Source organism: Gossypium hirsutum, chromosome D08, assembly GCF_007990345.1.
Source record: "Gossypium hirsutum isolate 1008001.06 chromosome D08, Gossypium_hirsutum_v2.1, whole genome shotgun sequence".
In the NCBI taxonomy this organism is placed as follows: domain Eukaryota; kingdom Viridiplantae; phylum Streptophyta; class Magnoliopsida; order Malvales; family Malvaceae; genus Gossypium; species Gossypium hirsutum.
Genome location: NC_053444.1, coordinates 45,697,680 through 45,769,768, shown reverse-complemented (window position 1 = coordinate 45,769,768; position 72,089 = coordinate 45,697,680). Strand labels below are relative to the sequence as shown.

Here is a 72,089-nt window from a genome sequence, read left to right as displayed (position 1 = left end):
TTGTTTGCGGTGTTTTGACAAAACTCTAAGCCAAGGTGATCTGTATATTCATACAAAAATTCTTAAACTTTCCCTAGAACTGTGTGCCATTAATTGTGATGATCAAGTGTGGTACACCAAACCTACACACAATTGACTTCCAGAGAAAAGATTCCATTTGTTTCTCCGTAATGGTCACCAAAGCTTCACCTTCAATCCATTTGGTGAAATAGTCTACAACCACTACTATGAACTTTTTCTAGGCTGGTGCTATTGGGAATGGACCGAGGATACCAATTCCCAAGTTGCAAATGACTAAAGACTCGACATGACTTGGAGAGGCTCTGCTAGTTGTCACTGCACTAGAGCATATCTCTGGCAAGAGTCACAAATGTGAACTAAATGATGTGCATCCTTTTGAACCGTGGACCAATAATACCCTTGTCTGGAAAACTTCTAGGCAAGTAGCCTTCGAAGTAAATGGTCACCACAAATACCTTCATTGATTTCTTGCATTACGTATTCAGCCTCAGACAACGTTAGACATTTTAGAAACAGATGTGAAAATCCCTTTCTATACAGTCTACCCTCTAAAAGGGTATACCTAATAATTGTAGGATAAAATAAATTATCTACTTCATCAGTTTAAGATTTTTTTCAAACATGTGTAGTATGTAATAATGACATACCTCACAGCTTTGCATTGTAGCTTTGCGAGCTCTTTCTTGTCCAAATGATCATCTGCTCCCTACAATGTGCGAACTATGGGAGTCATCCATGTCTCCTCTTGATCTATACTAAAAACTTGTGACATTTCATAGCTTGGCGTGTCTCTGTATTCCAGCAAAATTTTTCCTCTTTTTTCAATGACGATAGAGGATGCCAACTTAGATAAAGCATCTACATGTGTGTTATCACTCCTTGGAAACTACTTTATCTGTACTTTGTCGAATCTTGCAAACAGTTGGGCTGCAATTGAATGATATTTCTTCAACACTGATTCTTTCACCTCATATTCACCATTCATTTGTTTCGCCACTAATTGAGAATATGTATAGATGAACAGGTCTTTAGCTCCTAGCTAGCGTGCTAATTGCAACTCTGATATTAAAACCTCATACTCTACTGTGTTGTTGGATGTCTGAAATTCAAAAGATGACCCATACTGTCATTCATTGCCACCAAGATCAACCAGAAGTACCCTTGGTCCTAACCCCGTCTTGGTTGCAGAGCCATCAACATAAACTAACCACTTTTTCGAGTTATTAGGCGTATCTACACCCTCCCAAGGTGAACTAACTACTAGGTTGTGTGCAACAGATGGAAAAAGAGATCTTAGAATAAAGTGTAAGTTCATCGCAAATTATCATAGAAATAATAAGTCATATTACCATACATGTTTAAGTTCATAAAACACTTATGGCATAGTATTTCAAGTTGTAAGCTACATTACTTACTGGATCAATAGGTTTTTCAAAAGAGCACTCAACTACAAAGTCAGCTAATATCTGCCCCTTTATTGACGTTCTAGGGGCAAACTCCACGCCGAACTCAACCAACTCAATACTCCACTTCACCACCCTCCCTGAGGTATCAACTTTAGATAATATTTCCTTTACAAGTTGATTTGTCATGACGACAACTGGATAAGCTTGGAAATAGGGACGCAATTCGCGAGCTGCAACAATCAGAGCAAAGATGGATTTTTCAGTTTTTGAGTACCTCAGTTCGTCATTTTGGAGTACCTTACTAGCATAGTATACTGGAAATTGGCAAACATCTTTTACTCTAATTAGGATCATCGCTACTATTTCTTCCGAGGTAACCAAATACAAGTAGAGGGTTTCTCTTACTCGCGGTGAATTTAAAAGTGGTGGGAAGGTGAGGTATAACTTTAGTTCTTCAAAGGCTGTCTGGCATTCTTCAATCTACGAAAAGAAAGTCCTCAGAGCTCTGAAAAAAGGGAGGCACTTGTCTGCCATCCTAGAGATGAACCTGTTAAGTGCCACTATCCTTCCCGTGAAGTGTTGAATATCTTTAATTGTTTGCGAATGAGACATTTCTAGGATAACACAGATTTTTCTGGGTTCACTTCTATCCCCCTCTACTCGTACGCTAAAAGCACACTTCTCTGGGTTCAACTTCATGTTGTGGGCCCTCAAAACAATGAACACCTCTGACAAGTTCTGTACATGTTCCTCCATAGTTGCACCTTTCACCAACATATCATCGACGTAGACTTCTACACCACGTCCTATTTGTTCCCTGAAAATTCTATTTACCAGCCTCTAATAGGTTGCTCCCGCATTCCTCAAGCCAAAAGGCATGACCCAATAACAGAACAATCCCTCCTCAGTGATGAAAGTTGTTTTCTCTTGGTCACCTTGGTCCAATAAGATCTGATTGTAACCCGAAAAGCATCCATAAAATTTGTTGAGTGTTTTTCTACTGTGTCCTATTGAAGAGGATAATCGGGTATTTATATATACGGTTACTGTTCATGGAGTTAACGTTCTAGGTAGGCTCCATGCATGCTGACACATGTGCTGCTCTAGACTTAACACGTGTTCACCAATTTGCCTATTGTACTTCGCGATCTCTACATGCAAACTCCCATGTGTATGCAAACTTCGAGGGCCCTTCTGGCGAACCCCCACTGTGAGACCTACGTGCATCCAACTGGTAGGGCCCATGTACGGGTCGCGGATGCCCAAGTCTTGGGTTGGTAATCAGAAATACATAACACCATGAAATAAGATTTTACTTCATTGGATAAAAATGGCATTTTAGACTTTTAGTGATGGTTGCAGCATCTTCATGCTGTTATATAAAGTCTGCAGATAAAATCAATGTCTCAAGCTCAAAGAAAATGAATCTATTCCAGGTCATTTGACATTCAGAATAGACTCAATTCATTGTTTAGTTTTTATATTTTATTATTTGATATCCTTGAAGTGTCATTATTCTTTGTCTCCCCTCTTTCATGTAAAATCATTTATATATATATATTTGTGATGCTATACCAGATAAACTTACTGTTTATATTCCAAGCCCAAGTTTACTTGTACGGCCAAAATCCATGAAATTTGGCTTCAACTTGTTTATAACATACAGTGTCGTCACTGTCAAACAAATCATGGGGGAGGGTTTTTCTTATCCAAACAAATATCTTAAGGAACTTCCTTCTTTTTATCCTTTTAGATTGTTTCTTTTTTAATGTTCTTTTGATTTTTTGCATTAAACAAAGAAATCCAATTCTCTCCTCTGCCCTTATAAATAAGTGTATTGTGAAATCGCCAAAGTCCCATGACAGCTATAACCCTTAGCACCCACACACACAACCTTCCTACACTAAAACTTGCCTACCTTTCTTTTGTACTTGATGGACAGAGTACGAGAGCTGGCATCGAAGAAGGCCGCGGTGATATTCACCAAGAGTTCATGTTGCATGTGCTATAGCATCAAGACACTTTTTTATGAGCTTGGTGCCAGCCCTGCAATCCATGAGCTCGACCAAGATCCGTACGGGAGAGATATGGAGAGGGCTCTGCGAGCTTTAGGATGCGATCCCTCGGTCCCTGCCGTGTTCATAGGTGGAAGATTTGTAGGCTCGTCGAAGGACGTCATATCGCTTCACGTGGATGGATCGCTGAAACAAATGCTCAAGGATGCAAAGGCCATCTGGTTCTGATATAATGAAAAGTTGGCAAACTTAGTACCCTACTGTCACAATAATAAATCTAACACCTTGTTGAAAGGGGCTTTGCTTTTTCTTGAGTTCCTTGAATACATTTGTATGAGAAAAAAGAAAAAAACAGTTAATGTATTATGTACATATTAAATGTTTACTGGTGCTTTCTTCCATTGCCATAGCATATGAAAAACATATCAACAAAATTGCAGACTAATGAAAGCAATGTGGCATTTTCACTTTCTGGGATTCTTTCCTATCAAAAAGTAGACATATAATTGCAGATGGCCTTAATCTACTTTAGGATCAAATGGTGTTTAAGGGAATCCCCCCATTGAAGAATATTTAAAAAGTTCTCGAGGCCACGGTGTCCATGACTGTTCTTCTGGCGATTGAAAATATCGTCCCTAACGAAAATTTATCCATTTACAATGCTTTTTCTTTTCATGGTATTAATTAAATTTTAAAAAGGAATCAGATTGGTTGGTTCCTAGCAAGTTTTTTTAATGATTTTATACCAATCGATGTGCATATATGGCCTTATCTGAGAGACAGAATGGTGATGCTGGAACTTCGTATGCCTCCCAATCTATTCCTCTCCATCCAAATCTAAGGCCATTTTAAAAAAAATTTATGCATGGCTACTCATCCACATGCATAAACATTTATGTGGTTATGGATATACATAAAACATTTCATTTCTTAATTTACTCATGGTTTTGCAAATGTGCACTATTGATGTGGTTATGGATACTCTTCTAGATGAATACTTGTTTTATAGCATGAAAAAGGAGAATCCTGTACCATTCCCGTTGTCATCGAGTACGTGTGATCATTCGCCATTCACAGGCTCACTTGCACATGTTATGGCACTACCGAAAACAGCAGCAGCAAGGGCTATGCATGAAGTGAAGTGAGCCTATCTGTGTGCTCACATGTGGGAAGAACCACACAAGTTGGTGGGCACAATGGAATGAATTTACAGCCACCCAAAGCGTACCGCATAAGGTTTCAAAGGAAGCTATTGTGAGAATCTGTTGTTTAAAAAAAAAACCACTACTTCATCCTTGAATCATCTGTTTTTCATAAGGTTTGATTATATCAGATTGTTATAGGTTCAAAATGACTCAGTTTAATTAGGGGGAAGTAATATTCAATTTGATTCGAAAAAAATTCCGAATTTCGAGTTAATCAAATTGAGTTGTTCGAGTCAATTCGAATAAGTAATTTGAGTTTCGAGTTCGAGTCGAATTGAATTTTACAATTTGAATAACTAAAATAATTCAAATATTTCGAGTAATAGATTGGTCTAAATACTCATTTAGTCTCTGTCAATTTTGAAAATGAGTAAATTGGTCTCTTTCAACATAAATTACAAAAAAAATTCAAAATATTTATAAAAAATTTAAAATTTATATTTTTTAAAAAAATTATAAAAATTCTAAAAAAAATTCTAAAGAATATAGAAAGAAAGTTCAAATTTTAAAAATTTTCTAAAATGATAATTTTGGGACCTAAATAAGTTAATTAATAATTCAAGTTTATCATACTTATTTATGGTTTCAAATTTATGTGCTCTAATATGGAATTAGTTATACATTAATAAGATTTTAATTTAACATGTTTAGTTTTTTAATTTAACTCGAACAATTTAACTTAATTCAACTTGACTCGGATTTTATTTCACCTGACTTGATTAAAAAAATTCAAATTAAGTTAGGATGATAAAATATGACTCATCAACTCGATTAACTCAAAAAAAATTCCACTCGACTTGTTCGAACGCTCATCCCTGAGTTTGATAGTTATAGCATAGAAAACTTGTTTTGACAACTTGTTTAAATCCATGGAAACACAGTAGTTCCCATATCATAAAGTAACTTTTTTTGGTTTTTAGCATCTAGGTAAAAGCACATTTTCTTTTGAATGTTCTTCTTCAAACTAAAGAGTGTACAACATGTCCCTATATATACTCTACCATGGGAGCTTTTCAGTTCCAAACTACAACTTTAAGCTTTGAAACCTTTTCTCCCTTTTTTCTCACTTTCACCTTCTCAAATCCGAAAATTTTATACCATTGGATTGAATTCAAATACCGTCAGAATTCGATCCAATGGTCTTAGAACTTTAAATCAAATCGAAAGCGGACATTGTGGATCCACACTTTTAACATGGACAAGCTGATGAGATTGGCCTCAGAGAAAGATGTTGTGGTATTCAGCAAGAGCTCATGTTGCCTGTGTTATGCAATCACCATTCTATTTCAAGAGCTCGGGGTAACCTCAACTGTCCACGAGATCGATCAAGACCCCGAAGGCAGGGAAATAGAAAAAAACTCTCATGAGGTTGGGCTGTAACGCGCCAGTTCCGGCCATCTTCGTTGGCGGAAGGCTCGTAGGGTCAACCAATGAAGTCATGTCCCTCCATCTAAGTGGAGAGCTGATACCTATGCTGAAGCCCTATCAAACTTGGTGTTAAATGATGTAACAATCAATAAAATTTGGCTCAAATATGCAAGTCTCTAGTGAAACAGCATGTGCTAGCTCTCTAGCAGTAGCATGTAATCTGTTCCTATTTCTTAATGAAGCTAATGTTACATAATGCTCAAATGTAAATATATATATATGTATGTATGCATGTATATGACTTAACAAGATCCTGATGTCCTCCACCTTGAAAACCCCACTCATAATTGTATGTATATGCATTAAAATCCAATGAAAATTAAAAAAAAAAAAGGAAAATCACAAGCAACTCAAGCAAAAAAAAAAACTATTTTAAAAGAAAAATTCTAAGCTTTATGCCATTATCCCTTGGTCTGCTACCATTGGTTTTTCTTTATTTACCCTCCTCTTTTTAGATAAAGGAAGGTATTACATTCCTTGCAATATTGTTTTTACATGGCAATACATATTGTTTATTATTATTACTATATTCTATCAACCCACAAAGCATCCAACACAAAGGGCAGGCACCTTGGCCCCTAGAAATAGAAAAATTCTCATTCAGATGAATATAGATAATGAAATTATAAATCAATATATGATAATATCATATTTTAATTTTTAAAAAGAAAAATAAAATTATGTTAAATTCCTTAAAATGATAAATATACTAAAAATTTATAATTTAATTTTAATCTTTAAAAATTTTCTAAATTTACCCCAAAGTAAAATAAAAATAATGTTTTTCAGTAATTCCTCCATTGTCATATGGATTCTGTCCAAGTGTAGGCCTAGAAAGGGAATCTCACAATATAGGGAAACTCATCAACTAAGCTTTCTAATAGTCAATCTTGCCTGTCTTAATCATGCTCTCTGACTTTTCTACTGTTTGTTATTCTTTTTTATCATCAAGAATATCAAAATGGTCGACATATTTGGATGTAGACAAAACCATATTATTATTTTAAATATATGATATGAAAAAATTAATATAATTATATATATTATGTAATAAATATATTTATAAAAATTAATATTAAAATAATTATTTTTTTAAATAACGAAGTTAATATATTAAAATTGTGGTGGATTGGATTGAGAAATTAATCGAGTGGATTTCTCTAAATTTTACTTAATTTAAAATTATAAAAATATTCCTATAATAAGATTCCGTATTTCATAAAAGGAATAATTTTTATAATTACTCAATAAATTTGTAACTTAATTAATACTTAACATAATTCAATTAGGTTTTTTTAAAAGTAAATTTATTAATTCATACAATAAATGGAATCATACAATTCAGTAAAAAAAATAACAAACATTCGTCGTAGATGGTGAAGGATAAGCTCCATCAACACAACAAAGGCTTTAGTCTCAACATCGATAGAACATCATGACACGTTGATAATTGGCTTTGTCACAACTCAAGCACGACATATTTAGAGTGATTGCAAGCACTTAATACAATAAGGAAATTAACCCTAGATGATCCAAAGCGGCGAGCAAAAATCGACAGAATAGTTGAGTATTCACCAAACTAGAGAGGACGACAACAAAACCATCCCTAAAATCACTTGTAAAACTAAGGTTACATGCATAAGCAAGACTAAAAAACATGCTACAAGAGCGGACAAAATTTTTTAAAATTGAAAACTTATTAAACAATGGAAAAACAAACAAAAAGCATATAAAATTTAAGACAACACGGATCTAAATCGACTCGTGAAATAATTTATTATTCTGAAATACTTTCAAGAAAAACTACTGGTGGTCGGTGGAGTTTTAGCGAACGACATGCGTTGTCATCTGTTAATCACAACTTGTGAAGACAACAAAGATACCCACAAAATAGATCTTCAAACTGAAAAGAGAGAAGACACGTGGAGTGAATAAGAAGAAGAAAGAAATAAAGGGTTGGTGGGAGGGAGAAAAAGGCGGGCGATAGCTAGCCCGAAGGCTGGCACCACTGCTGGGCAAAACAAAAGATAAGCAAACGGCTTGGAGAAAAAAGAGAAAAGTTTTTAGAATTTTTCTATATTTTGATTAATTTTTCTATATTTGATAAAAAAAAACATCCTCATAAAAATATTTACTTGTAACACTCGTTATCCGTTATCCGACTTGTTAACAAATACAAATAAGGAGTGTCACATTAAAATTTATAGTTTCAATCTCTAACCCTTGTTTACTTTTCTGGTATTATCAGAGCTCCATAAGACATTTAAATCTCTTTTAAAAGTCCACCATTAATTAAATTTTAATTAGAGAGCCTTAATTTCATTTTCTAGAGTAATTTTTAGGTCAAATTATGGTTTAAAGAACAAAGGTAACGATATCTTATTCATAAGTGCTGAGACATGTACTAAATTACTATTTATTTTTAGCTTCGAAGTCTTCATGTATTGAAACTTTTAAACACATGTATCAGAACCTCATGAATTATGCACCAAAACTTTATTTTATTTTATTTTTAATTTAATTTCTTTTCAAATTAGTCGTTTCTCAAACTGAACTAATACTAACTATACTTTAATTTTCCTTTATTGATTTAATCTACTCTTAATCATATTCTTTTTCATATAAAATTCACTTCACTTTGATATTGCTATTCTTACTAAATTAATTCTCAATATATATATACTATTACTTAATTATTTTCTAATTTAATACTTAATTCAATAATTTCCTAAATTTTCTATTTAACCACTTATGTAATTATTTTCCTCATTTCTGCTCCTATATTTTTCAAAATTTACTAAACAATCCCTATTTTTTAATATTAAATTTTTTACATAACAATCTATAAAATTCCATTTTTGTAGTTTTTTTTTACAATTTGGTCCTTGAAGTTCAATTTTTACTGTTTTATGATTTTAGTCCGTGAAAACAAAATTTGTTTCTTCCAAAAGTAGCCCAAAATTCCTAGATTTGTATAAGTCAGTCCATTTTTCTTAAATTTATAGATTTTAAAATCTTTACAATTTAGTCCCTATAACATCAATTATTATCACATAATGTTCTGTTTTCTAATTTTTCAAATCAAGAACCATACATAACAATTAAGATATTAAAATTCCTAATTTCCACATTTCAACTCTTAAAATTTAAAATTTTAGAAATTTCTCAATTTAGTCATTTAATCTAAAACATGCTAATTTAAGTACAAAATTTCCAATACTTTAAATATCATATTCTTATATTATGGGGGTGTGCCTCGCATTTTCAGGCAAACCAAAAACGAAACAGAATTGATGTCACGATGAGGAGGAGCACGATGTCGCGACGAAAGACGTCTCGACAAGGCGATATGCCACATCACGATGTGGCGACGTGTGTTCAACTTCAATCAGGTTTCTTCTTTTAATTAAACTCTACTATCTTTTCCCAGTTAAACTTTGATTACTCCAATGATATTTTAGTATGATTAGACCTTGACCGCCTCCCGGCGAGTTACCGTCATGAGTGAGAATACTGCAACTAAAGATAGGAATTAAGGCGGTATCCGCAAGTATACGGGTCAGGTTGTAATATAGTTTGTACAATGAAGTACAAGAAGTACTCCGAGGATCGTACCCAAAGGAGGCTTAATTGCACTAATATTAACTCTTACGCTAACAGGTCTAACTAGTACTAACTCATTTTAATGTTCATAGTTAACTCCTATTTTGGGTTCTATCCAATCAGCTAGTCATTAACCTAACAGGGCCTCTCAACCTTCCACTAACCTAATGAGTCGGCAAGCACTACTTATCTCTCTATGTCATAGGTCAGACCTAGTCAGGGTAAGGTTTTCATGGTAGACCATACTGGTTTCGGGTTCATATCTACCTACATAACTTTCTAGGACTGTCAAACTTAGGGTTTGAGTTCTTTCTTTCTTAACCAACTGATTTGCTAAGAAACCCTACATAGTTGTCAATTAATCCCATATCCACTTATTAACCTTCGTAAGGGATTAGTTACTCATAGATTTAACAAACTTCATAGATTTGAATTGAAACATAAACAGTTGCAAAATCAAATAAAGAGATTAGAAAGATCCTGAATATGTATTGAAACTTGAGCACAATCCTTGACAAAGTATGATGAATCCACAATCTGAATCTATTGAAAAAAAACAAGAATGAAAATAAAAACTAAAAGTAAAACCTAAAAATTAAGAATGAAAGTAAAAATAAAATGGAGGCAAAAGTCCCTGAAACAATTATGAGTAAGGGTATTTATAGACCTTAGGTTGACAGCCTCTTTTTTGCTTGATTTGGCTTACTAAACATCATTAAGTTGTGTTATACAGACGAAAAGACTCTTTCTCCTTTAAGTGGCCATGTTGCGTCGGTGTCGCGATACTGATGGCAATTTGATTCCTTGGGCGTCTCTTCAAGGCTGTATCGTGACACCCTATGGTCTATGTCGTGACATCCTCAGTATTTTTCTCCTTGGTGTATTTTGGTAGTCATGTTGCGACATCCATACTCTGTGTTACAACATCGGGAGTGGTCTACTATCTTTTCACCCTAAATCGATGCCTTGCATACTCACCTAACATATCAGTCTACCCTTAGGCCTAATTTGGCCTATAAGGTAATGTAAAACACCTAAATTATTCATTTTATTCCCTCAGTACTAAAAATAAAAACTAAGTAAAAATATAACTAAATTGCTTTCTAACATGTTCATTGAGTATAGAAAGAGACTTAATTTGCTAAGCAAATTGCGGTAGATTAGACCTCTTGTCTTAGCATATTTAAATGGGCCTTTTATCCTTATTTTGAGAGGTCGATTAAAAAGGAAATTAAAGAAGTACTACAAGACTTTTTTTTAGGCGACAAGATGTAGTCGCAGATGAGTTTGGGTAAAAGTTTTTGTGGTAACTATGGAGAGAATTTTGTACCCTTTTTAAGAGAACTCTATGAGAGTTAGAGCTTTGCTTTCAGGGTTTGAGTTTATACGTTTAGTGCATTTAGATTTATTTTCTCCATATTGTATTCTAGTTTGTTTACTTATTTAGTGAAAAGTCAAACTCGTGGTTTTTATCCTCTTCGGAGTAGTTTTCCATGTAAAATATTTGTGTTTGATCTTTTTTGCCTTTTTTATTTTGTTGTTTATATGGGTCGATCCCCAATAAACTGGTATCAGAGTCAAGTTTAGCTTCCGCAGATCAACCTGGTTAAAGATGGAAATGAGGTACAATATAGAAAAGTTTGATGGGATCAAAAATTTCAGTTTGTGGCAAGTTCAGATGACGGTAATTCTGGTTCAGTACGACTTGAAGAAGGTCATTACAGGGTAAAAGCTCGATGATATGAATCAATCAGAATGGGATGAGGTTGATGAGAAGGCTTTGTCAACAATTCAATTATGTCTCACAAATAATGTGTTGTAGGAGGTGCTTACAGGGAAAACGGCTACAGCCTTATGGAGAAAGTTAGAAACCTTATACATGACAAAGTCTCTAGCTAACCAATTGGTGTTGAAACAACGCCTATACACATTCCATATGGTTGAAGGTGAGTACCTTAGGGGTCACATCAATCAATTTTTTACTCTCTTGAATGATCTTAAGAACTTCGAGGTTAATATAGATGATGAAGATCAGACTATGCTATTATTGTGTTTTTCCCCTTCATATAAGTCTTCCAAGGAGAGCCTGATTTATTGTAGAGGTAAACTCTCGTTCGAGAAAGTGAAGAAAAAACTTGTTGAGCAAAGAAAAACTTGACAATTAGTTTGGTTCATATACCAAGTCAAATAAGCAAGCCTCGATTTTGGCTTCTAGAAGCAAGAAAGGATCGAAGTTGAGGATTTGAGACAAGACATGTAGCTACTGCAAGAAGTTAGGTCACATTAAGACAGAGTGTTATAAGTTGCAAAATAAGAACAGAAGGGTCATTGTGAGCAACGAGAGGGCGGTAGCCGATGCTAGTGTGGCTGAGAACAAGGGTGATGATTGGTTGCTAGTGTTTACGATCGAAAGGTCTAAACTTACATCCAAGTGGATTTTAGATTTAGGGTGCTCTTTTCATATGTGTCCAAACAAGGACTTGTTCTCCACATACAGTTTAGTTGAAGGTGGAGTTGTGCTCATGGGGAATAGTTCACCCTGTAAGGTAATCAATATTGGTACTGTTCAGATCATGATACACAAAAGAATTATCAGGATATTTTCAGATGTCAGACATGTGTTTAATTTAAAGAAAACCTTGTCCCCCTTAGTATGTGGCTCACGACGAAATGTGCAAGTATACATAGTCGTTTTCAAGTAATAAGTAAGTAAAAAGAGTATCGTTTCCATAGGGACTATGTTTAAATTAATACTTGTAAAATTAATATTCACAAGTTGGTTAAGAAAACACAATATCTTAATGATTTAACCTAAATTCAATGCAATGAAATGAAATAAAATGCAATGAGATGGTTTAACAACAATTTCACAAGACTTAACAATAATAAGATGAATAAGCTAGAACAATTACAACTTCTTAATTTAATTCATTCATCATCATGCTTAACAAATGTTCCAGAAAATTTCCATGGCAACTCAATCATTCATTAACTTGGAATCTAATATAAATTCTTTTGAAGTCTTATACTTAGGAAAACAGGCATATTTCTATGTCAATATTTAACTAAGGATTCCTTAGAATTTATGTGAAGTAACAGGGACTGGGTCAGTTTGAAACAATTTAATCACATAAACCTCAAGTTATGCAAAGTATACGATCCTTTAATTCATTTTGGTTCAAATATGAATTAAGCATGCACCTTCCAATTTTTGTGTTCATTAATCACCATCTGATTCGAACTAAGTAACTAATTCTAATGCATTCAAACATACTTTAATGCATGAATAACATGAATGATTTTAATTGGAAGCATGAACAACTGAGGTACAGAACAATATAAACATGAATTGAATGAATTTAATCAAAGCATTACAATTATTCTAACTAAAACAATTTAAGTCATTATCATTAAAGGAAAAGTAATCAAACAATTTGAAAACATGTTTATAAACTAAAAACAAATTAAAGATAAAGGAAGAAGAAACTCTAATATGAATCTGGGAATTTCCCAAAGACTATCTGTGGTGGCTTCCTCCAATTTTCGTGGCTGTTCCTTTGCAAATTGCTCCTCAAGGTGGTCGGCCAAGAGAGCTTTTCTCTCAAGGAAATGCTTGCTAAGGGAAAATTGGGAGATGAAGAAAAATGAAAGGCTTTAGACATGAAAGAGAGAAAAGGAATGAATGATGATTGAAGAATGAGGGATGGCTTGAAAGGTGAAGGGAATGTGCTATTTATACTTGAGGTAGAGCTTGGAAGTTTACTAAAAATAGCATGCACATCCTTTAGGAATCTCCCATGCATGGCCAACCTTGATTTGTGGGATAAAGAGTTGTTGCTTGTTGTAAACTCTATTTTGACCTAATTTATAACATCTTTTAAATTAAAATTAATACTAATCTCGAGTATTTGTTAATTAATTTAGTGAATTTTTCTTAAACCTCGGTAATGGACATTAATTTATAAAATATGCAAAATTGTGCTTTATTACATGAATTTTCTGCATAAATTAAATTATTTCATGTCATTTATTAATGTGTTATATTTAAATGTGCAGTGGGACCATGAAGTTGATTTAATAAAGAGCTTATTATAAAGTTTCATGAACATGAGCTATTTATTTCCTATGTTGCACGACAAAACCATGCTAAATGGGTCAACAAGGTGTTATTTTGACCCAGTTAAAATGATGCTACATGGTGGGCAAGTGTAACACCCCTAACCCGTATCCGTTGCCAGAATAGAGTTATGGAGCATTACCGTAAAAATGTAACTTAAAACATTCAATTACCAAACATTTCATAAATCAATACATAACTCATTCAAACACATGCTTATTGTCCCTTATTCGAGCCCTCGAGGCCTTAGAAATACTTTAGAATCGATTCAGGACTAAATAAAAAATATTCAGAATTTTATAAAAAAAAAGATAGAAAATTTCATATTGCAGGGGTCACATGGCCGTTTGGCTAGCCGTGTGACTCATACGGCTGAGACATACACTTGTGTCTTAGACCGTGTGGACATTCGAAGTAGGGACACACGGTCATGTCCTAGCCCATGTCTGTGCCCGTGTAACTCTCTGACTTGGGTCACAAGGCCAAGCTACAAGCCCATGTGCCAGGCCGTGTTATTGCCTGATTGCAACCCTTTGAAACCTATAGGGGACACACAGGCCGTGTGTCACACACGGCTGAGACACACGTCCGTGTCTTAGGCCGTGTGGACAAGAAATAGGTCATTTTCGAGCCATTTCTTTCACCCAAATCAAGCTCACACTTACAAGCCATTTGCACATAAAAATCAAGCTTCAAAACATACCTAAAAACATGCATGATAGAACTAATTCAATATGGTATTTATCCATACAACCAATATGCCAAAAGGCACCTCAATCACAAATCAATAAATCAACCAAAACATAAACACATTTGGCATAAATCAACCACACACAACTAACTATTTTCATGCCAAGTCATAGTACCATTAACCATATGCCAAACACATCTAAACATACTAATTTGGTCATTTAAAACATTTCATCACTTAACCATTTCAACTAGCCATCAAGCACCAAAATGCCAAAATGCGAAAATGTCATCAACCATGTAACCACATATTTACCTGCCAAACATAACAACTAGATCACCAAACATAATTTACCTATACATACCATTACAACCATGACTCAAAACATCAAAATCTATCGATATAGTCGCTGGATAGTGTGATAGGTCTCCGACGAGCTTCCAAACCAAACGAGCTTCCGATTATGATTATCTAAAAAACATGGGAAAGAAGACTATGTAAGCATATAATGCTTAGTAAGTTCGTATAACATAAAACACAACTTACTATTGCATTTCATAACATTAAAATTTAACATGGCATAATCCAACTTTAGCTTGGCATAAGCCTAAGCACCAACACAAACATGTTAGCTTACTTAAACATAATTCCTATGAATTTAACATGGATAACCATTAAACTTGAGCATGATTCAATTGGATTTATCATTCATCATACATAATATGTTTTCCATGTAGCTCACCATTTTAGTGTATTTCATACGTACATGTCTTGGTTCATATTGAACACTTACCATTCCCTTTCAAATTCATGCCCGTTGAACCATTAGAATATCATTGGATACGCGGGATAGCTCACACGAAGTGTGGTAATCATATCATCATAATATTTCCTGTCATATACATAGTTGCTCACATGAGCTGTGAAATAGGCATGCTCACACGAGTTGTGAAATAGGACTGCTCACACGAGCTGTGGATCGAAATGTAAGCTACACGATGCTGCTCACATGAGCTGTGGAGTATTTGAAACACATGCTAGACCTCATCCATCGGTAGGACATTCAAGACCAGCACCCAAAACATGTAAACCCTAATGACATGTCATTTCTATCCTACAAATTCCTAAGGTTCAAACGGGGTTCGATAGATGTCGTAACATCATTGGATTTGGATCGATCATTTACATAACTATCCATAATTTACATATAGCTCAAAGGATAGCATTAAAACATTACATAATTACACGAACTTACCTCGACGATAAAGGTGTAGAAACGGAGTCGACTAATCTGAAGCTTTTTCTTTACCCTGATCTAAAGTCGTATGAGGTCTATCTTTATCTAAATAAATAAATTCAATCTATTTAATAACCATTCTATTCAATTCAATCCAAATTAATATTTTTTCAAAATTACACTTTTGCCCCTATTATTTTGATTTCATTACAATTTAATCCTTAAGCTCATAATTTGAAATTCATGCAATTTCATCCCTACCCAAGCTAGCCGAATTTCATATAGATCCATATCAACACATAAAATTCATTATTTTACAATTTTCACCATGTATTTTACACATTTTACAAATAAATCCCTATTTGACATTTTCAACAAATTCATTTTACAAAAGTTATTTATCTATCAACAAAGATTCATTTTCTTCCATCAAACATCACAAAAAACATGAATAAATTCATGGAAAAACTCTAACATTTTAAAAATTTTGCAAATTAGTCCCTAGGCTAGCTAGATTGAGTTACAACGACTCCAAAAAACATATAAATCATTAAAAACGAGCTCAAAATTCACTTGCATGCAATAGAATAGCTTGACCGAACATAAAACCCTTATTCAATGGTAATTTTTTATTGAGTTTAGATGAAATGAAGAAGATGATACCTTTGGTTTATTATTTTATTATACTTAATTTAATGAATTACATAATTAACCTTATTATTAACCATTGAAATAACATATTAAATGTCCATAATTATCCACTCATAATAAAAATGGTATAATTACCACATAAATCTCATAAATATTTAATTTCATAGCCATTTAGTACCTTTAACTTATAGAACTCTAATTTTGCATCTTTTACAAATTAGTCCTTTTTACCAAATTAAGCATGCAAACAATAAAATTTCTTAACGAAATTCTTATACAACCTTGCTAACATACTGTAGATATTAAAATAATATTAAAATAAATATTTTCATGTAGGATTTGCGGTCTCGAAACTACTGTTTCAATTTCACTAAAAACAAGCTGTTACAACAAGTCTGATTATTTAATGGGTTACAAAACCATCCAACAAGGGGAGTCAAGCCCAAATTCGACACAAGCATGTTGACTGCCCAAAAATCTATCTTGGGATATTTACTGGAGGTCTCTACATTTGGAGTATCATTGAAAATCAGCACACAAAGATTGCCTTTGAAACCGTCCAACCCTTTGAAACCGTCCAACCCATGCTTAAATTTAGCATGATTCTATGCTCAAATAAAGGAACCACCATCCACCTTCTTACACAAAATGTGGTCAACCAAGAAATGGAGAAAACGAAGAGATTCCAATCCCTATTTTTAGTAAACTCTACCATCTACTTCAAGTATAAATACCCCCACTCATTCCCCATTTCAATCATCCATCATCCCCACATCCTTCATTCTTCTCATCTCTCAGTCATCATTCATTCTCTCATTTCCTCTCTTCATTTCCACGCATAGCATCCCATATTTTTTTCTTAGCCAAAAACCTTAATAAGATTATCTCTTAGCCGGCCACCTTGAGAAGTCATTAGCAAAGAGGCAACACAATGATCGAAGGAAAACATCTTCAATCAGAGTTCACGAGACTACTGATTCAACAGAGTTTATTCTTCATTTACTTTGTTATTTTGATTTTAATTATGTTTGCAATGTGCTTTATTATCTTGTCATCAACAATGGTAGCTAAGTTCTATTTAGCTAGGATGATTGCATTTATTTAATGAAGTCTGTTTAAATCATGTCTATAGTGTTTGTGCCTCAGTTGATCATGTTTTCAATTAAACTCAAGTATGTATTTCATTCATACGTGATTGGATGCATTATAATTAATCGAGCGATCCTAAGCAGACGACAGCTAGTGGACACAATAATTGAAATGTGCATGCTTAATTTAGATCCTAACCTGACTAAATTAAAGGTTCATAATAACTTTAACGAGCTCTATTATCTTGCATAGTTTTTAGGTTTATGTGATTAAACTGTTTCAAATCTAACCCGTCCCTGTTACTTCACAGGAATCCTAAGAAACCTTTAGTTTAATATGATCAGTAAAGTGCTTGTTTTACTAAGAAAGAGATTCTGAAATGACTTAATTTGATTTCCTAACTCATGAAAGATCGAGTTGCCATGGAATAATTTTCGAACACTATTAAGCATGATAAAAAATAAGCTAAGTTGAATGATGTAATTATCCTAGCATATTCATGTTATTGATTGTTGAAGTTTCTGTTTTGGCTAAATTCATTCATACATTTCATTTCATACTTCATATTTAGTTTAAATTGCATTAGGGATCAATCTTGAATCTAGATAATTTAATTTAGTTAATCACCTATCACTCAAGATATATTATTTTTATCATCAAATTGTTAACTTTAATTTTGAAATATATTAATTGGCATAAACAATCCCTGTGGAGATGATAACTCTTTTACTTATTACTTGATAACGACTATGTACACTTGCACAAACTAAGCGTTACAGTTGTTTGGTTTGTGCCTAATTTTTGCTTGATTCAAGGAGAAAGGTTGGACGATAACTATGACAACTTGTTGGGGCCATTATGTGATTTTTTACACATGTAGGGACCCTTAAATAATTGTTCCAAAAGTTTTTGGGCTTCTCTTTATGTCTTTGCCGAATTTGGGCTCTTCTTCCCCCTATTGGACGGTTTGACAACTCAATTAAAGGCAAACTTAATTCTTTTCAACAATCATCTTCCAAGTTGGGTTAATACAATTCTTTAAGTCCAATTCATCAGCTTTCCATCCATAATATGAAATAATTAGCTTCCTTGTATGTGTGTCTTTAATATAGCTCCCAACATTGAGCAATTCGATGGTCCAATTGCAGCAAATTAAGCAAAAATTTAACATGTAGCATAATAAAGTGAAATTATGTAAAATTAACACCTAATTATGTAAAATTAAAACTTTTACTAAAATTATTCCCAATATCTCAGTATGAACTAAAATTACACAATTAGCTATCTAGATGCTTGAGATATGAATAAATTCCAATTAAAAATGTGTTAAATAAACCTATATAATTTAGACTTATTAGTTTGTTAGACTCGAATGATTGTAGAATCGTGATTAAGTCAAGTGACATTAAGGTATCTTGTGGAGCTCTCATTTTAATGAAAGGTTAGAAGACCGATAGTCTATATACTTTGTAAGGTACAATAGTGACTAGGAAAGTAGCAACTTCCTAGTCTGTTATGGAGTCGAATTAGATTCATTTGAAGCATAGGAAACTTGTTCATATAAGCGATAAAAGTATGATCGTTTTGAATAAGAGAGGTTCTCATCTAGGTGCAAGAGTTGGTAAGACAAAGCATTGTGTTTATGGGAAGTAAACATGAGTTAGCTTTGATTTGGCAGTTCAGAAAACTAAAAGTCTTCCAGTTTGAAAGTCCAAGTACTGTTTGGACTTGGTTAAGTGTCGCGGTGTGTATATAATTAAAATCTTCACGAATTATGTGCAAGTGTACACAATTGTAACAAGTACTAAATTAGTAAGTATACGAGTATCATCTCCACAGGGATTGATAGTAAAGTTAATATTTGTGAAATGATTTAATTAACAATTTGGTAACAACAAAATTTATAGTGAGAGTTTTATGCAAATGACCTAACTAAATGAGTTTTATCCTATATGAATGCAAAAATCAACAGAATAATGAGCAATACAAATGGGTTATTCCAATATCATAAATTACTAGAATAGTTAATCCTTTTTAACCTATATTCATTTTAACTTTGATGAAAATTATTACGAATAAACTGTGGCATAACTGATGAGTTACTAACCTTTAATTTTAGCTTACCTTCTTAGGCAATGTTACTATAAAATCATGTGAGGTAACAGTATAAGTCTAACTTGGAACAATTTAATCACTAATAGGCTTCTCTCAAAGTCACTATCTTTAGCCTTGTAGGTTCATCACATATCTCTATGTCAAATGCAACTCTAAAGACTATGTGAAGTAACAAAATTAAGTCTATACTGAAACAATTTTAATCACACATTCCTGAGGTTATATAGGGTAGTAGGTACCTCTCAGCATAACTACAAAATTAACTAATCATCCTTAATTAATTAAACAAACACCAATTAAGTATCGTGTTAGTTAACAACCATCTTCTCAGATAAATATACTAATTTTTATTTATTTAATATCACGTAGCGTTAATAAACATAAGTATGATTTTACTTAACTACGTAAACATAACCAGATACACAGAATAATTCATCAAGATACTATTGAATATAAACTAAAAATTCATAACAATTCTAGCATTAACAAGATTATAACATGGTAATTAACATGAAAACACAATAACACAAAGTAATCATGCTTTCAGTAGCAAGAACACAATATAAAAAGTTAAAGGAAAGAACTCTTAGTCATTCACGGTGGTTGCCCGTACTAGAGCACACGTCTCTTCCTCTTCTCCTCATTTGGAACTATACAAGTAAAGCTTAAACAAGCTAATATTAAACTACCCTTACTTGAAGAATGCTCACTACTCTTGAAGAAAATAAGAGAATGCTTGAGAGAATGGAAATGCTTAATGAATGAAAGATGAGAGAATAATGCTTGAGTGATGAAGTGAATGGAAACTTGGTCACCTATTTATACTTGAAGCCATCCAACATTCATGGCTAAAAATAGCATGGAATTCCTCCTTTTTCTCCATATGGTTTCCATCCATACATGTATCAAGGAAGAAGTTTGAATGGTTTCCTTGAATCAAGGAAGGGATTGAAGATGTTGAGATTTTCTTTAATTTTTTCTTTCCTCTTTCTACATGTGCACGGTTTAGGCTTTAACATTGGGTCAAGAGATGTGCTGAGCTCCTCCATGTTGGGTTGGATGTGTAGAGAGGCCCAAGTAGGTGCTCCTTCATGTCGGTTATGCACTTGAGCTTTTAAGGCCCAATTGACTGCAAAATTCATCACCGGCTTGTACAATTTCAATCATTGCTTTCACTAGTCATTAAATAAATATTAATTTGTAAAATTTTAGCATAGTATTTATTTAAATTTATTTCCCATGAGTCTTAATTAAATAAAATAATGTTTTTTTAAAACCTGGAAAATAATTATATTCTACCCAGAATTAGCAAGAATTATAGTTAGAAGAGCTTAAGATAACTCTATTTTTTAAAGTTATCATTAAGTATCCCGCAAAATCAAGTTAGGCCCTTGAAGGTGTAAAACCCTTAACCTATCTCCGTCGTCGAATTGGGGGGTTGCGGAGCATTACAATACAAATCAGGACATTTATCATCAAATAGAAACAAAAAAATAAATTAAATGATAACATTCAATAGCTTATAAAAATCAGGGTAAAAATACACTTACGGGCTAAATCGAGTTTATGGAGCCCTAAAAATAGTTTGAGAACGATCCAGGACTAATTTGAATCAAAATAGAAAAATATGCAAAAATTTGAAACTTCTGGAAACAAGGGTCACACGGCCTTGTGGCCAGGCCGTGTGGAATAGCCTAGGCCGTGTAGCTTCACACATAGCCGTGTGGCTTGACCATGTAACTAACTGTGATTGCATGAAAAATCCTACACCTAAATTTAAGAAGACACATGACCATGTGGCCAGGCCGCGTGGAACAGCCCAGGCCGTGTGAACCTTAAAAAGCTTCTAAAACAAGGCAAACTTTCATCCAACACCTAGGTTCCAAGCCAAATTAAAACCAACCATTTCCATACTTTAAAAACACATTTAAACAAGCCTAGACTATTTTTTTTTCTTTCTTTTTTTTAAAAAAAAACTTTGGGATTGTTGAATTACCGACGAAATAAATATATAAAGCAACAAAGCAATCATAGTATTTTTGAACTTTTCTGAAAAAAAAAGAATGGTGGTAATTGGATCATTTAGTGATCTGGGTCTAATAGACGCTCTCTATATTTTCTCTTTTTTCTTTTTTCGATGAAAGAAAAAAGAGAATTCCATTGTAAAGTTGTATGCAATGTACAAAAAATGCCTGTATGGTTGTTCAATTCTATCTCTTTTTTTTTCTTATTATTATTTTGTTATTTTTAGCTATTCTTCTTGCCTCATTATGTGACTTAGAAGAACCTTTTATTATGTTATATCATCAGGGTAATGATCCATCAACCCGCTAGTTTTTTTTATGAGGCACAAACAGGAGAATTTATCCTGGAAACGGAAGAACTATTGAAACTTCGCGAAAGCCTCACAAGGGTTTATGTACAAAGAACGGGCAAGCCTCTATAGGTTGTATCCGAACATGGAAAGAGATTTTTTTTATGTCAGCAACAAAAGCCCAAGCTCACGGAATTGTGGATCTTGTAGCTGTTAAATAAGTTAAATAACAAGCAATGATTTAACACCAATCCACAATTTAATTAAGATTGATTTAATCCCTCTTCTTCCTTTCCTTCTTAACTTAAGCCTAAGGGGTTAATATTTTATTAATCTATTAAATAGAAAAAAAAGTAATTCAGAATCATCTAGTTAGGATCGATCTAAACTAATCTATTATGTTTACAAACAACCAAAACAACCAATGCTATTCACTTTTGAAAAGGCATGCATAAGAATTTAACATCACATATCTATACCATGTTTACAAACATCCTAAAAAGGGCAATAAACACAAATAGACCTGGCAACTAAACAAAACAAACCAAGATAATATTTAAGTCCTATTACATGCCATTTATAACCTTAACCAAAGTAATCGAAAGCTACCAAAATGATGATTGGATAGTGTAATTGTGCTCCAACAAAATTCCAATCGATCAAGCTTTCAGATGATCTACAAGAAAAGAAAGACAAATACATAAGCATATAATGTTTAGTAAGCACATATAAACTTAAACAAAAACTTACCAAATAGGCTTAATTTATAAAGTTAATGCATTATTTCATTAGCATGCTCATATGTATAATTGATTTCTAATTTCAATCACCATTCTCACAAGTTAGTGAACTGGTACATAACATTCAACATATATCCAATGTAACATTTATACATCTCAAAAGTTTGCTTAAACTTTAATATCCATTGAACCAAACGAATCTACTTAGGATACACGGGAACCATGCTCACACGAAGTGTGTCTGTACATGTAAGTATAACCGTATCATGTAATGCTCACACAAGCTGTGAAATAGGCCTGCTCACACAAGCTGTGGGTCGGGATCTTAGATTGCACAATGCTACTCACACCATCTATGGAGGATCCTCAACTAACGCAGAACCTTAGCCATCGGTAGGACACCTAAGACCAGCACCCGAAAACGTATAATCCCTAATGACGTGTCATTTGTATCCTAAGTATGCATAAGGGTTAAACAAAGCATGTTTCCATATCATTCCCTAATCTTCAATGTTTTACACACATTATCTTAAATTACACTATCTTACAATATCGCCCAAATAACAAATTAACAATTTATATACAAAGAAATTATACAAAGCACAACGTAAATAAATTTTCCATCAATTTACAACATTGATAGTTTACCATTAAACGAACTTACCTTGACTACACGACTGCACAGAAAGGTATCGACGACTAATCTGAAACTTTGGCCTTTCCACGATTCAAGTCCAGTTGTTGCGTATCTTAATCTAAATAATAATTTTATTCAATTAAATCATTAAAAGTCAACTTAAAATAACTAATTCGAACCCATAACCCTTTTAAGGTGATTTTACAAAATCACCATCAACACTTTAACATTGGTACAATTAAGTCCTTAAACCGAAATTCACAATTTAACCACAATCCATGCAAAAACCAAACTAGCCAATTTTTTTATGTTTTCAATTCAGCCCAAATTTTCTATCATTTCATATTATTCATATTTCATTTTACTATACTCTCAAACCTTAAACTCAAAATCATCAAAAATTATTTATTAAAATACTTATATTTAACCTTCAACTCAAGGATTTAATAACTAAGTTTACAAATACACTTATCGCATTCATGGTAAGTCCCTAAACTTCTAACGATTTCACAAATCAACCCTCGGGTTAGCTAAACTAAGCTAAAATGAACTCAAAAACAGAAAAACCAATAGAAATGGACCAAAAAAAACTCACCCAAAGCAAGGTAGGAAGCTTGGCTGAAACTCCTCCTACTCAACAGTGGGGTTTCACGATTTTCTTTTGAAAAAAAGAAGAAGTAATACCCTCCAAATTGTTTTCTTCCTTTTTCTTACCTAATACCCATCATTACTATTTTATTTTTATAATTTAACTCATAAAATATCAATAGTTATTCACCCACCATCCACTAACCTATGCTAGGGTATAATTTCCCTTTAAGGGTAGGTTTGGATAAGCGATTGGGTGCGGTGCAATGCATTTAGCTTACTTTTTGTTTCACGCTACAGTATCGCTACAGTATCTAATCTCACCGCCACCGCTGTTTTTACACTAACCACAGGTAAACGCACCGCCCATCCAAACTCACCCTAAGTCCACTTATTCATCTTTTAATGGCTATTTGGTATATTTAACTAATAGGGTTTAACTTTTTTTTACTTTTACGATTTAATCCTTTTTGCTTAATTAGTGGTTCAAACATTTAAATTTCCCAACTAAAGTCTAATATGAATTTACTAAATGTTCATCAATATTAAATTAATAATATTTATTGATTCCCTTATTGAAAATTATGGTCTCAAAACCATCGTTTTTGGTACCACTGAAATCGGGCTATTATAGAAGGGGATCGACAAAGAAGGCGTTATGAAAATACGAGTCAAGGTGGAGATTTTGTGGGGTGTGCCTCGCATTTTCAAGCAAACTAGAGACGAAAAAGAATCGATGTTATGATGATGGGATGGATGACATCCTGACGAGGTGATATGCCACGTCATGACGTTGCGACGTGTATTCAACTTAAATTGGATTTCTTCTCCTAGTTAAACTCTGCTATCTTTTCTCAGTTGAACTCTGATTATTCTAGGGATATTTTAGTTATATATTCACACGAATTTCAGCCTATAAAAAGGCCTTAGTAACCCTAGAATTTACATCTTCATCACATTAAGATTAAAAGAGTTCAAAAGAATTCCGTGTTTTAGTCAAAGAGCTTTGTTTTTCCCAGGATTCAGGTTTTCTGTTTTGGTTACTCCATCTTGTAATCTTTCAAATTATTTGCTCATTTAGTGAAGTCTACTTTGCCAATGGTTTTTTATCATCTTCGGAGATGTTTTTCCACATAAATATTTGTGTGCCGATTTTCTTTTCTCTTTTTCTTTCTTGTTGTTGATATACCGGTCAATCACCAACATATAGTCTTATCGTAAAAAATCCAAAATTTAATCTCTCTATTTAAATCCTTAATTTAAAAATTTTTCCAAATTTAAAATTTAGTCCTTATTTTGATTTTTATCAAATTAATCACATTAACAAATGATTTTTCAATTTGCTCATCCAAATAATATTCAAAATAAATATTTCACACTTTCCACGTCACAAATACATAGTTCATCATTCACACTAATAAATTTTGAATTACAAATTTTCATAATTAAACCACTCACACTTACTTTGTTTTAGTTATTCACTTAAAATCATCCATCCAATTGTTCCTAAAATCATCCATCATTCTCTTCATACATAAACATAATATTTTCTTTACTTAGAACATAGAAAATAATTATACAAAATTAATTCTTACAATATCTCATCAAATTAAACACTCAAATAAATATAACATTACAATTTAAACCACTTGCCTTAATTTCTTAACTAATTTCTTCACATACTCATGCTTTCTCACACTTCTATATTCATCTTCAAGCCTTGATACCTTGATTTCCTAACTTCTCTTAACTTCTTCCACTTCCAACCCCACTTCCTTGCTTCCAAAATGATAATCAAACTCTCTAGGATCTCTATTTCACTTTTCCTTTTTGGTGGTTATAGAAAATTTCATAAAATTTGGGTGAAAATGGTGGACTAAATGGAAAAGGACTAAATTGCATAAAATACAAACTTTCTTTCTTCTCTCTTTTGTGGACGTTGGGAGCTTTGTGAAAGTAATAATTTTCTTCATACTTCCTTTCTAATTATCATATATATTAAAATAATAAAATATTTTAATAAAATATTATTTAAAATAATAATAAAATATCACCAACACCATAATTATAATCTAAGAGTCCATATTCCTCTCCTTAATCTCCAAGTCCAATGGCCATGATTCATCCATACATTCAAGGGTATTTTAGTAATTTTTCCAAAAACTATCTTTCTTGCAAAATGATTATTTTGCCCTTAACACTTTTAATATTACAATTTCACCATTCAAACCTTTGGCAAACTTATAAATTTAGTCCTTATAATTTTCTATTTTTTACTTTGAATCCTCAATTTTTGAGTATTTACGATTTTACCTTATTACTTTTAACTTATTTATAATTTAGTCCTTGCTTCAAAGCATTATCTCACAACATATTACTTGTTTTAACTTCCTTCAATGTATGTTACTCTTTTCTACTAACATTGATAATTCAAATTTTATTTACTCTAACAAATCTTAGCACATATATTCATGAGTTTACACTTCAAACTTTTTTAGCTAAGTTGGTGTCCGGTTGACTCATAACATTAACTTAGTCAAGAGCTTTATATGTGTATAGATAGATATAGGGATGACTGTTCGATCGAATCAAGTGAAGAAATTTTAAGTTAATCGAGTTGACAAGTCCTATTTTATCATCTTAACTTGATTTGAAATTTTTTCGAATTGAGTCAAGCAAAATGAAATTCAAGTTTGGTCGAATCGATTCGAATTAACTGAAATTAAAAAATTACACATATCAAATTAAAATATTGTTATAGTATAACTAATTCAATGTTAGAGCACATAAATTTAAAATCATATATATTTGAAAAAAATTTCAAAGCAAAATAATAAAAAATAAGATCTTTATTATGACAAACTTGAATAATTAATTAACTTATTTAGGTCCCAAAATTATTATTTTAGAAAAATTTTAAATTTTTAACTTTCTTTATACATTTTTTTGGAATTTTTTAAAAAATATAAATTTTAGAATTTTTATAAATTTTTTAATTTTTAATTTTTTTAAATTTTTTAATTTTTTTGTAATTTTTGTTAAAAGAAACCAATTTGCTCATTTTCAAATTTTCAAGATTAACAGGGACCAAAAAGGTATTTACACCAATCTGTTATTCGAATTATTCGAGTTATTTTAATTGTAAAATTCAACTCGACTCAAACTCAAAAACTTGAATTACTTATTCAAGTTGACTTAAATAACTCGATTCGATTAACTCAAAATTCATTTTTTTTATTTTTTCAGATTGAATTTTACTCACCCCTAGATAGATATATAGATTCTAAGTGCCATATAATGCAATATATAAAATATATTAAATGACTAAAAGCCTTTATTAAATAAAAGTAACATATAATTAATCTATCGTAATTTGATATGTCAAATTAGGCTCCTCGTGTCACTTAACGACCTTGTTTTTAAGCAATTTAAGGGTCTTTTTATTAGTTTAGCTTAATTTTAGTTTTTGCAATTAAATAAGTGTAAATGTCACTTTTTTACTTATTTTGATACCCAATTTGGCCAATTGTGTCATTGGGGGCCCTAATGTCTAATTGAGTGTTGTAGGTACTCGACGGTGACCCAAAATTGCGCAAAAACATCACTAAATAAAGGGGTATTATGACATCAAAGCATGGGAATCACGATACCTCCAACAGGCCCGAGATGAAAACCACCTACAATGGTATCGCAATATCCTCTTTGGGTATCGCGATACCCACCTGCCAAGGAGCACCCTATTTTAAGATTGTCAACAATGTCGCAATATCCTACCCTAAGTATCGATACCCACTTGCCAAGGAGCTCCCTATTTTAAAATTGTCAACAATGTTGCAATATCCTACCCTGAGTATCGCGATATCCATATCGTGAAGGGGACAAAAAATGACACCAGAGGTAATCTTTGTCCAACTAAAACATCAATCAAATAAGGCTTGTTCAAGGGCATTTTGGTCAATAAATGGGTCAAATTTTGCTGCTAAAAACAACCAATTTTGACTAAGGAGAAAGGGACACAACTTGTAAGCTTAGGTTTAGCTTAGTTTCTCTTAGGTTTTCTTCTTCATTTTTAGGGTTTCTTATTTTTCATATTCCTTAACTATAGAGTTTATTTTTGTACAATTTTTCTTCTTATTCTTGTTGCTCTTTAAGTTAGCAAAGTTAGTTATCACTGTAGCTAGGGTTTATTTGCATTTTTAGTCCATTTCCTTTGCTTGTAATGACATTTTAGCCTTTAGCTTAATGTATTTTAGTTTCCTTTAGTTTCAATTGTTAAAAACTTTACCTTTTATATTTCTTGTTTTCCATTTTACTCTTGAATGCTCATCTTTACTTTACTTTTAAGTTTTCTAGATTAAAAATCCAAACTTTATATTTTTCTTAAACTTCATGTTAATGGTTGACATTTCCTTTTCTTTCATGTTTATTAGCTTAGTTTTTAGTATGGGTAACTAAACTCTAAAGGGGTTGGTTACTGGAGATGTGGGTAAGCTAATATTTGGATGGGGGACTAAGTTGTAATAAATTGGACTAAATTGAATAAACCTAATAACTTAAGATCGACACCCTTAGGGAATATTTAGGAAAGTGAGACTGCGAGGTAATCTTGTTGAGCATCAATTCATTAGTCCTAGGTTAACCGGTGAGATCGAAAGATAAATTAGACTAATTTGTTTGATTTGGTAAAGTTGAGACTGAGAGGTAAAACGGAACCACTTTAAGAGTTTAAGTAATTTAGATCCCTAATTCGAAGATTAGTGAACCACATCGAAATCAATCAACCACAATTTGTTATTCATTGGTTAATTTAGTAACTTTGCATATTTTACAATTTTAGTCCTTGCGTTAATTAGTTGGTAAATTAGTATAATTACTCTTGATTTTATGGTTTGTCACACTATAGTGTTTAGCAATTAGTTAGTTAGACTCTTTATTTTACATGCTTGTAGCTAGAATTTGTTCAATTGCCGACTCTCTTGGATTCGATTCTCAGAGTACTCCGTATCTCGTTGTACAATTATATTACAACTGTCCTGTCATACTTGTAGACACCGTACATTAGTATGCATTCTAATTATTTGTTTGTTGTTTTAGTGTTGATTTATCTAGAGATCAATAATGACAATATTATATTTAACTTCTTTTTTTAAAAAAAAAACTTTGCTTTTTTTTCATTTGAAAAATATATATATATACTTACAATGATTTTTTTTTGTTCAACTATTTTTTATTTTTTAACTAGACAAAAAGAAAAAAGAAAAGAAAAAGTAGTTGAAAGATTTTAGGGGGAAATAACCAACAATAACGACGACCTTTCTCTATCAGTTGGTAACGACCTTTAATTATAGGAGAAACCAATTATGCAGCACCATGTAAAGGGTAAGGTTATTTTTTTCATTTTGAAAAACTCTATGTTTGACATGGTAAGCAAATAATGTGAGTTTCAATATCTTTATTCTATTGTCATCCTTAGGGTAACTAAGCCTGTAAAATTGTAGAGTTACTAGTATAAATTTGGCTCTAGTTTGGATCCACCATTTTTATCTATTTTGATTTTTTAACATCTTATCACAGACATCTTCGGAATTTTTTTTTTAAATAAAAAGCAAAGAAAGAAAATAGTTTTTTTTCTTTTTGGATCAAACACCTACGTAGTCGATAGACAAAGGCTTTTGCTCTCCCTCTCTCTCTCTCTCTCACATACACACACAATACACACTGACCTTCCATCAATGGCTTATTGGTTAGGTATTTTCTCTTTCAATTTTTTGTGCATGTATGACTTTTACTGTTTCCTGACATTTCCTTTGATTTGTTTAGTAATTTGGTTGGTGAGCAAGAAAAGAAGTCGAAAAGAATTAGAGAGAGAAAAAAAAAGAGACAATGTGTATTATGATTTTGTTAATTCATTTCATGGATCGATGAAACAGAAAAAGGAAAAAGAAAGAAAAAGAGGAAGCGAAAACCAGAAATCTTATCGAATTCATCTCCATTAGGTTTTTAGTTACATTTCTTTTCAGATTTTTTCTGTACTGTTTTGATATTTATAGAAATATTGTTGTTTGATTTCTATTTTCTTCTCCGATCAGAATATAGCTTAATACTGATATCTTATTGTTATATTATTATTAATTATGATTGTTTTTTGTTCTTGAATTTGAGTTCTGCATCTTGTTAAAGGAACATTGGTTGTGAGCTAGTAACAAGGAACCTTATTCAGTTATCAGTTAGATCCTATGAAGTGCTCACTCTATTGGCGAGGTTCTCTAGCAGTTGATTTGCATACACTTTTACCAAAAAAATTTCTCAAAAGATTCACTGAGGTTAGTTTGATATAATGTAATTTGAAGTAGAGTAGGTGTTTCTCTCAATGAGTATGAAAAACAATAGTAAAAAAAAGATAATAACAAGTTCTGCATTTTATGCTTTCTAGTTGATATTGTAGAATATATTATTAATAATTTGTGAGCCTAATATATCTAGGATTGACAATTGAATTGATTATTCAAGATTGAGAGTATAATTTTTCTGCAATGTGAATGTTTTATGTTTGAGTTTTAGATACATGGAATTATTGTTCTTTCTTCAGGTGAGTGAGGGGAGACTGTGTTCTGAGACTAAGATTGTTCGTCTGTTATAGCATTCGACTTGAAAGTGGAGAAACCGAGAAAAAAGACTACTATGGCTAATGATGAGGAGCTTATTGAGCTTAAATTTCGCATTTATGATGGGACAGATATAGCACACAATACTTACACATCATCTATGACTGTTGCAAATCTTAAGCAAAAGATTGTTGCTGAGTGGCCTCGAGGTTATTAATCTATTTATCTTTTAATGTTTCCTCCTCTTAACTTACTCTTTGTTGAACTCTATTATGGGAGTCCCATCTTAGGTGCTCGGTTTGATTGTCTTTATTAAGTTTATAAGTAACAATTCAATATTTTAAGCAAATGCTTAAAAGCACCTCAACGTTCAAGATTCAAGTCCTGATGTTAATATTCTTCTCTCTAAATTATAATATAAGTTTTGATTGTACCAAAAAATTTAGTATTTAAGTTTCTATATTGTCTATTCCTAATCTTATCATTGATAAGAATCAATTCTATGATCATTGTCTGCATGGTATGTTTAAAAGTTGATTGTCCATATATACTCATTTGAATGACATTGATTTAGCCACAATGTTAAAAGTTCCATGTTGCTAGCTCAAGGTTCAGGCTTCGAATTTTGATGTTAACATCACATTCCTCTTAAATTGTAATGTAAACTTTGATTGTACCCAAAAAAAATCAGTATTTTAGGTCTCTTCTTTGAGTTTATTTTTTATGTTGTCTGTTGTTAACTTTTCATTGATAAGAATCAATCCAGTAATGATCATAACCTGCATGGTATATTTAAAAGTTTGTTATTGCTCTATGCTAATTTTGAATGAAATTAATTTAGCCACAATGTTTATGCATCTAAACAAAATCAACCACAATTCTTCATTTTGATGATACCATTCAGCTTGAAGAAAATGACTAATGTTGGCCATTATATATGAACTCATGTATGCATGTGTCATGTTTATGAAAATTTATAATGATGGAATTGGAATTTTTATGTCTTGGATTATGCTCCTCCCCAGCAACAACTACCTGAGTTTGAGTTAATGGAGCCTTCATGTAATTTCAGAGAAAACAGTCACACCAAAGTCAATAAATGATCTGAAACTTATACATGCTGGTAAAGTTCTGGAAAACAACAAAACACTCGCTGATTTCAGGATAACATTTGATGAACTTCCTGTCGGTTTCATTATAATGCATGTGGTAGTGCAGCTAGCTACAACAAAAAAGAAAACAGGTTTGTCCAGCTCTCTTTCTTAGAAATTTTTTTGGTATTTGAGTTTGCTTAGAATTAAGATGCCTTTATTTTACTCCTCTTATACAAGAGATGCATTTAAATCCTTGTTGAATTCATGTCATGTAACTTTGTTTACAACCCTCCCCCAACCCCACCTTTTTCTTGCAACATGCTGGGGTATTTTAGTCATCACCCAGGCAAAAGGAGGGCTCTCCCTGCTTGAAAACCGTAAAGATATAAGCGAATGTAACATTGAAATTGTATTTCAACTCTCATAAAAATATATAACTTAATTTTGTCCCCTTAATTTTTTTTTTACTACGTCTAGCATTATTCAATTGAATTGGTACTCGATTAACTTGTGATAGTAAATCAATTAGGGACTTAATATATAATATAGATATATACACAAACACTTGTCTTTGTAGGTTATGTTTTTAACTTACTACTTGACACTGATCTTACTGCATAAGTTTCGTTTAGAGATGAATACATTTGACAGTTGAATCTCATATTTGAGTTTAACCTTTCTAGTTGGTTTGGATTCTACCAACTGCATAAATCAGTTATACTAACTTCTTCTTGTGCCTTCAAAAGGGGAAAAGTTGTATAAAAGAAGAAAAACAAATGATAGAGCTTACAAACCCCTAAACCCTATTTTCCAATAATAACATTTTTCATGCTTTTGGTTAGCTCACGATTCTTTTTATGTGCATTTTCGTTGGCTTATGATCTGATCTGTTTATCGAAGGATGGCCAAATGATCAAAACTTGTTACTTTTTTCCTTTCGTTTTGGGTGCATTGCAGAAAAGAGCAAGGAGGATGTGCAAAAGCTGAATTCGTGCGGGTGTGTTATTCTTTAATCTGGGAGCATGCACTTCCTAATTCTCAACTTGTCATAGCAAAAATATCTATTCTTTAAAAAGAATTACAACAAAATCCACTTAAATGTTAAGATATTATACGAAGGAATAGTTATTAAATATTTGAATATGTAAAAGTAAAATGAAGCACGAGCGGTGTCGTGTATATGCAGAAATGTTGCTCTCTATTAATTTTGATGTTGTATCTAGACCCGAGTATTGAGCATGAGTCACATGAGCCGTAAATAGTTTTAATTAATGTGATATGTGATTTCTTTTTATTTTTATTTCCGAGATTTCAATTAGCAACCTAATTATATATATATTGTAAAGACTGAGTTTTATTGTATTTATTAATTATAATAATACTTCTAAACTTTAAAAAATAGCTTTAATTAATATTTCATAGTCTATCAAACCTTCCAGCAATTTGTCAAATTATAATGAAATATGAAAAGATAAGTTAAATATGAGACAAATAAATAATCACTATAAAATTTATATAATACAAAATATCTCATAGCATATTTGTTTTGAGCGAAACACTCCTACTTTCATTATTGTATTAAACAAAAAAAATGTGATGGTAAAACGAATAAAAACATTTTAAATACAATTGGTGTTCAAAATCTCAAAGGTAATTTAATCAAATTGAATTTCATCGCATTGCTAATTTATGAATAAAAAGTGGTATTGAAAACCAAAATAAAATCTAATGAAATTTACCCTTCAAAAACAATTTTTGAATCAGCAAAGACGAATCAATTGATTCAACAATTTATAATAATTTATTTTGTCACCAAAAATGAATTAAATTTTAAAAATTACTTAAAAATTGTTGGACCACGTTTTAATCACCTGCGCATTGTAGTAGTCAATTTTGAAGCAATTTCGATTTAATTAATCAGGAAGCAAGCATTATAAAACGATAAGCTTATCCTGCTTCAATCACTGTCTCTCATTTCTTAGTTTCACCCTACTTTAAGCTCCATTCCTTTTACTCCATAAAATTTTCCCATCCCCAACACGTCAATTCTACAACATGAGTGATGAGAGTCATACCCAGATACAGAGGAGACTCTGTGATTACTGTAACCAGTCCACAGCTCTGTTATATTGCAGAGCTGATTCCGCCAAGCTCTGTTTTTCATGCGATAGGGAAGTTCACTCAGCTAACCAACTGTTTACTAAGCACTCTCGGTCACAGTTGTGTGACGCCTGTGACGAATCACCTGCTTCCCTCTTTTGCGAAACGGAGCAGTCTGTGTTTTGCTCGAATTGTGATTGGGAACGCCACAGGTGTTCGTTGCATAATAGGAGGCCTGTAGAAGTCTTCACCGGGTGCCCTTCGGTGAGTGAGTTGCTGAGTTTTCTTGGGATCGAGGATTTGGGTAACGATAAAGCTTCCTGTTGGAGTGAAGATGATGGGTTTCTTGATTTTTTGACTTGGGAATGTCCTTTGATTTCTGGGTTTGATGGAGTGATTGTTCCGAATGATATGGATCATGGGTTTAAGGCTACGGATGTTCCTCCTCTACCTAAGGTTAGTATCAAGTTTACTCCTTTATGTTGTTTTAGAAAATGAGAAAAAGTTGAAATTTCACAAGTTTGGAATTTTGGGATATGTATGTATTGCTCATAATACAAAACCATTTTCCTCGAGAATGTATACACCTTCAACTTTTGTAGTGAGCTGCGGAATTTTGGGATTTTAATCATCTTACGTTCATATAACCTAACTTCAAGTATTTTCCTCTTTTCAGCCTTGTTAAAAAATAGATACACCCCCATTTTAGGATAATATATACACATCTACTTGTATTTTACAACTTTTTTTTCTTTAATTTAACTAGTTTTTAAACTTGAAATTCATAAGTCAAATTAGTATTTTCTTTAGGTATATGTCTAACATCTTTAAAGTCAAATTAGTATTTTCTTTAGGTATATGTCTAACATCTTTAAAAAATTGATATGATGCTTATGTGACATTGACAATCAATAGCATGGTAACACGTGAAATTTTAAAAAATTATACATTTTTGTTTTTTTATTTCTTTGTCACATGTCATTATGCTATTGGTTATCAGTGTCACATCAACATATTTTAACGACATTAGCTAGATACCTTAAAAAGTATCAGGTTGATTTACGGTTTTCAAATTTAGATACTAGTTAAGTCTAAAAAAAAGTTTAGGTACTAAATAAGTGTAATTACAAACTTTAGGTACCTCCATATATATTAACCCTAAGATTTTATAATTTGTGACGTGTATGAAAGAAAAAGATTAATATTAAATTTATATTTATATTTATAAAAAAAATTCAAAGAATTGAATTATAAGTAGAGTGATTATTGCAACAATTAATAGGGCATAATTTCAACGTGCTTACGCATGTTATTTCTCTTATTTAACATTATCTTTAGTAAATGTGGTAAAAAAAAGTAAAAGACTAGAAAGCTAAAGAAAGTAAATAATTATTCATTATCCTGTTTGGATGGTTTAAACTAGTGATGGAAATGAAAGTTAAGTCATTTTAATGGTGTTTTTTTTTTGGATAAACAATGAAAAGGAAAGGAAATGATTAATTATAATGAATTTTTACAACTATAACATTTTCATAAAATTATTTATAAAAGAAATAACAAAAAAAAACATTTTTTATCTTAAAATTTATTTTAGTTTCCTTTCCTTAGCCTTCCACCCAAATTGGGGTAGATAAAAAATTTAACTTGAAGAAGAAAGTAAGGGATACTCACTTCTTTTTACTTTCCCTACCTAACTTATAAAGTCTATCCAAATTTCCTTTTCTTTTCTTCTCCTTCCCACCTTCATCCAAACATAGGTTAAGCGTTGAAGAGGGGTTAAAAGTAGAAATAAGTATTATATTAAGAAAAACAAGTAGTGGTAGAGTAAGTAAATCTTATTTAGGCTCATATTTAATCTTTAAACATCTCATTTTTAATTATTTTATTTAAGCATTTCATATAAAAATAGTTTAAGACGAAAACACCATTATGTTTATGTTCATTACTTTATTAAAAATTACTTTTTTAATAATTTATCTAACCAAGTTAATGTCAGCTTAACTTATGACACCAATTCAATCAAACACATTATATAAGTATATATAGATATCTATAAATTTAAGGGTTGGAAAAGGGTTATGGGAAAAAGTAAGTATTATATATATAAAGTAGAGTGGTAGAGTAAATAACTCTTCTTTAGGCTTGGGTTTAATATTTAAACTTCTCATATTTAGTTGTTTTGTTTAAGCATTTCATATAAAAATAGTAATGGGTTAATTATTTTTTGGGGCCTAAATTGGCAACTACTCTCATATTAAGGCCTAAACTTTTTTTTCCAAGTTAACCTATGAACTTGGTAATTTTCTTACATCGAGACATGAACTTTTTTGGGTCCAAGCTAATCCATGATATTTTCTTCAAAAACCCTAATGTTTAGGCCATAACTTGGGAATATTTACCAAGTTTAGAATTCTATATGGGAACAAGTGCCTAATTTAAGCTTCAATATGAGAATAATTACCAAGTTCATGAACTAACTTGGACCAATGTGAAAGTTGTTTCCAAGTTTAGGCTCCAAATAGTGATTTAACCCAATAGTAAAAAGATGAAAACATCATTATATTAATAACCAGTACTTTATTAAAAACTAGTTTTTTAGTAATTTCCCTAACTAAATTGATGTTGAGTTGACTCGTGACATCAACTCAATCAAACACATTATACAATCAACTCTCTCTGCAACGACCTCATTTGTTTGCCAAGATTTTGCCTGTTATAGAGAGGTAGCTATTATATACCTATAACAAAATTATTAGATGTACAGCATGTGCTTCTATCATTACTTTTATGCATATTTTATTTTACATTTTTTCATTTGACTAATTATGAAGTTTATAAATCTATTAAGTTCAATTAATTAGTATGAATTATCATAATTAATTAATCATGAGTTATTAAATTTAAGTATTCAATTTATAAATTTATGATATTCTAAATTCATACTAGAATATTTAATTAGGGAACTTAATAGTTTATTGAATTGATATGTTCACCCATGGTAGATTATTTCATTTAATAAAATATTATTAATATTTTTTCATGTGATATTTAAGCATTTTATTGAAATAATATTTTAACTAACATCATTTTTATTTAATAAATTATAATTAATAAATTTACTTATATAAAATAACTATAATTTTACTCTCTCTTTTAAAAAAAACTTCTAGACATTTATTAAAGTTGGTTGTTACATCCCACCTAACCACAACGTGATTGGTTATAAGGGTTGATGCCTTAAAGGTACTTTAATTGGAAAAGCAAATCAGAAATCCTAAAAAAGTAAACACAACCACAAAAACAACTAAAAACAAAAAACCAGCAGTAAAGAAACCCCTTTTCTAATTTGTAAAAATGAAACGACCTTACAAATTCTTCCACCCCACCTATCATCAATCATCAAATCGAGCTTCCGACCTTCCCACATCATCGAAAATGGCATATGTCTTATTAAACCTAGTCCGCTCCTTTCAATTTTTTGTTGTCGGAGTCAAAAATTGAACAAATCCTCCAGCAGCAAGAAAACCCATCTCACCTCGCACCTTGCATGGCTTCTCTGTTCCTCTCCACCTCCGCTTCCACCACCCTTGGTGCCTCTATCCAAAACATGGGAGTCGCATACCTTTTTCCTTCTTCGGCTAACAAGTGGGTTGCGTCATTCCCTTGGTGTGGTATGTATTTGAATTTTACTAATATAAAACTATTAACCCATTCTTTAATCTCATTAATCAAAAAAACTTACTGTTGATATGTCCTTCTCATCAGACCTTAGTTTTTTAATGACTGTCAGTGCATCCCCTTCAACGATGATTTCTGGAAACAGAAGCTCTTTCATAATTGTTATGACTTGCAGACATGTCTTGGCTTTTGCTACTATTAGATCCGCCAAATTTTCAAATGGGTATGTACACGCAGCCATTATTAATCCCTCACTATTACGAACTAAGGCCCAAACTGTCACATGCTTTGAGAATCGATGAAATGTTGCATCAAAATTAACTTTTATTATGTCTCCTATTGGTGGCTCCCATCTAAAAATAACCGATTGTTAAATGGTTGACATCACCCCGTTCAAATTCTCAAGTTCTTGAACATAAGCTTTCACAAAACCTATCACCCCAAATGCATTTTGATGAGCCCTTTCATGGTAAATAATGTTGCAATTGTGTCATACTACCCAAAAAATAATCCCTCACATTTTGCATGTGCCTAAACTGTTATTCACAAATTCTTGGGCTAACCATAACTTCCAATTGTTTGTTCTATTGGAGGCTGAAAATGACATTTCCAGCTCCTGTAGAATTTGGTTTGTAATTGGGCACTCTCTAAACACATGCTCGACCGACTCCTTAGCCCTCCGACAGACAGGACAATAGTTCACCGCAACAATGCTCCTTGCTTGGAGAGTACCAAAAGTAGGCAAATAATTATTAGCAATGTTCCAACATGTAAATTTGATTTTGTTAGCAACATCTAGGCTCCACAGCTTTTTGCAAAAAACCTTTAGCATTGTATTTTGATTTGTTGCATCATTTGTTGTTGTATCACTATTTTGTGCCATAAGCCACTTGTAGCCACTCTTGGCCAAATAAACCCTAGTATTATCTCCTTGCCACACCAGCTCATCCGTTTGATCAAACAGAGAGAGTGGAATTGACACAGTTTTATTCACCTGCTCACTATCAAATAGCTTATTCTGCACATCCAATTTCCAGGTAGTCGAATTTGCATCAATCAAGTCTGCCACTAATGTACAATTAATATTGATGTCCTAACCCCTTACCCTTCCTTATATAGGTCTTGGCAACTATGAATCATTCCAAATATTTATCACCTCCCCACTGCCTACCTTCCACCCACAGTCATTCTCTAAAAGCCTTCGAGCACCCCAAATGCTCCGCCAGGTATATGAAGGGTAAGACCTTAATTTTTAACTCATAAAATCACATGTCTGATAATATTTAGCTCTTACAACATGAGCAAACAAGCTATCTAGCTTCGTCAATAGTCTTCATGTCCGTTTCACTAATAATGCTATATTAAATTTACCTAAATCCCAAAAGCCTAAGCCACTATCACATTTCAACATACATAATAGTTTCCATTGGCACTAATGTATCCCCCCTCTTTGTTCTACTATTGCACCACCAAAATTTACTCATAATACCGTTTAACTCCTGATACAAAGTAATCGGTAATAGAAAACACTGCATAGCATATATCAGGATTGCTTGCAAAATTGATTTAACAAATACCTCGTTTTCCCCCTGTCGAAAGAAGTCGCACATTCCAACTCTCTATGTGCTTGAGAAACCTTTCTTTAAAAGTAACAAACACTTCCTTCTTGCTTCTTTTAATAAGTGTCGGCAGACCCAAGTACTTTTCTAGATTACTGAAAACCCGAACACTCAACACATCCCCAATTCGCTCTTACAACATGCTATCATCATTCCTACTAAAATAAACAAGTGACTTATCAATATTAACCACTTGGCTAGAAACCCCTTCATACTCTAATAGAATCGTTTGTATTGTACTTGTGCCCTCCTCACTTGTTTTACCAACAAGAATACTATTATCAGCAAAAAGCAAATAAGTCACTATCAAACCCCGCCTTCCCACTCTTTCTCCTAGAATTGAACCCTCCTCTTTCGCCAAATTAAGCAAGCTCGATACCCTCTCTACACAGATGAGAAATAAGTAAGGGTTTAAGGGATCCACTTGTCTTAGTCACGAGTAGGCCAAAAAAATCCCCTTAATCCTATTAAAAATAATTGAATATGACACCGTTTTCACACACTTCATCACAAGCTCAATCCACCTTCTGATAAAACCCATATGTTCCATCATTCTTTCCAAAAAAAACCCACTCTACCTTATCACAGACCTTACTCATATCCAGCTTTAATGTAAACGATCCCCTCGAACCCCTCTGTTTCTTCTTGAAAGCGTATAACTTATATGTTATAATTATATTACCTGATATTTTCCCTCTAGGGGCAAACACCCCTTGAGCTTCATCAATAAAGACATCCAGAACCTTTCTCAATCTATTGGCTATTCTCTTGGCTACAATCTTATAAAGAACATTACAAAATAGGCCTAAATTGTTCATTCGGAGTTCCTACTTTAGGTATGAGAACTATATTCGTATAATTTATAACATCAACCTCCCTTACCCCATTTAGAACATCAATGCAATACCGAAATACCTCCTTACCAACAACATGCCAATATTTCTGGAAAAAATAAAGTTGGGAACCCATCCATACTTGCTACCTTCAAAGGTGTCATACCTTTAACTGCCTCTCTCACCTCTTCTTCTTTAAAATCCACTACCAACTCTTCATTCATGCTTTCTGAAATACTAGGTCGTACACTGGACAACATGTAAGCATAGCTTATTACCGAAGTCATTGTGAATATCTCCTTAAAATAATAGGTCGCAATATTCGCCATCTCCTCATCTTCTATTACCCATACCCCACTCATATCTGTCAATCCCTTAATAGTATTCTTTCTCCTACGAAAAGATGCACATCTATGAAAGTAAGTCGTGCTCTGATCTCTAAATTTGAGCCAGTTTACTTTTGCTCGTTGTTCCTAGAACAATTCTTCTTTGTCTACTTATATATTCAATGCAAGCTTGACTTTAGTTAACTCAATTAAACAACTCTAATCGGGGTCGACTGAATTTAACTCTTCCAACCGGAAATTCAACTCTGTAACATTTTGCTTCCTCTGTCAATAGCTCTCTTTCGTCTACCTACTTAATTCATTTCCTAATTTCACCAATTTTGTTGGCACACCCAATCTAGACGACTCCCAAAAATACCTAATTTGTTCCTCACATATATTCTCAAGTACCCAATCAATACTGAATCAGAATCAATTTCGTTCTCTTATCATCCAACTCTTATCATTCCCTATAGTATCAACCAACACCCAATAATGATCAGAAAAGCTATGAGTGATATGATTAACATTATAACCTGAAAAAGGTCTCCACCAAGTCGAGTTTGCTACCCCTTGATCCAACTATTCCCGTACATTATTTTCTTATAGGCATCCTCTTTCCCAGGAAAGTCATTGACCTGAGAACCTCAAGTCACTTAGATTACACTCCTCAAGAGCCATCCAAAACCTTTCCATTCTTCGTCCCTCCCTAAACTATACCCCTCGCTTCTTGAATGAATACATGATATCATTAAAATCTCTTAATACTAACCACGACAACAAAGTATCCTTACCTAACATTTTTAAAAGGTTTCATAATTCATCTATTCTCTCATCTAGAGCCCTATAGAACCCAATACACCTCCATTTGTCCGTCCCATCCCCTTGATCAATCTCAACATCAATATGCGAAACTAAGTAGCTTCTTAGTTGAATAGTACACCCGTTATTCCAACCTAAACATAGTCCACCTCTAGAACCATCCACATCAACCTTTATACCATTAGAAAACCTACACCTTTCTTTAATATGCTTTATTCTCCTAGCACTTAGCCTTATTTCAATTAGAAACAATATCTGGGGATTTATTTATCTTAGTTTATTTTTGAGACATCTAATTGCCCGTGGATGCCCCAATCCATGAACATTCGAACTAAGGATTTTCATTATTCTTGACTGACCTGCTTGAAAGTGGGCGCCTATAATTTATTAGAAGCACCCAACTTCGACAAACCCACATTAACAAAACCATTTAGATTCCTTGCATGAGTACGTTGTCTTTTCTTTCCATCAACCACCTCCAAAGGGTTATCCTTCATATATGAACCCAGATCCATACTCCTGTCCAAATTAGTCCCACCAAACACTCCCTCCATACCTATCTGAATTTGGGATTTGCATCTCTTGCAAGTTCTTACCACCCCTTTTCTACCCAAATTTCCTCTTAAAGGGCCTCTCCCCAAAATCTCCTCCCGTAACCATTTACTCACCGTCGCTGGCCCCATTTTTGATGTCTCCTTTAACAAATATCCTGTCCAAACTCCACTACTTGTGTCTCAAGTGTTACCCTCATTGGACAAAAGTCTTCCCCATGACCAAGCTTCCCACACTGAAAGCAAAACAACGTTAGCTTCTTATACTAAAAATAAGCATAAACCAAACAATTTTGATCCAACACAATTCTCTTCTTCCACTTCAGTAGAATCCGAACATCTACTTTTTCACATATTCTCATAAACTGAATGATCCCCCTTGAGATCAAAGCAGTGTCATACTCTAGAAAAGTACCGATGAAATTTCCAAACTGGCGCGCCATACCCTCTGACATAAATCTCATTGATAGATTGTGGATCTAAACCCAAAAAACTGAATAAATCAGAGGCACTTATAAAGGGTCCTTCCCTTGTTCCAGTTTGTGAAAAATAATCAAATGTCTATTAGATGTCCAGGGCATGCCGTCACTCATCCTTTTAGATCTATTTCATAATAAAATCGGAACAAGTACCTCTTTTCCCCAATATCTGAAATAGTAACTCCTTCCAGTGGATGCCATAGATCTGCAAGCATAATCCTCATCGAAGGGAAGTGCACCACACTATCTCTTAACACACTTCCCACCAAGCAAAGCCTGTAATCCTCTTCAATCACATTTTACCCCGGAATGATGTTTTTTCTTCCTCAAAAATATTCAAGTTGGTTAGATCCTCCTCCATTTTACCCCTTAGCAAAAGAATCATTAGGTTCGAATAACCCTTAAAAAAATTGTTAAACCCTAAGCAAACACCAAATAACGTGCTAACCAGCAGACGAAATCGTGTTATACCTTAATTAACTAACATACCTATGGGTTCCTTAATTAATTTACAATGAGATTTTTCCAATAATTCTTAAATGTTATTGGAATAACTATAATTTTACTTAAACAATATGATGTTATAAAAAATTAATTTAATAAATACTTCTATAAAAACTTTTGTTATAGCGAAATGCTAATTCTATTATAAAGAAGACTAAACCAGAGGCAAATCTAGGGGGCTGGCAGGGCCCCGGCCCCCCTCAAATGGAAAATTACTATTTAGTCCCTTTAAAATTTTTTAAAGTTTTAAATTAGTAAAAGTAAAATTACACTTTAGCCCCCCTAAAATTATAAAAATTTGATTTAATCCTTTAAAAATTATAAAGATATAGACCATACAAAATTAAAATTTCAGTCAACCACCCTAAAAAAATTGTTCTAGCTTCTCCCCTAACTGAACCTATATGTATATGGACAAATTAAAGGATGTTGTGCTGCGAAAGTATTTTTCTCTTTTGACTGCTACTAAAAAATAGATACACTCTCAAGTTTTTTCTACAACTCGGAAGTGAGCATAGGAGCACTTTTGAAGCCGCTGAAGGACGCAACCATTAGGCTCTATGTAGATAGAGCATTCATGCCGTTGTTCGAACTCAAACCATTCTACCACTTAGACGAGAAATTTTAGGTTATGTCTTTGTGTTTTAGAAAATCATGAGAGTGAGGTTTGTGAAATTTTGTGTTTAAGTTGATAAGGTGATTTTATTGAGATTTGGCTGCCCTTTTTTTGGATATGGTTGTTTAGGAATTCCAGTAAAAAATGGATGAATTGTTTACCATTAACTGTAAATTTCTTAGCTTTTTCTGCACCGTGTCATATAAATGATGAAATTGGCAATTAACTTGAATGAACTATTTTTGAATCAGAATCGTAATTCATCTTGTGGACAACATAAAGAGGAGATTTTCCATCAGCTGCATGAACTGGCAAAATCAGATCCCACCCTCACCTTTCAAAAAACTGATTTGCAGTCGCTGATACCTGAGACTGATCATTTTCAGCCAGCAAGTATGCAAACAAGTTGCAATAATGATGCAGTTCCTGTTTCATGCCCTGCTTTAGAGGTTTGCATTTTCTTTTCCTCTCTTGTTTGTTAGAGTAGTTATCAAAATGGTTAGAACTATTATAGTTAAGGATGGTTATTGTTAGCAGTTAGTCTGTTAACATTAGTTACTTTACTTTACGTATGTCTATAAATGCATGAGTTATCTGCATGCATTTAATGCGAAATAATAAAAAGAGAGAATATCTCTTTCTTGAATATTGTTGTAGTCTAACATGGTATCAGAGGTAAGTTGTTTCTTGGTGTTATTCACTTGAATATCTGCTGTGCATGTTCAATATGGCTTGTAGTTCTGTTGATGGCGTTGTCGACAGTAGGATCTTTTCAACAAAGAAGATCAGCATTCTTCTTGATGATAGTAACTATTTGTTATGGCGACAGCAAGTTCTCTTGGCAGTCAAAGCACATAAGCTTCAACGTTTCTTAGACGAGAATCAAGATCCTCCCACTCAGTTTCTTTCAGATGACAGCGGTGGTTGTTGTGAGAATCCGGAGTTTACACATTTTGAGTAACAGGACAGTGCGCTTGCGTCATAGCTGTTATCTTCTATCAGTCCATCTGTTCTGCCTCACCTTATTGGCATGGATACAAGTGCAAAGATCTGGAAAGCGGTTGTCACTTTGTATGAGAGTAAAACCACTTCCAAGTTGATGTTTTATCGGCGGACTTTGCACTCCCAACGCAAAGGTGAGTTGAGCATGAAAAACTTCTTGGTCAAGATTAAAGGCTGTTGCGTTCATCTTGCCAGCTGTGGTGAGATCATCAGTGAGCACGAGCATATCACTGCGATTCTAAATGGTCTTTCTCCATACTATGAATCTGTTATTACAATTGTTACATCAAGTCAGGCGCCCTACACAGTTCAAGGAGTAATATCCATGCTTCTTGATGCTGAAGTGCGACAACAACTTGCGAGTACTGAAATATCTAGTTCGGCTAACGTGGTGTCTCATCAATCATCTGACTCCACAGTTTCTAATGATCCCATCCCTTCTTATCAACCGTCTATAAGCCGGGGGCGTGGGTGAGGTCATTCTTCTCACTCAAAGATTCAATGTCAGTTGTGTGGGAAGGCTGGTCATCTTGTTGATCGCTGTTACCATCGATTTGACTCTTCCTACAAAAGTAACAACTACAGGCCCCCCACAAGCAAATATTTGCATGGTTGGGTCCGGTTCTTCTGCTACACCCTGGTTCCCTCCTTCTCAACCTCAATGGAGTTCACCAAGTTGGTGTTTTCCCACTCTTCCATCATCTGGTTGGACTAATCCGTTTGTTGGTAGTCCTCCACAACAGGCCCCTATGCCTTCCTCTAGCACAGCTTCAGCACCGTCTCAGGCATATGTAACGACTCCTGAAACTGTAGTCGATAATTCCTGGTATCCGGATTCAGGTGCCACGCATCATTTGACAAATTCAGCCAGTTCCATTGGTGATACTGGATCCTTCAAAGGGCCAGGTAAGGTGTTTGTTGGAAATGGCTCAGCTTTACTTGTTATGTCTGCATGACAGTCGTCCTTGCTTGCTTACTCTCGACCTCTGTACATGCGATCCTTGTTACTCGTTCCTAGAATTACTAAAAATCTCTTATATGTCTCCAAGTTTGCTAAAGACAATCAGGTCATGTTTGAATTTTTCCCTAATCAGTGTCAGGTGCGTGATTTGAAGACAAGGGAGATTTTACTTTGAGGCTCCGTTCATCATGGGTTATACAGACTTTATATCAATCAGTCTACTAGAACTCATGTGCCTTCTAAGTCTGTTCAGTGTTTTTCGACTAGTGTCAGACTTCCTCTTAGTGTTTGGCACTATCAATTAGGACACCCCTGTCGTGCTAATCTTACAAAAACACTTATACGATGTAATATACCATTTACTGATAGCAATAAATTTGTTGATTGTGTTGCATGTCATCTTGGTAAGGAATGTAAGCTCCCATTTTCTAAATCAACAACTGTGTATACATTGCCTCTACAACTGGTTGTGGCTGATGTTTGGGGACCAGCTCTGGTTGCTTCTAATGACTTTCGGTATTATGTTGCCTTCACTGATGCCTATTCTCGGTATACATGGCTTTATTTTCTGAAGAACAAGTCTGATGTTCTAACTGTATTCTCATAGTTTCACCGCCAAGCTGAAAGAATACTTGGTACAAAGCTCAAGTCTCTACAGACATATGGGGGAGGGGAGTTTCAGGTGTTGAAAAGTTATCTGAATCAACAAGGTATTTTGCACCGGCTCACTTTTCCCTACACATCTGCTCAGAATGGTCTTATTGAGCTCAAACACAGACAAGTTGTTGAAGCAGGTCTTTCCATGTTAGCTCATGCATCAATGCCTCTGATGTTTTGGAACGAAGCCTTCTGCAGTGCTGTATTCTTGATCAACAGGTTACCTTCTCATCCTTTGGGTGATGTCTCACCACATGAAAAATTATTCCAAACAAAACCCGATTACTCTTACCTTAGAATTTTTGGTTGTTTATGCTTTCCCAACCTTTGACCGTTTACCAAAGCAAAGTTACAATTTAGGTTAATACCCTGTGTCTTTCTAGGATACTCTTCAGTACATAAAGGTTATAAATGTAAAGATTCCAATGGTAGAGTCTATGTTACCCGTCATGTCACTTTTAATGAAAGCACTTTTCCATACAAAACTCCGTTTCCAATAGCTACATCACCTACATCTAGTCCACAAGTCAGTGCTAAGCTTTTGGTTTTACCTTCTCCTCATGTGTCGTGTCCTAGTACTCTGCCTACACCTCCACCAATTATGTCATCTACTTCCACTACACCTGTCCCTTCGCAATCAATGTCTCACTCACAGTCTGCCTCCCATAATATAACGCATAGTCAACCTACTTCATTCATGTCACCTATGTCATCTTCTTCTCAACAACCAGTGCCACCCCCTCAAACCGCACCTATATCGTCTTCCCCTCGACAACAAAAGCAACCTCTTCAACCCATCACCCTCAACAACCATAACATGGTTACCAGAAGCAAGGCTGGGATTTTTAAGCCAAAGGCATATCTTAGTACGGCAGCTTCATCACCAAGAGATGATCCTTCTAACATTCATGAGGCAATGGTGTTTGAGTGTTGGCAGACAGTAGTTTACAATGAGTTACAAGCTTTGGCTCGAAATAGTACCTGGACCCTTTATTCCCTTCTAGAGAATCGGAGAGCAGTAGGGTGCAAATGGTTGTTTAAAGTTAAAAGAAAGTCTGACGGATCCATTGACAGATACAAGGCTCGGTTAGTTACAAAAGGATTTTCTCAACATGCCGGGTTTGATTTTCATAATACGTATAGTCCAGTGGTTCGAGCTTCCACCATTCGCACTGTTCTTTCACTTGCAGTTATGCAGGGGTGGTCTCTACGCCAAGTTGATATCAACAATGCTTTCCTTAATGGCGAGCTCACTGAAGAAATATACATGGAACAACCTCCTGGCTTTGAAGTTCCAGGTGTTTCTGGTCAGAAACTGGTGTGCAAGCTGAATAAAGCATTGTATGGTCTGAGACAAGCTCCTCGTGCTTAGTTTTAGACTCTTAAGGAGTACCTCGTGAATCAACTAGGTTTTCTTGCGTCTAAAGTTGATTCCTCTCTGTTCATCCGAGTGTCTGAAGGGAAGTGTCTCCTACTCATGGTCTATGTCGATGATATTGTGGTTACTGGAAGTCATGATCAAGACATAGAAGATGTTGTGCATCGTCTTCATAGCAAATTTGCTCTCAAGGACATGAGAGTGCTCAGTTTTTTTTTGGTATTGATGTTTGACGCACATCACAGGGGCTAATGCTCAGTCAAAAGAAATATGTTACTGAACTCCTTGAGAAAACTGGAATGTTTGGAGCAGCATCCACGCCAACACCTATGGTAAGCATGCCCAAGCTAGTAGCTTCAGATGACAGTTCTCCATTCTCTGATGTGCACTTGTATAGAAGTGTTGTGGGCATGCTTCAGTATGTTTGTATTACACGACCCGACTTGTCATTCTGTACCAACAAACTTAGCCAATACATGAGTGCTCCAAGTGATACTCACTGGAGAGCTATCAAACGTGTATTAAGATATTTGGCTGGCACTATGGATCATGGACTGTGCCTTACAACAGGACAACTAGAACTGGTGGGTTATTCCGATGCTAACTAGGCCTCCTTCATCGAAGATCGTCGATCTACTTCCGGATATGTGGTATATCTTGGTTCAAATCCTGTGGCTTGGTGTTCAAAGAAACAGTCAGTAGTTTCTAGGTCCTCTGCTGAAGCAGAATATCGCAGCTTAGTTAACTGCGTGTCTGAACTCTTATCGATTCAATAGTTGTTGAATGAAGTTGGAATGCCGCTGTCTAAGATACCAATCATCTGGTGCGACAACTCTTCGACAGTGTCAGTTGCTGAAAATCCCACTCATCATACCAAAATGAAGCATGTTGAAATAGACCATCATTTTGTTCGTGAAAAGATTCTTGTTGGTTACTTACAAGTCAATTTTGTTCCCTCTGCTCAACAAATTGCAGATGTCCTCACAAAACCGATCACCCCTAAACTATTTTCATCCTTCAGACGTGTTCTTCGAGTGCTGCCATCAAGAGAACTTTGTAGTACAAAAACAAACAGGCTAGGGGAATGTTAGAGTAGTTATCAAAATGGTTAGAACTGTTATAATTAAGGATGGTTATTGTTAGCAGTTAGTCTGTTAACATCAGTTACTTTACTTTACGTATGTCTATAAATGCATGAGTTATCTGCATGCATTTAATGCGAAATAATAAAAAGAGAGAATATCTCTTTCTTGAATATTGTTGTAGTCTAACACTGTTAACTCGTATGTTGTTGTCTTCTCTTGATATATGAAACATTCTATGGAACATTCTCAATATACAACATTGGGTCTTTTTATTATTATTTTGATTCTAGATCAATAGATGTTTGTTTATTGGTCTTTGTTGTCATTTAGGAGAGTTTAAGTTGACAATTAGATCAGCAGAAAAGCATATTTATGGTCCCTTCTATCCTTTTATTTTATGTCTAAACAAACAAAACTTATTGTTGCGGCAAAAGTACCCTATAGGTCCTTGTACCATAGAGCAGAGTGCATGTTAGTCACTTTTAAAATGAGCACAAAGGTCCTTGTAAGTTAGAAAAACAAGTGTTGTAATAGTTGAAAAAGCTATTGATTTTAGGATGTGGTTTTAGTTTGAAATATGGCGTGGCGTGTGGATTCTACTTATTGTTTTTATGATTCCATGTGTCATGCTTGTATTTATGACTGTTGTTGTCACTGCTTGTGTTACAGCTGCTTTTATCACCTCTTACATCATCATTGTTTTAATGATGATTAAGACTTGATTAAGACTTTTTGTCTTCTTCATTAATGGTTGCTTCCATCATGATCTATCCATCATATTCAGGTTGAAGCCTGATATGGCTTAAAGTTTATGGTGATGATGGATTTCAGCATTTAATCTTCTGTGATTAGTGAAAACAGAACAGCTAATCTAGTTTCTCTTGATGCAGACAAGTCCGTTACAGTGCTTGAAATTCAATAATAATGTTGAGATCACCAATCAAGCACTCCTATATACCGAGGAAAATGCTAGGGTTGCTAATACACATGTAGATTGTAGCAGGAATATAGATGTGAATGATGGCCCTGAAGACCAACAAATGAAACCTCAAACTGGTGTAGGAACCATATCAGCACTTCCAAAGGTTGCTGTCCATGAGTTAAATAGCCAGGAGAGAGAGACTGCAATCTCACGTTACAAGGAGAAAAAGAAAACAAGGAGGTATTTTTTGCTTCACTTTGTTCCTTACCACTGATATCATTAACCTTTATTAGTAAGTAGCTGCGTTACTCGAAATTGGGTGTGAGTACCTGACATAGGTATTGAATATACTTTTTGTCATGCATACTCATATCCAGAGTCTAGAAAACATAACCCAACACATACATTTTTATTTTATTTCATAAAGAAATGTTACATACACATAAAAACCTTACATATGATGAATGTTTTTGGTTGAGAAAAACACTGTTTATGTGAAAACATTACAGATATGATAAGCACGTAAGGTATGAATCAAGAAAAGCTCGAGCTGAAAGCAGGACAAGAATTAAAGGCCGTTTCGCAAAGGTAAAGCGTTGAAAACCTTTGTGGTAAACTTGGGTTGGCTTTTTTGTTACTAGAAAATGTTTTTCCCTTCTGTAGTTGTTCTTCCTTAAGCCAAAGCTTTAGGGTATATATACCAGGTTGGTTTTTTACTTGTAGAGTTTAGCTTTTGTACATGTTATTTTGATTTGTAGAACTTTATATATAAATACTTGAAAGCTGAAAATTCGAAAAATATATCATTGTATATCGCTGTGTGCCCTTGTTCGACTTTGTAAGCTGATAGATTGTGCAGGAAAAAAAAAAGTAATTCAAATTACAATTTTTGGAGGGTTTAGACATAAAATCTGGGAAACTAGTTTTTTCTCTTTTTGGATGAGGGTATCACGGATCGAACTCGAGATTTGATTTCAACTAAGATTTTATGTCAATATACCACAATAGTTGATATGTAAAGAATTGGAAGAGAATAGGAAGAAATTAATACCTCCAATTAAATCTCCTACAAACATCCAATAGTTGCATGGTATAATCTCATCAATCCGACAGTAGTAGTTGCTATAGGTTGGAGACACCGAAGGCGTTAGTTCTAGGTACCTTGAGATTCATTCGGTATTTCTGTACTCTACTCAAATTCAGTATTGTCCACCATCAGCAGTTTAAACCTTTAAACTATTATATTTTATTATACTTTGTTCTTACGTATATTTTTTTTGGAAATACTAATAAATAAGATAAAAACAAAGAATAGGAATTTATTTGGATATGACACGTCCCTACTCAAAACGTAATAATAATTTTTAAGATAGAAACCAATAAAAAGGGGGCAGGCAACAAAAAGTGATGATAAAAGCATCATTCTTATTGTTATCAGCAATAGCAGTAGTATGTGATTAATTTTGCAGAAATATATAAGTCTGTAATGACACCACCAACATTATTTTAATAATGAGGGGTTCACTTTTAACAGAACTGTGAGCCCATCATTATAAGCACTGACGCCCATATCCTGGAGGCACTGTAACCTCAAAGAATTTGACCCTCTGCTTAGTAATAATGGTGATGGTGATGAGAAGAGGTGAAATCAGCAGTCAGCGGCAACAATCATAAGTAACAGAGAGAATATTAATGATGAAGCATGATCCCCCTATCCCTTCATAAATTACGCCCCAACGTGTGTGTGCCCCCATCGTCATCATCTCTTCCTCTAATTGGCCCAATTCTACATCAAGCCCCTCTAATATGTATTTATTTTTATAAAATTAATCCTTCTAAATCTTTTTGCTTTTGCTGTATTTTCATTTGTCTCTAATTCAATCAAATAATTTGATGATTTCGATATAATATTTATCCAATATGCATATACTACATCGCCATATGTTTAATAAGAAATAATATTATTTAATTCGAATATTATTAAAATGCATATAACTATTTTAATATCACCAAAATAAAAAATTTCAGACAATAATTAAATTTTAAATGAAAATAGCAATGAAATTCAAACAAAAATATTGAAGGTTAATGAATGCATCATTTTTTAAGGGTTGAAAATATTTAAGAACTTAAAGCTTTGATACAGATTCAATGAGGTTAGTCGAGGGACCAAAACATAATTTGAGCATTGAGAGAAAAGATAATAATTAAGATTTACTACCCCAAAAGGATAATACAAATGACGTAAACATCCAACATTATGCATGGTAACTATGGGGAAACAAATAAAATAAAATAAAAACTCTTGATTAATCCACAACTGGAGTTTCCATCTCTTTATCGATCCTTGTGTTTCCGATGGCTCCGCCAGCCACTACTAAAACGAACGGCGATGGAGCTCAAAACCATTTTACACCCTTCAATAAGGTCTGCAATTAGATTAAGCCAAGGGAATAGTGAGTAACATAAAGGAGCATGTACCTGATACATTGATTCTTGAGATTAAAAGAGTTTTTTCTAACATGTTGCCTAATTCTCAAGAGAGCTCTGATGCAAAATCTTCGTCCATCGTCCAAACAAATGGAGGCATATCGAACCTCGGCCCGGCAACAGATCTATATATGTAGAGCTTATCGACCGGGTCACTTTCTGCTCTTGAATCTGGAGGTCCCTTCTCGTCCATAACTTCGATATTCAACCTGGGCATCTTTTGACCTAGCATCTTACATGCTCCGAGACTCACAGAGCAAGAAGACATCCAAAGGGATCGCATTGTCTCCAGCTTTGCAGCGTTCGCTAATAGAGCCTTGTCCCCGAAGGGGCAGTTCATAATCTCCAGTTTCCGGAGACTTTCACACCCAGAAAGCACATGATGAAGTGCCAAATCGCTTTCTCCTGCAAAAGCCACAGACAGCATCTCTAGCTTTTTCGCATGCATCCCGATATATTCAAACACACAATCTGTGAGGAGACCAGAGAGGGAAAGGCGTCTCAGATCCTTGCAGTGCTCAACAATGGCTCCAAAACCTACATCAAGTGGCTGAAGGGTCCGGTAGTCGGCTATTTTTGGATCAAGAAGACAAAGACGAAAACGAGTGAAGTTCGGACAGTTCTGAGCAATGGTGACTAAAGCTGCATTAGACATTTGACGGCAAAAGTACAAAACCGACTGTAGCTTAGGACAACCCGAAGAAACAGCGACAAGGCCCTTTTCTGTCAAGGATACATTTGGCTCTTCCCCAAATGGATCAGATGGAAACACCCGCAATTCCTGTAGGTCCTTGCAACTAGATGCGAGCACTTCGAGTCCACTATCTTCAATGTAATCAAGTACCTGTGAGCACAACCAACCTAGCTTAAGAAAAATAACAGAAATAAAAGCAAGATACAATTCAATTATCAGAACATGTTCCCAGCACGGTTTAAATCGGACCCATAGGCCAATTAATGTTTTAATGTTTACAATAGGGTCTTATCTCACGCCAGTCCTAATCTTTTTACTATAGGTATAAATTCAAATGCATAATGATACAGTAATGGACTTACCAACATGCGTTGCAAACTCGGACATTGGCTTACAAGCTTGGTAAGATCGGGATTTTGTATGGGAGCGTAGCTTAAGTTCAATGATGTTAATCTGGAGCATACAGAGTAAATAACTGGAAGGTAAGCTGGGACTGCATCCCAAAACCCGGACAAGCTCTTTAATTCCTTGCAATTACAAAAAGCTTCAGCCAAGTTCGAGTACACGTCTGACCGTAGCTCAGCTGCATAGGTGCCAGTGCCAAATTCAATCAGCTGCGGTGCACGGGATAAAAGGTTGGCAATCTTATCGAGGGGCACTTCACGGTTGAGCAAAAGCCTCCTCAAGTTGGGACATCTACCAACTAGGCGCTCCAAGGCCGAGAAACTAACGTCATCGGATCCTAAGCAGGAAATGTTGAGAGACACAAGGGATGTGTATGTGTCAGGAAAATGGTTGAGCCAATGCCCACTCAAATCATCCACTTCACTGTCTCTCAAGTCCAGCTCTCTCAGATTCCTGTATCACAAAACCAGATTTGATTCATATAAACAAGGAATTAAAAAAATCGACCAAATCAAATACAAAATCAAGAAGAAAGTTTCTTTTTTACAATTGAACTTACAAGAGAAGAAATTTGCATATTCTTTAAGCATCTAATTGCTCAAACCATACAAGAAATAAAGTTCTAATCTAGGAACAAAAAACAAACAAATCCCAAGATGGAATTAAAATAACATACAAAGAAGGATAGAAAAAAAAAAGGAAAAATTTTGAAAAAAGAAATACGATAAGAATCTGCAGTACCAACTTGGAAAATCAGTCCCTACATCCTCAATTTACAAAATATATTATTCATCGTTATACAGCAAAAGCAAAGCCCACGTTTCCCAGACGTAACCGTTTAAAATCTGGAAAACAACCCCCGAAAAAGAATCTAGGGATAGCAAACAAGAACAAGGAATCCTAGGGGAAAAGGGGCATTTGAAGTGAACAAAACTCTACCCTTCTCAAAAATCACTAAGAAAACAGAAATGTAGCTAAAACCAAAAACAAAAATTGAATCTAACAAAGACCCAAGGTCCAATTCTTTGTCTAACTGAAAAGCAAAGAAAAAGCCAAACAAACGAAGTGAAAAAAGAGTTCATCAAACTCACTTGCAGCCAGCAGCAATAGCAGCGAGCCCATCAGTTGAAAACCCTTCACAAGAAAAGAGCACCAACACTTGCAAATTCGTAAACGACTTAGCAACAAGCTCCAGGCTCTCGTCCGTGACAACCATTCGCTTAAGCCGGATCTCTTCGAGCCATGGATAGGCTCCAGCCATTTTCGATATCCATGGAAGTACGTACCCGCCCCAACCGTCCGGTACCAGATTGAAGTCCGCGAAGTGTGGCTTCCCTTTTAGCTCAATGGATCTGATATCCGGGAACCGCCTGATCACCATCGTAGGGCTGACGGCGTAACAGTTCCCCACGAATATCTTCCTCCGACACCACCGTTCGATCTCGTACCACGATTTGCACACCAACGACGCTGCGTTCCGGTCCTTGACCGATTGTATGAACGAGAAAACGTGCTCCAAAATCTCGTCGGGGAACGAATACGCCGTTTTCTTCTGCATTTTGAAAAATCGAGAAAGAGAAACAAAAAACAAACACACACACACGCAAAGAGAAATTAAGCCTTTTTGGATTAAAAATATACAAAAAAAAAGATTTCTCTTTTTTGCCTTTCGGTTTGGCCGAAGTTTGGGGTTTTCTTAAGCTTTAGAGTTCATTTTCAGATCTGAAACGCCATTAATGAAGGTTACAGTGAGAGCAGAGGTTAAGGAGCTATAAAGAGAGAGAAAGTGAAGTGATATGACAGATACAAGGTGAGAGAGGATAAGAATTTTTTTTGATGTGTTGAGAAGAAGGGTTAGATTTTAACAATGGTTAAATATGTCATGTCAAATTAGGTCTAATTCTAGGTTTAGTCCCTTTACTATGTTGAAATTTTGAAATTTATCTCTATGTTTTTGTTTACATAACTTTGTAAATTGACAACCTCAATTGTTACTTATATTAAACTAGAAAAGGGGTTAAACATGATTGATTGAATTTTTATGTGATATAAATTGTATGATCGTATAATACAAAAGACTTCACGTCAACACTCTAACAATATCAACAAACAATTTTATCGAATTTAAATACACTAATGACATTATAAAAGTACGAGTAAGAAGTCAAGTGATAGGAAAAGATAGCCAATTAGGGTGATATTGTAAAAAATTTATAACAAATCATATCAAATTAAAATAAAACAAAATGATTAAATGTCAAATTTTAGTATTACCGTGGACTAAACCAGAATTATAGCGAAAGGAAATATGAGGGTATCAATTTTTTGTGTGGGGATAACTAATGGACGTTTAAGATAGAGACACGTGGTGGGGGTGAGATGCGGGCCATATGATGGACGGTGGGAAGGGGAGATCTTATCCGTCGGCAACGAAGCGGAGCCGCAGAAAACGGGTGTATGGAAGAGCGTGTAGGGGCAGATGTTCGACGAGATTTTTGAGGAATATATCGGGAAGGAGATGGAGCGACGAGATATTGATACGAGGAGGGCTGATAAAATGTGGTGATGTGTAGGGGAGAGTGGTGGTGCAATGAATCCCATGATGCGCGTAGCACGGCTGGATCCGAGGGATCTCGATATGCGGGGACCACAATAAAAGGGATAAAATATTATTATAATAATAACGACAAAAAATTCATAAACACTTTGTTTGAGATTTCTCAATTTTGATTAATTCAAAATAATAATAATAATAATTAATAACTTAAATTTATGTAAAATGATTAGAACTGAAACATCAAAAACTTAACTTAAAAATTCGAGTCAGGATGATTTAATTAAAAGTATAGATGTTTACATTCATTTACCTAGCAAATGTTTACATTATTAAAACACATATTTATATATAAATTAATTCGAGTCTCGAGTTATATATAAATATGTGTTTTAATCATTTCAAATATTTTGATAAGATGTTGGTCAATTAATTTAAAATTTAAAGCGACCTGTCGATTTTCAAAAATAATAAGTTAAGGTTTGGATTTAAACAATCCAATACCCTTTAAAGGTAATAAAGGATAGGGCAATTTTTTGCATTCCTTAACCTCCACTAGATATACCCTTAGCAAAATCTAGCATCGCCCAACCCAAATATGACTCGAAGAAATCAAAGCTATATGAAATGTGACAATTTTAATATTTTTTTATAAAAATAGAATAATAAATTTTTATTACTAATATTTTAAGCTATACTAATAATCATTCTGTAGGTATAATGTTAAAAGAATATACTTTAAACTACTATAATATTATGTTGAGACAAGAGCAAGTTTTATTTCTAAATCCAACCTTATTTCAAAAAAAAGAAAATCTCAAAATGTGTTTATGCATTCCCTAAATCCTTAATTATTATTAAAAAAAAGTAATAAGTAGTAGAACAACATTGATAAGTGATTCATCATAGATTTGGAAATTAAGAAATGTTGGTGTCCATGGATAACATTTTTGTTTCTATTTTGACTTCATGGGTGGAGATAATCATGCCCGCTATGATTCACTTTCTATATTTCGTCTTCAATTAAACTAAACAAACTCCTGATTAAAAACAATAATGACTCATTCTTTTTTCCCCAATATTTGCTGAAGAGATAAAAGAGTTCCATTTTCATTTGCATACATTAACCAAATAATGTACAATATTAATATCTAATTTGGTGTAAATAAATGTTATAAACGTTGTTTTTATGTTTACATTAAATTAAACATATTCCAACAAAAGAAAAGTCTCCTCATTACTTTTCATACATTAATCATTCACGTTTCCAAGTGACAAACATGTGTTCAAGTTGCTTGCAAAAGTTGGAATGTTACCTGATTTTTGGGTTACCAAATTAGGAACAGTGTGATTGAATTGAATTCCTATTATTTTATTTCTTTAAAATTGAATTCTCGAGAATATGGAAAATTATTAATAAATTAAGCTAAGCAAATTAACTATCTACTTTGGTAAAGTAGAAAAATAAAATTTATAATTATTTTTTTTTAGTAAGTGGAACAATAGTATTATTACGAGATTCAAAGTTAGGCTGGATGGTTGGGTATTAGTCTTGTATCTGTGATTTGGTGTAATGGGTTGTCAAAAAGAGAATCAGCATTTTTCAAGATTTCACCACCCATTTAGCCTTGACTTCTTTGTATTCCTAACACTAATTAATTTTCTTTCTTCTACATTTAATTTTGGTGCTAAATTGCAATCTTTTTCTGGGTTATTTTAGTTTTAGTGTTATTTTAAAAGGTCTAATTTCAGCTCCAATCCCTTTATTGTTTAGATTTTTTGAAATTTAATCATTTTACTTTTAATATCAATATTTTCTCATTTAAGAATTTGGATAACATTGTTACTTCACTTGTATTAAATTTAAATATGTTTTATCAATTGAATTTTAATTTTTAAATTAAACCTCTAGATATTAAAATGTTTTCTATTCCGATTCAATGAAAAGTCATTAATGGCATTACTAATTGGACCTAATTTTTAAACCATACAAATAAAAGTACTAAATTCCTAGAGCTAGAAGCATAAAGACTAGATTTCAATCATGATTAGAAACATTATCGTCTTCTTAATGAAAATCTAAAAGATGATAAATAAACAAAAGATATACATCATTGGGAGAAACTCGACCTCGCAAAGTCATCACCAAAATACCATATTATGTAATATAGGCTTGCACAATTCCTAGAAGATGCAAGGAAGCACTCATCAATCCATTATCTCACCAAGCCTAATGACTCTCTATTTAGCTTCATGTCAACTCCAACAATATTCACCTTCTGCACTAACGATTAAGGCCTACACCAAATTTGCCCTCCTTTATAAATACCACTTTCCATCAATCTACTCAAACACCATGTTTAAATCTCTATTTTTAGCGGTTATTCTCGTGAACTATCATTATTTATCACAACACTTTATATAACTTAATTGTTATAATAAAGATGAGCTTCTAATGCTCAGATAATAAAATTATTGAAGAAGGGTGTATTGTAAAACAAATTCAAATTGGAGTATTGTGAATTATGGTGCCATTTCTACACTTTGAAAAATACAGGAAAGCAGTGAATGTAGAAGGAATTGTTATGTTAATTTAATTTGGAGTCCCCCCAAAAAGGCAGCATATCATGTTATGGTGACAGACTTTTTGGAAAGTTCTTTACAAGTTTTGTTTACTAGATGACAAAGTTTAGCTTCGGCATGCTTGAGGTTGGGGCATTCATTCAATAATAATAACAATAATACACTGGCAGGCAGTCAAAACTTGCTGGAATTTCTGTGGTAATTTTGTCTTATTGGGCAATTAGTAAGCATTGTCAATGCGTCTCATCTTATTTGATTGGACTTCGACGCATATCTTTTTTTCCCCTAACAACTTAAATTATCAATCAATTCGTTATGAGTTACTATTTCAACTTTGAATTTTTTGTCATGAAATAAGTTATTTTAGAATGTTTTTTTTAATGATTAACATATTTTTAGTCTCATATGATTTATTTTTAAATTTGTACTATTTTTTAAATTTTATGTCCAACTATTATAATACATGCATAATAAATAAGTTATGATCAGACTGTAGCCAAAGTTATGAGACTAATCTCGGAATAAATGCTTATGAAAACTCCACACTACCATATTCATTGTTTCATCCTAATTATCAACTCGTAACATTTTACTCTCTTTTTTTCTTCTTATGTTGACCTAGGTAACGAAAAGCGTTTTGGAACATAAATTCTACTACTTCCCAAAGCTTTGTTTGCCTTGCATATGTTTAGCCTAATGAGACCCAACTTACTTATCCCAAAATCAAAATTTGCCTAACGAGGCTTAAACTTGCTCAACCCAAAAGTTTATAAACAAATGAAGTGGTGATTTCTTTCGGAAGGAAAATTACAAATTGTAGATTTTCGAGTTCTTTTGGGATAAGATTGTGAAGAGTTGTCTACTTAGCATTGATAGATTATGGTGGGAGTTTTGTCTCTCGACTATGTCACATTTAAAAATGCGATAGATTTATAGAATGAGAGTGCTTCAGTGAATGCTTAAAGAAACTAAAGAATTTGCCATCGATGCCCACTTGAACTAGCTTTAGTTGAGGGTTTCCGATTTTTTTTTTGTGAGAAGTCTGTGAAATGTGCTCACCAAGAGTCGATCCTTCAACACATTCCCAACAAAGTACTCCCACTTTGTATAATAATATTGTAAAGTGACAATTAATAAATTTTGAATTTGAAAATTAATATTGAAATGGTTGCCAACTTCCTCAATGAATTTGTATGTCTTGAATTGAAAGAAGCAGAATTGGGTGATAAATACAGATTGCCACAACTGTCAATTACATGGGACCATGAGTTGGTGAACCCTCACACCAAAATGTTGGCTTAGCTTATCTATTCCATACTTAAGATCGAAATGAAAATAAAATAACAAAAACTCACAACCACACTCTCAAAAACAATATCTTGGACCAGAGATGTGTATGGACGGAATGAGAGGAATTCAATCCTAAGTAAAAATTAATTTTTGATTTTTAATTCAATGGTCAACCACGTTCGGTTTTCGAGAGTGGGATTTTCAGGATTGTATTCTCTCTCTCTCTCTCTTTTTAATTATTTTTGCGTGTACGGAATTTGTCTGTGCCAGCTACGAGGGAGCTGTATTTTCAATTTTATCAAGTACGTAAATTTCATTTTATTAACTGATAATTACTTCTTATAAAAACTAAAATTTTAATATTGGTTTAGATTTAAGAATCAATTTTTAATGTATTATTTTTAACTCCAATGATTCCAGTATGAACAATAAATCCATCTTTGATTTAATGTATGTGTCAATTTTTTATTTATATCATTGAAATAAAAAAAATTTGTTTTGTAATATCCTAAATAGACAAATCAAGCTCCTTAACAACACCCTTCAAATTTAAATGGGTTAATATATAATTTGGCCCCGAATCTATCCATGTCCCTAATTTTTTTGGACTTACTTGACTCTTGAATTTATATTCTATCAACCAGGTTGGTACTTCCACACTAACATCGTTACTCATGTTGATATGATACTATTAGCCAGTCCAATTGCGTCAAATGGCAACCTCTTAGTGTGTCACATGACAAACATAAATTAAAGAAATATATAAACGATGTTTGTCATGTGGTGCTCTGGGAGGCTGCCATTAGATTTGCTAAAAATGTCACGTTAATACAAACTAATGGTGTTAGGGCCTGTTCTTCATTGCTTAAGAAAATATTTCTGACTCCAAAAGCACTTTTGGAAGAAAAGCTGTACAGAACAAGTTGCTTTTGGCTGAAATTTTTAGTTTTTTCTCTCCCAAAAGCACTTTTGGTATTTAATTACAAATGTGTTAAAATCATTAATTAAAAAATATTTTTTAAAATACTAATAACAAATATTTAATGGTTATATTTAAATATTTAAAATATAGTTTATATATTCTAATTAAAATTTTTAAATAATTAATATTTATTGCTTAAAAATATTTAAAATTTATATTTCATATATTAAAATATTAACAACAAGCTATAATAATTTTTTTATATTCTTACTGAAATATAATAATATTAACTAATTTAAATATTATTTAAATGCATATTTATTACTTGATAATAACATGTCTAAAATGGACATTTTATTTCTCAAAAACACTTTTTGATAGCAATGTTAAACACTCAAATTTTAAACCAAACTTTTCAAAAGCACTTTTCAAAAGCATTGCCAAACTAGCCCTTAGTATAGAGGAACCAATCTGGTTGACAGAATACAACTTTAGGGACCAACTAGGTAAAAATGGACAAATTCACTTAAATCAACGTTTGAGTTAACATACAACCCAATCTTTTTAAATACATCATTTAAGAATAAAATAAATCCAAATAATTAATAAAATATTTTTATTGAAATTAAATCACTATAACAAAAGTATTAGATTATTTTTACATTTTAATATCTTATATAAATATTAAAAAAAATTATTGTGATAAATTGTGCAAGAACTACGATACAACACAAAAACTTGAGAAAATAATTAAAATACTAAAAAGCCTCAACATAATATATCAAAAATTAAAAATTCATACATTTATCTATTTATAATAATAAAATTATAAGGGTGGGATCCACTTACAATTAAGTAGTTTTACACCATTTTATATTTTTTTACAATTAATATTTTAATAACCTAATCATTGAATTTATCAAAATATTTTTTTTGTCATGCATGGAAATTTTTTAATTGGTCTGATATCTCTGTAATATTGAATTAAAATATTGTCTATATTAATATATATATTTAACAGTTGAAAGTTTTTTTACATAAAACAAATAGTTAATTTTTTTTTAATTTGTACTAAACTTGACATGTATAATCTACATGAATGAAGTATAAAATATGATGGTTGGATTGTTAAAATATTAATTATATAAAAATTTATAAAAAAATGTGAAAACCACTTAAATTTTACACCGATATAAATGAATCTTTTCCCTTATTATAATACTATAATATCTGAAATTAAAAAAAAATTATTTTCCTTTCTCGCTTCTTCCCCTCTTCTCATTCTTAAACCTACTTGCGCCCAAAGGTCAAAATATTAAAAGGAAAAATAAAGGACAAATGGAGGATTCATGGGTGTGCACATCTAGAATACCACGTAGGTAACCTCTTTTTATATGTTTATAGATGTTGACACTATTTTTTTGATAAAACGGGGTCGACTTGAATTTTGAAAATGAAAATAAAAATGGGAGTCGCCACCAATCCTTTTTAATGAGGTGTGATTGGATCACCTCGAAAAGTGATTGTTTTTAATAAACGATTTGATTTTATTAAAACAACGATTTTGGTCCACGAAATCCAAAAAATGGGTTCGGGAGTCGGTTACGTACGAGGAAGGATTAGCACCCTCGTAACGCCCAAAAATTGGTATCTAGTTGATTAATTAATGTCTTAATATCGAAAATTGAAAAATTTTAAAATACGATCCTTTTATTAAAATTTTGAAAAATTTAAGGAGGGAAGCATATTTTCATGTTAATCGAGGAAAAGAATCACATCTCATTAGTTAGGACACAATATCTAAAATTCCCGATACAAGAATGAATGCCGAAAAATTTATTTTAGAAGAGTTTGATTATTTCGAGTTTTAACAAAAGAGATCATGTCCCGTAAGTTAGAACACAATCTTTTGTTAATTCCTGTTAACATTTAAAAACTTTGATTGAAATGATTCGTATATTTGAATTCTTCGAGAAAAAATCGAAACCCTGTAAGTTAGGGTACGACTTTCTTGAGTTTCCAAATACAGAATGTTACCTTATTTTGAAAATTTTCCTTTTTTTTTGAATTTGAGTAAGAATTAATGTAATATTTGACGAGATGTAAATTTAATTTATGCAAATATCGTGTGAAGGCAAACAATTATTTTTTACAATGTATGGTACAATAATAATGAAATAACATAAAATAACTATATTAGTAGAATATTTAAAGGATAAATGACAAATCATAAAATACAATAATAATCATGGCGTAATTATAATAATAACCACCAAATAATAATGACAAGGACTATATTAATATTAGAAATATAAAAATGAATTAAGCACTAATAAAAATGATGATAATAATAATGATGACAATAATAATGAAATGCATAAATAAAGAAATAAATAGCAATACAAATCCCAAACACAAGAAAAGTAAGGAAAAACATGGATAAATACATGAATGCATAAATAAAGAAATAAAACAGAATGAAAAAAGAACAAATAAATAAAGCTTGAAATTAAAAGGATAAAGGATCAAATTGAGGTTAAAATAAACTTTGGAGTCTAAATTATAATAAAATGGATGAATAAATATAAGAGGGACTGGATCGAAACTTGAATGGAATTTAAAGGTATAAATTATAAATAAAAAAGGGCCAACTGAAGCGCACTGGAAAAGGGCGAGGACTATATGAGAAATTATTCCCAGTCCTTTGGAACGCATCATTTCCGTCTAGGCCGAAATGAAACAAAAATGAAATTATACTGCAAAATGTAAATAAAAAAATTAAGGACTAAATCGCAAAGCCTCGCAAAAGTGGAAGGGCCACATGCGCAAATAGCCCCTTCACCGCAGAAACACGCAGATCCTGAGGGTCAATGGGTCGGGTCATGGGTTAGGGCCAAAACGACGTCGTTTTGGCCCCTGACCTCAAATGTCAAAACGGCGCCGTTTAAGTATCATTATTTAACTTAAATTTTTTCTAAAACAAATCATTTTTGCAAAATTCTTTAAAAAACTTTCAAAAACTTCTTTCTCTCTCTCTCTCAATGTCCGACCTTTAAGTTCCGGCCTTCGCCGCGCCGCCTCTCTGGCCAGTGGCCGGAGTCGCTCGAAACGGGCTTTTCAGCCCTCGCTTCACGGCGTCCTTGAAGGCAAAGCCTTCTCGACTGTGGGACTGAGAGAAAAAGAAAAAAAAACCTCTCCCTATTCGACTCCGGTGACGGCGAAGATGGGTTCAGGTGCCGACTTCCGAAGCGAACAGGTATCCTCCATTTTCCTTTTTTGTTTCGTTTTTATTAAAAAGGGTAGTAAAAAATAAACAAAAATTAAAAAAGAAATGAAGAACAATGCCCAAGAACAGAAAAATAGAAGCAATTAACTGGAGTCAACATTTTTTTAAAAGCTTTCGCTCTGTTTTTGCATTAATCAATCGTAAAAAAAAAGAAGAAAAAATACAGAAGTGGTGCTTGGCTTTTATAGCCAATTTGTTTCTATATTTTCCTATTATTTTTGCTGCTTGCTTGTTTGTTTTTCTCCTGTAGGTGATTGATAAGCGACGGTCGACGTGACAGCGGTGGTGGCAGACGCACGACGGCCCGGAGACCAAGGGTCTGAAGCAAGCGGCGGCCAGGAGACCAAAGGTCTGAAGCAAGGTGCGGCGCTTAGGGTTTGCTGACTTTGGTTTCTGGGTCTGTTGGGCCTGGTTTTGGGCTCCGGGTTTGGGTTTATGGTAGTTGGGTTTGGGTCTGTCATTGGATTAAAGTTTGTAAATGGGCTGTTTATTATTTTTTATTTTTGGTTTGGTTTGTTTTTGCTGGTACGGGCCCGGGCAAAATGGGCTTGTACAATAGATATTAATTTATTTAATACTATTTTGATTAAGTTGGTTTCATCTATCAATTAAATTTTAACTCAAGTGAAAAGTGATTAAAGAATCACACTTTAAATTAAACTTGTTCATGTCAAGCTATTTATCTATGCCCGAAGGCTCATCTAAAATATAAGAGAGTTTGGACTGAAGTAGAAGACCCCAACTCAACTCAACCTGTTTTATATTTTTGTAATATATATTATTTTTATATATTATGTAATTTATATCACATGATATTAAATACATAATATTTGTAAACATTAAAATTTATGTTAAGTTTTCTAAATTTAAAATTAAAAATAAAGACATCTAAGATATTAAATCTTAAGTTAAAAAAAACATGAACAGTCAGAAAAAGAACTTGGAATAGTCATTTATAAATATGGATGGATTTAGGTAATATTTTTACCCATTTTCGGGTTGGATCGGGCTTGAGAATGTAATAGCCCGTTTTTCAGCAGTATCGAAAACGATAGTTTCGGAAACCCATTTTAGATATTCGAGGGTTAGTATAAAATTCAATTAAAGTTTGGTCCCTTAATTTTTTCAAATTGATAGTTAATTATGGTATAATGACTAAATTGTAAAAGTTGTAAAAGTTAATCACTATTAATTTTTAATTAACTGAAGGTCCAACTAAGTGATTGGACCACTAATACATGGCCAAACGGTGGTAGAGGCTAGATGTAATCCACCAAATTGGTTAATTATGCTTAGTGTTAATTAATTAAAGGTTAATTAAGTTAATTATGATTAATTAATTATTAATCAAAGTATAAAAGTTAAAAAAAGGAAAAAGAAAATGGATGTCATCTTATTTCTTCATCTCTTTCACCGAAACTCAAGAAACAATAAGGGGAAAAGCTTTCGTAGGGTTCAACAATTGGTCCTTCAATTGTAAGTTAATTTTAAGTTTCTTTTTTTTTTGTAATTTTATGTTTTTGAGGTCGTGGAAGTTTGATTTAGCTAGCCCATATACCAATTTTCAAAGCTGTTAAATTTTTTAAAAGTTTCCATTGATGAATGCTTGAAGAAATTGGTACTAAATTGCTAAATTTTAAGCTTAGAAGTGAAAAAGGACTAGTTTGTAAAGTATAATTGCTAGTTTTTAAACCTAGGGACTAACGTGTATAAATTTCTAAATTGATGTAAAAATTTGTAATTATAGATAGTATAGAGACTTAGGAGGATGTAATTGAGACCAATTTCAAAATCGAAGCTCAAAATTGAAAGATATAGAAAATTCGATTTTAGGGACTAAATTGAATAAAATGCAAAACTTTAGGGGCATTTGAATAATGAAATTGAATTAATTTTTTTATTATAATAGGATGATATAATATGTTTGGAATTGATAAAATTGAATTGAATTATTATATAAATCGAGAATTGAACCAAACCGAGGATAATAGGGGAAAAGGCAAAATTATCGATTAGTCTTTGCAATTCAACTTGTTTGTTGATTTAACCAGGTAAGTTCATATGGTATGAATTTTAATTAAATTTTATATATTTGAATTATGATTTTGTGTGTGTTTGATAGTAATTTGAATTATTTGCAATTTGGCACAAAAGGTGAGATATGAACTAAATCATAAAGAAATGATAAATTGAATATGATGAATTACAATTTGAGATTCATTATTTAAATGAAATTGTTATGTAATTGTTTGATTTTTGAGATGGAGGACTAAATTGAAAAGAATTGGAAATAGTAAAATTCGATGAAATTATGAAATTGCTTTTGAATTGGGCTGAAATAGAATTTGCTATGTGATGAATTAATGATTTGAATAATAAATTGAATTGATGAGATGCGAAGTGAACAAAATGATGATTGGATAAATTATTGCCCTATTAATTGTTCAAGTAGAGTCGGATATAGTTGGCATGTCATAGGATCATAAGGCTTAGTAAAACCATTGTTGTCAAGTAATCCGGGGTGGTAGATATTATGCATTAAGTCATCATTGCCAAGCAAACCGGGGTGACAAATTGATTGAGTTGATAAAATCATTGATGCTTGACATCCAGGGTGGTATTAAGTATGAATATAGCATCATCATTGTTAAGCAACCTGGGGTGACAGATTCGTGTACCCGTTTGAGTCTAAGTCTAAGTTAGATTAATAGGGATATAAAATGTTAAGTTGATAATGATATATTGATTGAATTGATATTGTGAAATAATGCTTAAAAGAATAATTATAATATATGAATTTTGATAATATATGAAAGATTATGCAAACAGGATATACAAGTCTAGAGGACTGCTATGGGAACATGACGAATCAATCGATTCGATTCGGAAAATGATATGAAATTTGATATTGAATAAATTAAATTTCGATTGAATAGGTGAATGGCATTGGAATGTTGATTATAAGTGAATTGGAATGCTATATGTTTCTAGTTACTTCGGTAACGAATGTGACATCATGTAGTTTAGACCCGATAATTGGGTCGGGCAAGGGGTGTTACATTTAGTGGTATCAGGCCTATGATTTAGTCAATTTTAGGATTGAAACATAGCTCCTGTTGAGTCTAGAAATACATGTCACAATAATTATGTCGGTCAAATTGAATCGTGTTGTATCTAGGGGTGAGCGTGTAACAACCCTATAGTCAGTGGTGACAGAAAGTGTAGTTTTAAGACTTTATTTTCGTAAATCGAACCCACAAATATTCTTATTAAATATTTACGGAGTTATATTAGAGGCAAACTAAATTTTGGATAAGTAATATTCATGAAATTAGGAGTTATTAAGGTACATAGACTAAATTGTGTAAGTGCTAAAAGTTGAATTATAGATTGAAGTTAATAAAAGAGACTAAAGTAGTAATTATACCATTAATTAAATGGTTTTGGATGGTGGTGGGGTAGTTGATGATGATAGTTGTCATAATAATTTTTATTTAATTAAACTATTAAACTTATGTAATAATAATAATAATAATAATGCATTAAATGAAAACAAAATGAAAGAAATATGAATGAAAGTGGAATGAAAGAGAATAAAGAGAGGGAAGGAGAGAACCAACGATCTAGGATGTTTGGAGTTCAAATCCAAAATTGGTTAGTGTAATTTAGTCATTTTATGTTTCAACTTCCCCAAAGCATCAAACATTGCTAAATCATGCATTAATCGAATCACTTGCATGAACAAGATTCAAATCATCATATACCAAATTAATTATCATTTTCAACTCATCAAGACTTTTATACAATTAACGGTTACACCATGACACTTATATACACGTCACAACCCTTGACTCAAAATGATCATATAACTACTAATTCAATGATAGTGTGATCTTCAAGACAATCTGACTTGATGTGTTCTGCAAGGTGGCGATCTACAAGGAAAAGGGAAAAAAATGGTAAGCATTTAGGATGCTTAATAAGTTCTTAGGTATTAGAAAAACTTTCCTTATCTTTTATCTAAACACAGTAAGCTACCTTAACTTGACATAGTTTGGCTAGATATGGAAAAACAAAACATCAACAAAGTGAGCATTAACTTATAATCAAATCATATGATTCCACAACTATTTAACAAGCCAATTCATGTCATTTTAGATAACTAAATCCAAAAGCTCATTTAATAAAAAGATAATCCAACCACATACATATCAAAGACATTATACTCAATTCATTCAATATTCTTCCTTTTGAACATCAAGTTCATTTCATCCCATTTCAGTTTCTTATTTTCACATTAATTTTTTTGCCCAATGAACCCTAGTAAACGAACTCAAATACATAAGTATCTACACCACACCAATTTCTCGTTTGAGTTGAATATATTCATGCCAGGTTACCCATCCAGGCTAAACCTTTACAATGACACATCAGGTTACTTGTCCGAGCTAAACTTGTGTCACATATATTTGAGAATCCACAAAAAATGGTTGATCTCGGTAACATTTGAAATCAATCTCGTACACGTGCGGATAAGACCATATTGGCATCCCAATCGTATCCTAACATTTACTAAGTTCACACATGCATCTTTTACACATATAAACATCACTTTTCAATTTAGTCCAATTTTAGCCTGATCGTATCAATTCACAACTACACACACACACACACATATACCATTCAAATATATAACAACCTAAGTAAATAAATACTATATGAATTTACCTGATCAAAACACCAAACAAGTTGATTCTTCAATGACTAATAAACAATTTTTGTTTTTCCTTGATTACCTCCGTTTTAATCTAATTCTTGATCTATACAATTATTCCATACAATCCATCAATATTAAACATCTTCATATTATGCTATGACATGAATGAACCTATATACTCTCATTTTTATGCCCCTAAAATTTTACATTTTATTTAATTTAGTCCCTAAATTCGGAGTAGCCATAAATTTTAATTTTTAGTCTCGTTTTAAAATCCAACTTCAGTTATATTCAGTAGGGACTCTATACTCTCTATTTATATAAAAAAATTATAATAATTTTACATTTTATTCACTTTATCCCCTCTATGAAAAACTAGCAATTAAATATTACAATTTAATCCTTTTCATAATCTAAGCTTAAAATCTATCAATTTAACACCAAATTCTTCAAGAAATCAACAATGACAACTTTCAAAAACTTTAGAATTTTTATAAATTGGTACATGGGCTAGCTAAATCAAGCTCCCATGACCTCAAAAACATAAAAATTACAAGAAAATAATTTGAATTTACCTACAATTTGATGGTTGAATGTCTTGAAGTTTCTTAGGAATTTTCTTCATGTTTTGGCTATGGTGGATAGTTGGGAACGAAGAAAATGAAAAAAATTATACTTAATTTGGTTTTTATACCTTAATTAACCATTAGTTAATCTAGTTTAATTAGTTTAACCATGGATTAATTAGTAAAAATTAATACTTAATTACAATTAGAGGGGTATTCCACCATCTTCCACTTTTTTATTTTATAAAATGGTTTAATTACCATTTTGAACCTTTTAATTAATTGCAATTTAAGTCCCTAAGTCTTTGGTCAATTAAAAACCTATAGTCATTGAACTTTTACAATTTAATCTTTGTACTTAAATTAACTCTTTAATTGACAAAATTGATGGACCAAATATTAATATTCTTTTATACCAATTCCATAAATGTTCATATTTAATATTTAGGGACTTGGTTTATGGAAATGGGGTTTTGAAACTGCACTTTCTAGTACCATTAAAAATTGGGTTGTTACAAGTTACAAGTAGAAATAATACACATTTTAATTAAAAAATTCAAAACGAATCATTATAAAGCTACTTTTAATTAATAATTAGAATAATTTAAAACTTAAATTAAAATAAATTTTGATAAAATTCACATACTGTGAGACTTTAAACTAGAATAAAATCTAAAAAAAGAGAATTCACACATGATTTACATAAAGTGGGACTCAAATATGGAATCTCACAAATTTTAAAGCCATTACAACGTTTTAAATTACTAGGTTTGCAACTTTATCCACCTCAGTCCTTCAATTGTTTTTTTGTCCACATTAATTTTTGAACTTGATAGCTTTTCCTAATTTAATTCATAAACTTGATTTGATTAAAACATGATGACGCAATACTTTGAGATTATCCTACGTCACCATTTTAATTTTTAAAAATGAAAAAACCTATAATACCTTCATAAATTTTTAATATTTATTGGTTTTTTTAGAATTCATATAAAAATTTTAAACGTTTAGGTGATGATGTGGCTCAATCTCGAAGTATCATGTCATTACATCTTAAGGAATTGAAGTTCAAGGACCAAATTGAGAATATTTTTCAAGTTCTGGGACTAATGTGGACAAAAAAGTTCTAAGATCACGTTGAAAAAAGTTGTCGAAGTTTAGAGACTAATTTTTGTTCACCTTCTTCAAATACATGAAATTTTCTTAAAAATCAAGCGAATTTATATTGAACAACACAAATGTCTCTAAGTTATGATTTAAACCCTAAATTAGTCTCTAAATTTCAAATTATTCTCATAGAATCTTAAAGTATTAGTATCATATCATTTAAGTCATTTTGTTAGCCTGGCCATCATCTTTGGGATTAATGCTAGTTCGAATCTGATATAGAGTATATTTACAACATGTGGAACAAATTTTAAACATGTTTATACCTATCACTCAAATAGCTTGGATTAAGTATGGTGAAAAAATTGTCATCCTAAATTTCAATGACATTGTTCATGCAACACGTACACAACTTATTTTAATTAAGCTTCATATCAATTTTTAGTTGGTTTTTAACTCTCATGTTGATGTTAAGCAAATGAAAGTACTTGATTAATACAATATTTGTTGATGTTAAGCAAATGGAAGTACTTGATTAATACATTATCAATACTTTGAATACTCAATTAAAATGTTTTTAAGTTTAAAGTTTGATTTCAAATTCACGTAATAGCTCAAAGATGTCTAATGTAATTAACACAACCAATTATATATAGTCAACCCTCTCTATAATGGCTTTATTTGTCTACTAAGATTTTGTCTGTTATAGAGAGGCAGTTGTTATACACCTATAACAACTTGCTGTTATGAATAGACAATTATTGTAAACATACAAAAGAATTCATACTGTGAATTTTCATCAAATAAAGAAAGTGGAAATTATGTTAAAAAGAAAAGAAAATGAGAATCAAATCAACAAAGTTAAAAGACATATAGCAGGTGAATTCATTACTACTTTTATACATATTTTATTTTACATTCTTTCACATGATTAATTATGAAGTTTACAAATCTAACAAGTTCAATTAATCGGTACAAGTTATGAAATTAAATTAATTAATTTATTGCGAGTTATTAAATTCCAAGTAATCAATTTATAAGTTTATGATTATCCAAATTCATGGTAGAATATTTAATTAGGGAACTTAATAATTTATTGAATTAATATCTTTAATTCTACTCATTGAATGATTTTCATTTAATAAATATGGTTAATAGATTTTTCATGTGAAATTTAATCATTTTATTGAAATAATATTTTAATTAATATATTTCTATTTAATAAGTTATAATTAATAGATTTGCCTATGTGAAATAGCTAAAATTTCACTTAAAAATTTCGACAATATGTTGTTATAGAGAACTAATTTAATAAAAAAAGTACTTTATAACTATGGTTGTTGTTATAAGTGAAAAGTTGTTATAGAAGATTAAAATAAAACATAAAAAATCGGTTCTACTATAAACTTGGCTGTTATAGCGAAATGGTGTTATAGGTAGTGACTATTATAGATAAGGCTGAATGTATATCTAACATTCATTATTGATTTTTTTTAAGTTATAAGCAAAACTACACCCAAAGTCACTAAACTATTAATAAGTTTGTGTTTTGGACACTCAACTTCAAAAAGTTACAAAACAGTTACTGAACTATTTGAAAGTTTTCATTTAAGTCACTAGGCTGTTAAAATTATTTTTGTACAATCTTCTCTTTCACATCGCCTGCACTAATTGAAAGCTTTCATTCATATTCTCTTTTACACATTAGTTCTTTTCATGAAACAACTTTAAATGTCATAAATTTGCGAATCAAAATCCAAATAGCTTTCTTCTCCGATCTCCAATGCTAACTATCAGATCGACTTGGATCTAAAGTATTTTCTTCTACTCATTGATGGTATTGATCCATTGTATTGATTGCCAAATTGTCACTTAGAGCTCACTAGCTAAACTTTTGAATAATTCAGTAACCATCTTGTAACTTTTTAAAGTTGAATTACCAAAATGTAAATTTACTAATAATTTAGGGTTCGTTTGTTTACATGTAAAAGGTTTTACGTAAAATGTTTATGCATTTTCCTGTGTTTGTTTCACATAAAACAACTTGGTCAATGGAAAATAACTTACGAGTCAACGTAAAATAAGTCCTTTTTCCTGTAAAATAACTTACCCTTTTTGAAAAGCGTAAGTCATTTTCTGAAAAAGAGCTCCTATGTAGGTAATTTTATTTTTATATAAAAATTAACTTAAATCAAATTTACTATTATTATATTGATAATAAATTTTATTTTATTTTTAAAAATATTAATATAAAATATTATATTTTCAATATTATTAAACATACTTATTTAATTATTTATATTTAGTCATATAATAAATTATTAATATAATGTATTATTTTAATAAATTATTTAATATTTTAATTTTATTTTAATAATAAATTTTA

The 72,089-nt window shown here is 32.6% G+C and overlaps 4 protein-coding genes and 1 pseudogene across 6 annotated transcripts; 4 read left to right on the top strand and 1 right to left on the bottom strand.

Annotated features, from left to right (window-relative positions):
* Nucleotides 1-3,115: 3,115 nt before the first annotated feature.
* LOC107953350 (glutaredoxin-C11) lies at nt 3,116-3,827 on the top strand. The gene has a single exon (XM_016888642.2). It carries the CDS (start codon nt 3,362-3,364, stop codon nt 3,668-3,670), a length of 309 nt encoding a protein of 102 aa, XP_016744131.1. The 5' UTR covers nt 3,116-3,361; the 3' UTR covers nt 3,671-3,827.
* Nucleotides 3,828-5,658: 1,831 nt separating this feature from the next.
* Nucleotides 5,659-6,271, top strand: LOC121220116 (monothiol glutaredoxin-S9-like; annotated as a pseudogene).
* A 23,101-nt stretch (nt 6,272-29,372) lies between these two features.
* LOC107953334 (membrane-anchored ubiquitin-fold protein 6) lies at nt 29,373-32,798 on the top strand. 2 transcript variants are annotated; one of them, XM_041099305.1, is made up of 5 exons: nt 29,377-29,605; nt 30,038-30,180; nt 30,447-30,671; nt 31,535-31,705; nt 32,514-32,798. In XM_041099305.1, exons 3-5 carry the CDS (start codon nt 30,539-30,541, stop codon nt 32,567-32,569), a joined length of 360 nt encoding a protein of 119 aa, XP_040955239.1. In that variant the 5' UTR covers nt 29,377-29,605; nt 30,038-30,180; nt 30,447-30,538; the 3' UTR covers nt 32,570-32,798. The 2 variants fall into 2 exon arrangements, with proteins under 2 accessions (XP_040955240.1, XP_040955239.1); XM_041099306.1 differs by lacking the exon at nt 30,038-30,180 and having other exon boundaries at nt 29,373-29,605.
* Nucleotides 32,799-33,456: 658 nt separating this feature from the next.
* Nucleotides 33,457-49,900, top strand: LOC121220115 (zinc finger protein CONSTANS-LIKE 13). Its single transcript, XM_041099304.1, has 4 exons — nt 33,457-34,112; nt 43,336-43,533; nt 49,058-49,329; nt 49,599-49,900. The coding sequence occupies exons 1-4, from the start codon at nt 33,612-33,614 to the stop codon at nt 49,687-49,689; spliced, it is 1,062 nt and encodes a 353-aa protein (XP_040955238.1). The 5' UTR covers nt 33,457-33,611; the 3' UTR covers nt 49,690-49,900.
* A 1,377-nt stretch (nt 49,901-51,277) lies between these two features.
* LOC121220114 (protein TRANSPORT INHIBITOR RESPONSE 1) lies at nt 51,278-54,637 on the bottom strand. 2 transcript variants are annotated; one of them, XM_041099303.1, is made up of 4 exons: nt 53,770-54,522; nt 52,636-53,131; nt 51,612-52,423; nt 51,278-51,518 (listed from the first exon to the last, which is right to left on the bottom strand). In XM_041099303.1, the coding sequence occupies exons 1-3, from the start codon at nt 54,234-54,236 to the stop codon at nt 51,626-51,628; spliced, it is 1,761 nt and encodes a 586-aa protein (XP_040955237.1). In that variant the 5' UTR covers nt 54,237-54,522; the 3' UTR covers nt 51,278-51,518; nt 51,612-51,625. The 2 variants fall into 2 exon arrangements, with proteins under 2 accessions (XP_040955237.1, XP_040955236.1); XM_041099302.1 differs by having other exon boundaries at nt 51,278-52,423; nt 53,770-54,637.
* Nucleotides 54,638-72,089: the final 17,452 nt, after the last annotated feature.

Coding starts and splice junctions, on each gene's coding strand:
- LOC107953350 (XM_016888642.2), top strand. CDS start 3,362: ATGGACAGAGTACGAGAGCTGGCATCGAAGAAGGCCGCGGTGATATTC.
- LOC107953334 (XM_041099306.1), top strand. CDS start 30,539: ATGGCTAATGATGAGGAGCTTATTGAGCTTAAATTTCGCATTTATGAT. Junction 30,672..31,534: donor TGTTGCTGAGTGGCCTCGAG/GTTATTAATCTA, acceptor ATGTAATTTCAG/AGAAAACAGTCACACCAAAG. Junction 31,706..32,513: donor TACAACAAAAAAGAAAACAG/GTTTGTCCAGCT, acceptor GGTGCATTGCAG/AAAAGAGCAAGGAGGATGTG.
- LOC121220115 (XM_041099304.1), top strand. CDS start 33,612: ATGAGTGATGAGAGTCATACCCAGATACAGAGGAGACTCTGTGATTAC. Junction 43,534..49,057: donor TTTCATGCCCTGCTTTAGAG/GTTTGCATTTTC, acceptor CTCTTGATGCAG/ACAAGTCCGTTACAGTGCTT. Junction 49,330..49,598: donor GAGAAAAAGAAAACAAGGAG/GTATTTTTTGCT, acceptor AAAACATTACAG/ATATGATAAGCACGTAAGGT.
- LOC121220114 (XM_041099302.1), bottom strand. CDS start 54,236: ATGCAGAAGAAAACGGCGTATTCGTTCCCCGACGAGATTTTGGAGCAC. Junction 53,132..53,769: donor GCTATTGCTGCTGGCTGCAA/GTGAGTTTGATG, acceptor TTTGTGATACAG/GAATCTGAGAGAGCTGGACT. Junction 52,424..52,635: donor CGAGTTTGCAACGCATGTTG/GTAAGTCCATTA, acceptor TTGTGCTCACAG/GTACTTGATTACATTGAAGA.